Source organism: Helianthus annuus, chromosome 16, assembly GCF_002127325.2.
Source record: "Helianthus annuus cultivar XRQ/B chromosome 16, HanXRQr2.0-SUNRISE, whole genome shotgun sequence".
Classification (NCBI taxonomy): domain Eukaryota; kingdom Viridiplantae; phylum Streptophyta; class Magnoliopsida; order Asterales; family Asteraceae; genus Helianthus; species Helianthus annuus.
The window spans coordinates 184243763-184315851 of record NC_035448.2 but is presented as its reverse complement, the minus strand read 5'-3'; the positions used below and the strand labels follow the sequence as shown (position 1 = coordinate 184315851).

Here is a 72089-nt window from a genome sequence, read left to right as displayed (position 1 = left end):
AATCGGAACCTAATATGTTAGACATTATTGAATTTAATAGGTTGGTGAGAAATAAGGGTCGAACAAACTTGTATGTTTGATAAAATCACAAATGGGTCAAATTTTTGGTAAAAGAGTATTAAGCTGAAGACTTAAAAGTCTTAAATTTTATCAAGCCGGATATCGGATTTCAACACTATATGATGGAGAATCAAATTTTAAACATGCAGGAAGAAACGGTAAGTCAAACGGATAAGCGGTTTGAAAGATACGAAAGATTTCGTGTCAAATTACGGCAAAATGGAAAAGTTGCATACAGGGCCCACCGTAACTTACGGTGCCACCGTAAGTTACGGCGGAGCTGATATAGTTACGCTGGTAACCTACTGTTGTACGGTAGAAGAGTATGAACTCAGGGGCCACCGTAACTTACGGTGCCACCGTAAGTTACGGTGGAGATTATTTTTCAAGTCCTTGTTTTTCTTTTGAACATCAATTGTTTCCCGTACTCGTTTGGACATGATTTAAACCCCGTAAGACTAAAGCATTTCATGTTTATGAAATGTAGGTACACTTTGGGATGCCGGAAGACGATCAAGCTCAACGAAGAACCGAACACACTATAGATACACGCTTCCGCACTTTGCTATGTTGTAAATTTTAAACAACGAATTCAACCACGTGATGTAGAATAACTTATGATTTGTAAAAGTTTTTAGTAAACCCGTATTTCCGATGTATATATAATCATTAATTACATGATTATTTTCGCAAAATATACGTTAAGCCTTGATTTATAAGAACGGGTCTTACAGTGGCGCACCCCACTACTATCAACCTTCAGTCACTTACGCCATGCCACATCTGTATTCAGCAGCGCTAACAGCGGCGTTATCCACGCCGCCCCATCAACCTGTGGTCATGCCCGCGGGAATCATGAACGCCCCAGTTACTCCAGGAAATCAGGCTTATTTTCCCGGGTATTACTTCGCTCCCCCGTACGGGTACTTGCCCCAATACAATACGCCAACGTATACTCCCCAGGGAGGACCACAAGGCTATACTCAACAATCGCCATACGCGGCGTATATGCCGCCTTGGTGGACTCTTCCAGCATCCCAACCAGTCTACAGTCAAACTCCTCCCTCGGCGGAACCCGTATATGATAGGGGAAATACGTCTAGGCCTCGCTTCTCCCCAGGAAGAGGCCCAAGCTCAACAGTGAACGTTACTCCGATTCCACTCACTGTCACCCAGGGTATCAGCCAGGGCGGGATAACCCCCCCTGTGCAACCCATCAATGTGTAAGAAGAGGAACTTACCAGGCCATATAAACCGGTAGATCCTACTTTCAAATCCAAATTTACTAGAAGAATAGCGGAAGCTCCTATCAAGGAAAAACCCAAGATGCCTCAGACGGTAGGCAAGTATGACGGGTTAGGCGATCCAGATGATCATCTCAACCTATTCAAAAGTGCAGGAGAAGTAGCCTGTTGGCCTATGCCCCTTTGGTTCAAGATGTTCGTCCAAACGCTGGTGGGCGCGGCTTGCGTTTGGTGGGATAGTCTTCCCACGGGGGAAATTGATAGTTTTGAAGATCTAGAGGCTAAGTTTATCTTACAATTCAGCCAACAACGCAGGCACACAAAAGATCGAAACGAGCTCCTCCACATTCGCCGGCGAGACAACGAAACGGTGGAAAGTTTCATCGTTAGGTTCAATAAAGAAAGCCTGGCAATCCCGGGCGTTACAAACGACCTAGCGTGTGGAGCTTTCCTACAAGGAGTAAACGAAGATGAGTTATTAAGAACACTTCATGGAAGGGATGGTGTACCTCCCACCATTGATGAAATACTAAGGATCGCTAAAGTATATGTTATACAAGAAAAGGCCGTGGCAGCCAGTCATGCTGCCAACAGGAAGAAGCAGGCTCTGAAAAACCAAGAAGAGAGAGAGAGTAACGAGGTTCTAAAGGTAAGGGTAGGGGAGACCGATACCAAAGGAGTGACAGGACGGAATCGCGGTATGACAGATCCAGAAACACTTATTCAAGGAATGAGTCCTCCAAACCGCGATCCGACTACCCCAACCTAAGCAAGACACCAGCAGAGATCCTAGCTTCCAAGAACCTCAAGTTTAATCCCCCAAAGCCGCTGAAAGACAACCCCAACAAAGACACAAGTAAATATTGTGAATACCACAAAGGGTGCGGTCATGATACAAACGACTGCTTTCAGCTAAAGAAGCAGATTGAATACTTCGTGAAAGTGGGTAAACTGGCACATCTAGTGAGGGATATCAAGCAGGGCCCGTCCCCCGTCAAGGAAGAAAGCGACAAGGCGGCGGGTAAAAGACCGCGAGAGCTAAATATGGTATATGCGGATAAGGGAAAAGGGGCAAAGCGGAGTTTCTCCACGCTCGAACCTGGATGTTAGCAACTATGACCATTGAGCCTCGCGTGGAAGATTTGCACCTTAATACGGATGCTCTGATTATATCTGCTGTAGTGGGAAATTATCACATGAGAAGGATCCTGGTAGACACCGGGAGCTCATAAGACATTATATATGAACACCGTTTCAATAGAATGCAGCCAGAAGACAAAAGGCTGCTCGAATCAGTACACGCCCCCATTAAAGGGTTCACATGGGAGAAGGTTGACCCTATTGGTCAGATTACCTTTCCAGTCACATTCGGACAAGAGCCCCGAGAAAGGACCATACTCCTAACTTTCCTTGTGGTACGCGCTGAGTCATACCACAATGTGATCATTGGAAGATTCACCCTAGGAAAATTAGACGCTATAGTCTCCACGACGCGCGGTTTCATGAAGTTTCCTACCCCGCGGGGTGTTGCGACGGTGTTTCGTGACAAACTAGGGGAAGTATTGGACACTAAAAGATGTCGCCAAGGACCTACCGGGGCCATCGGTCCGGAAAGATGGGTATTAAGCACACATCATCCGGACCAGAGAGTTACGATAGGTGACAACCTCTCTCCCGAGATTAAAAACGATTTGAAACAACTACTGAGAAGGAATGTAGACATCTTCGCTTTTGAACATTCCTACATGACGGGAATACCCCGTCATAAGGCGGAACACAAGCTAGCAACACTTCCCGACATTAAACCGATTGCACAAGGTAAGCGCACTATGGCTCCAGATCGAAAGGCAGCGGTTGTCAGAGAGGTACGAAAGTTAGTGTGACACCTCGTATTTTCGATCTTTCCACTTTTGGCAAGTCTGCTTGTACTTTCTATTTTTGTAAGTTGTACCTTTGTAGTATTTGATTCTATTCCCAAATTGTACTCGAGACTTGAAATCATAATGAAAATGCATGATTTTATCCATATTTGTGTTTGAATGCTATGTATTGTTGAAACAATTGATAACATGTTGAAACTATGTTAAACACGTAAAAACAGTGAAATTTCATCTTAATCTCAGCTCTCAAATTCTTCATTTCCAAGAGATTACCCTAAACCGTACAAAAATTGGGAATTTATACGTTAATTCGGTAAAAATATCGAAATTTGGGTTAAAATAATTTTTATATTATTTTATCAATATTTTAAATAAGTAAATTAATAATTAAAATTAAATAAATAAATATTTTTTTCTAAATTTTTATTGATTTTGATGATTTTGGTTAATTAAACTAACCTGGTTAGCTAATCCTGGTTAAATCAGCTAACCAGGTTAAGTTTATTAAAGAGCAGCACTAACTGAGTTAGAAAACCCAGTTAGTGACTAACCCAGTTAGTCATGTTAACTGATTTAAAAAAAAAAAGGGTTTGAACGCGTTGGAACCGGATCGAACTCGAGACCTCTTCTTCAACAAGCAACAACTTAACCACTCGGCAGGGAATGCCACATCCGGCATATCCCGACCCCGTATTGTATTTAACATCTAATTAATGCATGATTTAAAATATAACCGCCCAGAAACCTGATCATCTTCTTCGACTTATTGAATGGTTACCGGAACCTTGGTGACTTTCCGTTTCCGAAACCGACACCTCCAACCTCTTATATAAACTCGACCCAACACTTCGTTTTCGTTCCTTCACACCTCGATCAAACCGAATCAAGCTGAATCAACCCGAACCCGAGTCGTCTTCGCTTCGAACCGCCGGAAAACCACCACCCACCTTCGCCGGAAACTGCACCACCTCCGACCACCGCCATTGCCGCCGGTGACCGTTGTCCGGTACGAATTCCCGTTTCGATTCGTTTTCCCGTTTTCTTTTTAATTTCAGTTCGTTTATATTACTATTGTTATTATTATTATTATTATTATTATTATTATTATTATTATTATTATTATTATTATGTTTACTAATATTAATATTATTACTAATAATATTTCAGTTAATTATTTAAAAATCAGATTTATTTATTTATATTAATCAAATACATTATCACTATATTATTATTAATAAACAGATTTATTTATATTATTATTAAACAAATTTATTTTTAAATCTTAAAACCAGAATTTTTACAATAAAACAAATCAGATTTATTTATTGATATAAATCAAATATAATATTACAATTAACATAATTCAGATATAATTATTATTATTTTATAAATTCAGAATTAATATTTTATATTAATCAGATTTATTTATAAATTTTCAGAATTATTATTAAATTTATTATTTAAAATCTGAATTATTCTTTATTTAATCAGATTTATTAATATTATTATGTTCATTATTAAAACAGATTTATTAATATAATTATTATTATTATTTTAAACAGATTTATTAATATAATTTTTAAATCTGAAATATTATAAAATCAGAATTAGTATTTTAAATCAGAATTTATACTTTTAAAATCAGAATTATTAATTTATTAAATCAGAAATTATTATTTATAATCTAAAATTTTAGTAATAATATTTATAATAATACTTGGTAAAACCAGTTATATTATTATGATAATATATAAAAACCAGTATTTATTGTTATTTACTTATTTATAAATAAATTGTCATACATTTTATTAAATAAAAAAAATATGAAACATATGATTGTTATTTTAGAAATGTTAATATTATTTTTATAAAAGCCTTGTTATTTAAATAATCTCTAAATTCCCAATATTTAACAAATCCTCAAAATTAATAGGGTAAATCTCTTGTGCACATCCTCTTGGGAAATCCCTGATTCTTAATCTTTTCCAAGAAATACGCAACGCAACCTAAGGTGAGTATACATGACCCATTTTCTATTTTATCACATTTTGGGTGCTGTATGCATTTCCTATATCAAAAGCACTATGTTAAACATTTTTGCACTGTCAATCCACATTTCATGTGAATCTATTTGACTCATGTTAATCATGTTATGCTAATGTTAAACATTTATGATTATGTGTTCATTAACTTTGCAAGCCTCCCCTAACAATGGCAGCGCTGTAGGTTGTAACGCCCCTCCCATAATATTATGGGTATTGTTAGGTTTATTCTATGTTACTCATGTTACCACCCTTCTAGGGTTAGGCTATGTTAATTGCGTTAAACTTTGGTTTGAACACATAGATTCATCGTTACGAGTATAACTGTTAATATGAAATCATGTAGTCACGTGGATTTGATCATGTTAAACTATTTTAATCATATTATACTATATTCAAACTTGTATACTCGCCAACATGTTTTGTTGATTTTATTTTAAATGCATACTGCAGGATGAGGAATCAAGATTTGAAGAAATAAATAGGATGGCTTAGAAACCCACCTTGAAATAATCTATGTTTGATGTTATGTTATTTCCTTTTCTATGACAATGTATGAACTTTGGTATTTTAATAAATGAAATTTTAATTATATTGTCACATTTAGTGTTATGATGTCTTTGAACAGTTTGTACGTCTCATCCCGATGTTTCCGCCATCGGTTGGGGTGTGACAGATTGGTATCAGAGCCATAACTATAGGGAATTAGGTAGAATTCCTATACTTTTCCCTAGTCTATAGTAGGAGTACTCTGATACCAGATTGGTATCAGAGCCATAACTATGGGGAATTAGGAAAAGTAGGAATGCTTTTACCTAGTCTATAGTTTAGGAGCTTTCTCATTTATTTGCTGTTTAAGACAATATTCCCTTCTCTCTTCCTTGCTTCCCTCTATTCTTTTGGACTTCTAATATACAAGCCTTTCCTAAGGCTAACACAATACACACATGGAAGCTTTGAAGACACTCTTACAACACAATCGAAATGATTCATCAAGATAGGGGTGATTCCCACACTTGGTGATGATTTTCACTCAGCTATACTTTGATTTTTGCACGAAATCTACCCTCAAGTTAGGAGTGATATCCAAACCTTGTTGGGAGTTTTCCATTTCATATTCTAGTGGACCCTTATCTTAGGATAAGTACCAACCACATTAGGGTACGATGTTATCAAGTTAGAGGTGAAACTCGCATCTTGTTAACTAGTCCCATTCCTTGATTTTCGATCTCGCCAAAGTTTCGATTTTCCCAATCGATTAAGGACGTGTAGTAACTGGAAGGACAAACGTCGTTAGTCGCTCCTCGATGAGAGTGTTTGTCTATTAGGCCAAAGCACGTCTCCTTAATTCGAAAAGGATTTCGATTCACTTTGGAATAGTCTTAAGTTACGTTCCGTGACAATCCATGTTTTTTTTTATGATAAATCTCTTTTTATGTTATCTCAATTATTATGTTTTACGTTAAATCTCTTTTATGCTATCTCATTTTTTTCATGTGTTTTACATTTGTACGTTATATAATTTCAATTTAATACATGCATACTAATATGTTATACTGGATTCGTGATTACTGGGTTATTCTTATGTGATGAACTTGTCTTTTAACCCACACCTTAACATGTATAGCACTATGCGTAGTGCTATAGGAGTAGCGCTCGCCCGTATTCTAGTGGTCATGTTAAGTCTTTCAATTGCGGTACACAATGGGTTGACATGTTTATTCACATGCCAGTGATACGTTAATCTTGTTAACTAAGTGTGTCATGTGGATTGTTCTAAATTTTATGCTAATATCATCAAGATAGGAGTGATTTCCTTACCTTGACAATTAGCTTCGCTCAATTTTCAACTCCACCAATGAGCTAGGGGTGATTTCCTTACCTCAGAGGTAGTTGCCAACTCTTTTTCGTTTTCAACGAAACTTTATATTTGAGCGTTATCTTCATTTCAAGTTTGGGAACACGAATCAGTCTTCTTCTTAAGATTTCGAGGACGAAATCTCCTAAAGTAAGGGAGACTGTGACACCTCGTATTTTCGATCTTTCCATTTTTGGCAAGTCTGCTTGTACTTTCTATTTTTGTAAGTTGTACCTTTGTAGTATTTGATTCTATTCCCAAATTGTACTCGAGACTTGAAATCATAATGAAAATGGATGATTTTATCCATATTTGTGTTTGAATGCTATGTATTGTTGAAACAATTGATAACATGTTGAAACTATGTTAAACACGTAAAAACAGTGAAATTTCATCTTAATCTCAGCTCTCAAATTCTTCATTTCCAAGAGATTACCCTAAACCGTACAAAAATTGGGAATTTATACGTTAATTCGGTAAAAATATCGAAATTTGGGTTAAAATAATTTTTATATTATTTTATCAATATTTTAAATAAGTAAATTAATAATTAAATAAATAAATATTTTTTTCTAAATTTTTATTGATTTTGATGATTTTGGTTAATTAAACTAACCTGGTTAGCTAATCCTGGTTAAATCAGCTAACCAGGTTAAGTTTATTAAAGAGCAGCACTAACTGAGTTAGAAAACCCAGTTAGTGACTAACCCAGTTAGTCATGTTAACTGATTTAAAAAAAAGGGTTTGAACGCGTTGGAACCGGATCGAACTCGAGACCTCTTCTTCAACAAGCAACAACCTAACCACTCGGCAGGGAATGCCACATCCGGCATATCCCGACCCCGTATTGTATTTAACATCTAATTAATGCATGATTTAAAATATAACCGCCCAGAAACCTGATCATCTTCTTCGACTTATTGAATGGTTACCGGAACCTTGGTGACTTTCCGTTTCCGAAACCGACACCTCCAACCTCTTATATAAACTCGACCCAACACTTCGTTTTCGTTCCTTCACACCTCGATCAAACCGAATCAAGCTGAATCAACCCGAACCCGAGTCGTCTTCGCTTCGAACCGCCGGAAAACCACCACCCACCTTCGCCGGAAACTGCACCACCTCCGACCACCGCCATTGCCGCCGGTGACCGTTGTCCGGTACGAATTCCCGTTTCGATTCGTTTTCCCGTTTTCTTTTTAATTTCAGTTCGTTTATATTACTATTGTTATTATTATTATTATTATTATTATTATGTTTACTAATATTAATATTATTACTAATAATATTTCAGTTAATTATTTAAAAATCAGATTTATTTATTTATATTAATCAAATACATTATCACTATAATATTATTAATAAACAGATTTATTTATATTATTATTAAACAAATTTATTTTTAAATCTTAAAACCAGAATTTTTACAATAAAACAAATCAGATTTATTTATTGATATAAATCAAATATAATATTACAATTAACATAATTCAGATACAATTATTATTATTTTATAAATTCAGAATTAATATTTTATAATAATCAGATTTATTTATAAATTTTTAGAATTATTATTAAATTTATTATTTAAAATCTGAATTATTCTTTATTTAATCAGATTTATTTATATTATTATGTTCATTATTAAAACAGATTTATTAATATAATTATTATTATTATTTTAAACAGATTTATTAATATAATTTTTAAATCTGAAATATTATAAAATCAGAATTAGTATTTTAAATCAGAATTTATACTTTTAAAATCAGAATTATTAATTTATTAAATCAGAAATTATTATTTATAATCTAAAATTTTAGTTATAATATTTATAATAATACTTGGTAAAACCAGTTATATTATTATGATAATATATAAAAACCAGTATTTATTGTTATTTACTTATTTATAAATAAATTGTCATACATTTTATTAAATAAAAAAATATGAAACATATGATTGTTATTTTAGAAATGTTAATATTATTTTTATAAAAGCCTTGTTATTTAAATAATCTCTAAATTCCCAATATTTAACAAATCCTCAAAATTAATAGGGTAAATCTCTTGTGCACATCCTCTTGGGAAATCCCTGATTCTTAATCTTTTCCAAGAAATACGCAACGCAACCTAAGGTGAGTATACATGACCCATTTTATATTTTATCACATTTTGGGTGCTGTATGCATTTCCTATATCAAAAGCACTATGTTAAACATTTTTGCACTGTCAATCCACATTTCATATGAATCTATTTGACTCATGTTAATCATGTTATGCTAATGTTAAACATTTATGATTATGTGTTCATTAACTTTGCAAGCCTCCCCTAACAATGGCAGCGCTGTAGGTTGTAACGCCCCTCCCATAATATTATGGGTATTGTTAGGTTTATTCTATGTTACTCATGTTACCACCCTTCTAGGGTTAGGCTATGTTAATTGCGTTAAACTTTGGTTTGAACACATAGATTCATCGTTACGAGTATAACTGTTAATATGAAATCATGTAGTCACGTGGATTTGATCATGTTAAACTATTTTAATCATATTATACTATATTCAAACTTGTATACTCGCCAACATGTTTTGTTGATTTTATTTTAAATGCATACTGCAGGATGAGGAATCAAGATTTGAAGAAATAAATAGGATGGCTTAGAAACCCACCTTGAAATAATCTATGTTTGATGTTATGTTATTTCCTTTTCTATGACAATGTATGAACTTTGGTATTTTAATAAATGAAATTTTAATTATATTGTCACATTTAGTGTTATGATGTCTTTGAACAGTTTGTACGTCTCATCCCGATGTTTCCGCCATCGGTTGGGGTGTGACAGATTGGTATCAGAGCCATAACTATAGGGAATTAGGTAGAATTCCTATACTTTTCCCTAGTCTATAGTAGGAGTACTCTGATACCAGATTGGTATCAGAGCCATAACTATGGGGAATTAGGAAAAGTAGGAATGCTTTTACCTAGTCTATAGTTTAGGAGCTTTCTCATTTATTTGCTGTTTAAGACAATATTCCCTTCTCTCTTCCTTGCTTCCCTCTATTCTTTTGGACTTCTAATATACAAGCCTTTCCTAAGGCTAACACAATACACACATGGAAGCTTTGAAGACACTCTTACAACACAATCGAAATGATTCATCAAGATAGGGGTGATTCCCACACTTGGTGATGATTTTCACTCAGCTATACTTTGATTTTTGCACGAAATCTACCCTCAAGTTAGGAGTGATATCCAAACCTTGTTGGGAGTTTTCCATTTCATATTCTAGTGGACCCTTATCTTAGGATAAGTACCAACCACATTAGGGTACGATGTTATCAAGTTAGAGGTGAAACTCGCATCTTGTTAACTAGTCCCATTCCTTGATTTTCGATCTCGCCAAAGTTTCGATTTTCCCAATCGATTAAGGACGTGTAGTAACTGGAAGGACAAACGTCGTTAGTCTCTCCTCGATGAGAGTGTTTGTCTATTAGGCCAAAGCACGTCTCCTTAATTCGAAAAGGATTTCGATTCACTTTGGAATAGTCTTAAGTTACGTTCCGTGACAATCCATGTTTTTTTATGATAAATCTCTTTTTATGTTATCTCAATTATTATGTTTTACGTTAAATCTCTTTTATGCTATCTCATTTTTTTCATGTGTTTTACATTTGTACGTTATATAATTTCAATTTAATACATGCATACTAATATGTTATACTGGATTCGTGATTACTGGGTTATTCTTATGTGATGAACTTGTCTTTTAACCCACACCTTAACATGTATAGCACTATGCGTAGTGCTATAGGAGTAGCGCCCGCCCGTATTCTAGTGGTCATGTTAAGTCTTTCAATTGCGGTACACAATGGGTTGACATGTTTATTCACATGCCAGTGATACGTTAATCTTGTTAACTAAGTGTGTCATGTGGATTGTTCTAAATTTTATGCTAATATCATCAAGATAGGAGTGATTTCCTTACCTTGACAATTAGCTTCGCTCAATTTTCAACTCCACCAATGAGCTAGGGGTGATTTCCTTACCTCAGAGGTAGTTGCCAACTCTTTTTCGTTTTCAACGAAACTTTATATTTGAGCGTTATCTTCATTTCAAGTTTGGGAACACGAATCAGTCTTCTTCTTAAGATTTCGAGGACGAAATCTCCTAAAGTAGGGGAGACTGTGACACCTCGTATTTTCGATCTTTCCATTTTTGGCAAGTCTGCTTGTACTTTCTATTTTTGTAAGTTGTACCTTTGTAGTATTTGATTCTATTACCAACTTGTACTCGAGACTTGAAATCATAATGAAAATGCATGATTTTATCCATATTTGTGTTTGAATGCTATGTATTGTTGAAACAATTGATAACATGTTGAAACTATGTTAAACACGTAAAAACAGTGAAATTTCATCTTAATCTCAGCTCTCAAATTCTTCATTTCCAAGAGATTACCCTAAACCGTACAAAAATTGGGAATTTATACGTTAATTCGGTAAAAATATCGAAATTTGGGTTAAAATAATTTTTATATTATTTTATCAATATTTTAAATAAATAAATTAATAATTAAATAAATAAATATTTTTTTCTAAATTATTCCATATATAAGTTTGCAAGTTTTTTATGCATAGCAACTTGTACTTTATGCTTTATGAGTTTTTCAAAAAAAAAAGTTTAATTTTCACTTTTAGCCAAAAGGTTTTTACCTTTTTCAATTTTAACCCTACATAATTTGTTTTTTAACTTTAACCCAAAACTTTTCATTATTTACAATTTAACTTCGCAACTTTTGTCACTTATACTTTTCATCTTTCGCAAATTTTCGTTTTACGTATAGTTCTAAATTTTTTGAGTTAATATGACGTAACGTGCATGTATGGTTCAACGTTTTTACCTCTATTTTTTCCTGTTTGACAGGTTCGTCGCAACACGCATATCTTAGGTCGAGTCAGTGTTGGTGGTCGATGACGGTTGTGTGACATTATTACTATTTGACACACTCTTTTACGCCCCGCCGCAACGCGGAGTGTGCTTTGGGGGTTTTCAAAGAAAAAATGGTTATGCATATGGTTGTCGTAACGTTGGCTTTGGGGGTTTTCCATAAAAATGATTTTTTTTTACTTTTCACCCAAAAGTATTTCATAAGTTACTTTTCACCCAAAAGTATTTCATAAGTTACTTTTAAACCAAAACTTTTTATCTATTGTAATCTATTCTCATAACTTTTTTTTTTTACTTTCAACTTTGATCATTTATAGTTTTCATTTTTTCGCAAATTTTTCGCTTTATGCTTGGTCCTAAATTTTGTGACTTAACACATCACAACGCGCGTCTTTGGTTTAACGTTTTTACGTTTCATTTTAAATTTTGCGTGTTAACACGACGCAACGTGCGTGTGTGGGTGAACATTTTTACATCGTCTATTTTTTCCCCGTTTGACAGGTTTAACATAACGTGCGAGTCCTAAATTAACTTAGTTATAACTAAAAAATCTCCGCCGCATTGCGGCGGGTCGAAATCCTAGTTTTTATTGATTTTGATGATTTTGGTTAATTAAACTAACCTGGTTAGCTAATCCTGGTTAAATCAGCTAACCAGGTTAAGTTTATTAAAGAGCAGCACTAACTGAGTTAGAAAACCCAGTTAGTGACTAACCCAGTTAGTCATGTTAACTGATTAAAAAAAAAGGGTTTGAACGCGTTGGAACCGGATCGAACTCGAGACCTCTTCTTCAACAAGCAACAACCTAACCACTCGGCCGGGAATGCCACATCCGGCATATCCCGACCCCGTATTGTATTTAACATCTAATTAATGCATGATTTAAAATATAACCGCCCAGAAACCTGATCATCTTCTTCGACTTATTGAATGGTTATCGGAACCTTGGTGACTTTCCGTTTCCGAAACCGACACCTCCAACCTCTTATATAAACTCGACCCAACACTTCGTTTTCGTTCCTTCACACCTCGATCAAACCGAATCAAGCTGAATCAACCCGAACCCGAGTCGTCTTCGCTTCGAACCGCCGGAAAACCACCACCCACCTTCGCCGGAAACTGCACCACCTCCGACCACCGCCATTGCCGCCGGTGACCGTTGTCCGGTACGAATTCCCGTTTCGATTCATTTTCCCGTTTTCTTTTTAATTTCAGTTCGTTTATATTACTATTGTTATTATTATTATTATTATTATTATTATTATTATTATTATTATGTTTACTAATATTAATATTATTACTAATAATATTTCAGTTACTTATTTAAAAATCAGATTTATTTATTTATATTAATCAAATACATTATCACTATAATATTATTAATAAACAGATTTATTTATATTATTATTAAACAAATTTATTTTTAAATCTTAAAACCAGAATTTTTACAATAAAACAAATCAGATTTATTTATTGATATAAATCAAATATAATATTACAATTAACATAATTCAGATATAATTATTATTATTTTATAAATTCAGAATTAATATTTTATAATAATCAGATTTATTTATAAATTTTCAGAATTATTATTAAATTTATTATTCAAAATCTGAATTATTCTTTATTTAATCAGATTTATTAATATTATTATGTTCATTATTAAAACAGATTTATTAATATAATTATTATTATTATTTTAAACAGATTTATTAATATAATTTTTAAATCTGAAATATTATAAAATCAGAATTAGTATTTTAAATCAGAATTTATACTTTTAAAATCAGAATTATTAATTTATTAAATCAGAAATTATTATTTATAATCTAAAATTCTAGTAATAATATTTATAATAATACTTGGTAAAACCAGTTATATTATTATGATAATATATAAAAACCAGTATTTATTGTTATTTACTTATTTATAAATAAATTGTCATACATTTTATTAAATAAAAAAAATATGAAACATATGATTGTTATTTTAGAAATGTTAATATTATTTTTATAAAAGCCTTGTTATTTAAATAATCTCTAAATTCCCAATATTTAACAAATCCTCAAAATTAATAGGGTAAATCTCTTGTGCACATCCTCTTGGGAAATCCCTGATTCTTAATCTTTTCCAAGAAATACGCAACGCAACCTAAGGTGAGTATACATGACCCATTTTCTATTTTATCACATTTTGGGTGCTGTATGCATTTCCTATATCAAAAGCACTATGTTAAACATTTTTGCACTGTCAATCCACATTTCATGTGAATCTATTTGACTCATGTTAATCATGTTATGCTAATGTTAAACATTTATGATTATGTGTTCATTAACTTTGCAAGCCTCCCCTAACAATGGCAGCGCTGTAGGTTGTAACGCCCCTCCCATAATATTATGGGTATTGTTAGGTTTATTCTATGTTACTCATGTTACCACCCTTCTAGGGTTAGGCTATGTTAATTGCGTTAAACTTTGGTTTGAACACATAGATTCATCGTTACGAGTATAACTGTTAATATGAAATCATGTAGTCACGTGGATTTGATCATGTTAAACTATTTTAATCATATTATACTATATTCAAACTTGTATACTCGCCAACATGTTTTGTTGATTTTATTTTAAATGCATACTGCAGGATGAGGAATCAAGATTTGAAGAAATAAATAGGATGGCTTAGAAACCCACCTTGAAATAATCTATGTTTGATGTTATGTTATTTCCTTTTCTATGACAATGTATGAACTTTGGTATTTTAATAAATGAAATTTTAATTATATTGTCACATTTAGTGTTATGATGTCTTTGAACAGTTTGTACGTCTCATCCCGATGTTTCCGCCATCGGTTGGGGTGTGACAGTTAGTGGCATCCTCAGGGAAACACAGTATCATACATGGGTATCAAACCCCGTGATTGTGAAGAAACCCGACGATACATGGCGGATGTACATTGATTTCAAAGACCTGAACAAAGCATGCCCCAAAGACGCGTACCCGCTTCCCGAGATGGACTTCAAGGTCGACTCCCTGGTCCCTTATAGGTATAAGTGCTTTTTAGATGCCTATAAAGGGTATCACCAGATCAAGATGTCCAAAGAAGACGAAGAAAAAACAGCGTTTCACACTGACATGGGCATCTTTTGTTACACCAAGATGCCTTTCGGCTTACGAAACGCCGGGGCTACTTACCAGCGACTCATGGATAAGGCCTCCGAAACACAAATCGGCAGAAATTTAGAAGTATATGTTGATGATTTGGTGATCAAGAGTAGGGAAGAAAAACAAATGCTGGAAGACATTGAAGAAACCTTCCAAAGACTCAGAGAATACAATATCAAACTCAACCCCAAGAAATGTTCGTTCGGGGTAGAGGAAGGAAAGTTCTTGGGCGTGATAGTCACCCGGGACGGCTTTAAAGCTAATCCGGAAAAGGTAGCCGCCATAACACGGATGCCCTCTCCCATAACTTTGAAAGAAGCGCAAGCGCTAAAAAGGCGTTTAGGGCTATAAACAGATTCTTAGCAAGGCATGCCGAAAGATCTTTGCCATTCATAAAGACACTAAAAGATTGCCTCAACAAGAAGAACTTCAAATGGACCAGCGAAGCGGAAGAAGCCCTACAAGACATGAAACGTTTCATCGAAAAATTACCCATGTTGACAACGCCATTACCTAACGAAGTGCTTAAAATGTATCTGGCGGCGGCCCATAATACGGTAAGCACGATACTCATGGTGGAAAGAGATAGGAAGCAAACACCCATGTATTACATTAGCTGAGTATAGGCGGGACCAGAAACGCGGTATCCAACCCTAGAAAAGTTGGTGCTAACATTAGTGCATGCTACCCGGCGATTGCGAAGGTATTTTCAAGCGAACCGCGTGCAGGTCCTGACGAATTACCCGCTGCAGCAAATTTTGCACAAACCAGAAATCTCCGGGAGATTGGCCAAATGGGCGATTGAATTAGGAGCTTTGGATATCGAATATCGAAAACGAACAGCAGTCAAAGGGCAGGTAATTGCCGACTTCTTGGCCGAAATTCCCGATGGAGAAGCTATAGTAGACCCCGCTGTACGGGACATCCCAGAGTCCAGTACTGCCCGGCAAACCTGGAAACTTTACACCGACGGATCATCTAGTGGAAAATGATCTGGGGCAGGTCTAATGTTGATAATCCCAAATGAGATAAGGCTGATGTATGTCTTATGTTTCGATTTCGAATGCTCCAACAATGAAGCAGAATATGAAGCGCTACTCGCAGGGTTGAGAATGGCCCAATCTATGGGAGCTACACGAATGGATGCATACGTTGACTCTTTATTGGTTAACAATCAAGTGAATGAGACATATGAAGCCAAAGACGAATCAATGGCAAGATACCTGGCAAAAACAAAGGAGCTCATGGCTTCCTTCGATAACGTCACACTCAACCACGTTCACAGAGGAAAAACCAGATAGCAGATGCTTTGAGCAAGCTCGCCACTTCGGGTATGGAAAAAGAAGTAAAGGTTAAAACATTGCAGATACCCTCAATTGAACCCCGGAATGTCTCCGCCGTTACAGTAGAGGAACCCTGCTGGTACACCCCAATACTAAAATTCCTTACTAAGGGGGAGTTACCCCCTGCTAGGGGCGAAGCTCAAAAGGTACAAACAAAGGCACTGCAATATGAAATGAACAACGACGTATTATACCGGAAGTCATACTTGGGACCATTCCTTCGGTGTGTCTCCCCAATAGAAGCAAAATACTTGATTCAAGAAATTCATGCAGGCATATGCGGTATCCATGCGGGGCCCTGGGCAGTTGTGGCTAAAATCCACAATGCCAGGTACTATTGGCCCGGGATGCACGAAGACACGATACAAGAACTCAGAAAGTGCCTCAGCTGTCAAAAATTCGCCCCTCAAATACTCAGGCCTAAAAACAACTTAATCCCGGTTACAGCAGCCTGGCCTTTTCAAAAATGGGCAGTGGATATTGTTGAACCATTCCCGCTAGCTCCCAGAAGGCTAAAATACTTAATCGTGGCGATTGATTACTTTACTAAGTGGGTGGAGGCCAAGCCTTTGGCTAAAATCACGGCAGAGAATGCCAAAAAGTTCCTTTGGGAACACAGTTTGGACTACCGCTATACCTGGTAAGTGACAATGGAACACAGTTCACCGACAAGGTTTTTCAAGAATGGTGCGCCAACCTCCAGATCCAACAAATCTTCACATCAGTGGCGCATCCTCAGGGAAATGGCCAGGTAGAGCGGGCGAATAGGAGTTTGCTGGATGGTATAAAAAGAAGGTTAGGCTATGAGGGAAGCTCCTGGGTGGATGAACTGCCAAATGTCCTCTGTGCACACCGAACAATGCCTAAGACAAGCAATAATGAAACCCTATTCAGCCTAACCTACGGCGTGGAAGCAATGATACCCGCAGAAGCGGGATTGCCGTCACTACGCCGCCTCTCCATAGGCGATGATAATGATAGGCTCCTAAGGGAAGGCCTAGACCTACTAGAAGAAAGGCGTGAAGCTGCCGCCATCAACGAAGCAAAATAAAAGAAGGACATTGGAAAAGTATTACAACAAACGCGTGGCACAACATACTTTCAAAGAAGGCGACTACGTCATGCACGACAATGAAGCCAGTAGGGCAGAACCCTCAGGCAAACTGGGACCCAACTGGGAGGGCCCCTATGTCATTCAAGAAGATCTGGGAAAAGGGGCCTACCGCTTGTCCAGGTTAGATGGTACCGCTGTACCGCGTAGCTGGAATATAGCTCAATTGAAAAACTGTTATCTGTAATGCCTTGCTCCTAACAACAACACTAGACTTTTCTTTTCCTAACAAACAAGTGTAATCCATCCACAGCAATGTCGCTTCTTTTCATCTAAGTTTTGAGCTTAATAAAAGTTATTTCCTTTTGTTTTCTCTCATTACATAAACATACAATAAAATTTACCATTGCTTTTTAACTGCACATAACGGTAAACAACAAAAGTACCCTTAAACAAGAAATATTTTCATCCATATAAGTCATAGGGTCAACACATACAGCGCTGAAAGCGGGTATCTTGGTAATAGATATGATAACCGCTGCAAAAAGATAGGTATTTTGGTAATAAATACATACGAACTATCTTACACAAACCAAGTACTTGTCCCTGTTGTTAAAAACCAACATATGGGAAACAGAAAAGAACATGTTCTAATACCTACTTCTGGGAACGGGTTGCCATCACCTCTGCAGGGGTATGCAACACCTTACCATTACAGCCCAACACACAGGGATCAACAGCTAAGTCATCGGTTGGTCCCCCAATCACCGGTGGAGCTACCATCCCCGGGTCACCAATGGGATTCCTAATAGAACAACCACCACGGCGACGTTCATACACCAAATGGCAACGACGAACATGATCAACCGAGATGACCTCCATCAAGGTGTCAGCTGATAGTGATGTCACATTCGTGTCAGCTGGCAAAGGGTCCTAAAAAATGATGCTCTTACACGCTCGGTTCGCCCGAGACGGGATAGTAAGGGAAGGCGACCCTCTCTTCCGGAGCATCGACCTCGTTACCGGAATTTGCAGTTGAACCAAACCGTCGGCGGCATCTAAGCGCCGGAAGATGTCAGAAAGCCTCTGTCTATAACTTTTCCGACTCATTTTTTTTTCAGGTTACCAAATTAGGAAAAAGAAACCCAATTTATATTGGGGCAAACAGTTTTGACAGAGATGACGATAGCAACATTAATGGAAAATAATCATTACACGTCGCATCGCCACATTCAGAAGAACGGCGGTGTTGCTCATCATGACATTAGCATTAAATGTCTGACAAACCACTCAGATGCTTTCACAAAAACCAAGTCAAACAGTGTCATTACAAGTGTTGTAGCATACATGTTAAACAAAACAAATTACTTATTCCTCCTCTGACTCCTCCGCGGGGTCCAACATTAAACGCAGGGACTCGATGCCCTCTTCATTCACCTTGTCCATCATGTCGGCATACCCAGGCAATGGCTCGTTGTACGCCGCCTCCAATGCATCAGCCATGTCACCTTGAAATTTACCCCTTGTCATATGGAAATCAGAAGCAATCTTTTCCGACTGCTGACAGTCAAAGTATCCTTTGTAAACACCATCATGGTGACCAGACTGATACGCGGCAGCAGAGAGGCGATCTATTAGCGCTGTAAAAGGCGCCGATTGGCGAAGATATTCGAACGCCCCTACTAATCCATTTGTTATCAACCAGTTCCTATCACCCCGCAAAGCAGCCAATTGACTGGTTAAGCTATCCACTTCAGCGTTTGCTTGCTCCAAGGCACTTTCCACCTCCTTCAGGCGCGCGGCGGAGGATTGGGTAAGTGCATTTCTTTCAGAAAGAAGGGAATCACAACGTTGCTGAAGTTCCCTAACATGCCCCTCCCGTTCCTCCAATTCCGTTTGTTTCGCCCGGGCTTTAGCATTTGAAGCTTCCACCTCAACGGTCAAAGCCTGATAGCGCTCCTGCACCTGAGACACAAAGTCAGTGTCAATTCGGAATTTTTCCACTTACGCAGACATTTTAGATCTCACCTTCTGGGCCGCAGTAATAGCCTTACGCTCCAACTCCTCCTGCACGCTTTTAGCGTGAGCAAGGACCCGGTCCTTCTCCACTATATCGTGAGCCCATATGAGTCGCTCCTCAGCAAGGTGGGCAGTCACCCTCTTCAAGTCGTCTTCAGCTTTGTTTTTCTCTGACAAAAACCGGCTCTCCCTTAACCCAGCGGCTTGGAGCTGACTCTCCAGGCGGTACTTCTCATCTTTAAGTTCTTCAATAATGGCCCGCGCTTGGTGGAGCTCATTGTTATCATGCATCCACCTGCGCTGGATCTCTGTAAGCCTCCGGGGCTGACTAACAGAATCCACAATCACGGAGTTCATCAAATTCTCGTTGTTCAGACCTTCAACATACGCTGCTTCGGCCGGGGGGTAAGCCCGCTCAACCCAATGCTGAACCACTTGGGGAAAGATCAACCTAGAAGACTCTGCAATTTTCCACTTGGGCTGGTAGCGTTTATCCCGAGTGTTGGGATCCTAGTTAATCGTAGGCAAGTACAGATCATCACCCAGGCGGGCCCCATCATCAGCAATGCCACTGCTGGACCCCCCCTGTATCGCCAGCAGCATGATCTCCAGCACTAGTCGCCTCATGAGCAAGGGATACGGCAGGCATTTCTTTCTCGGTAACGGAAAATATACTCAACGGAGAATCAAACAAAGAGGAAGGAGCGACACTGGAGGTCAGTGGCGTGGAAACTGGACTAGCTTTTACAGTCACAGCAGCGGTGAGTGTAGGCGGCGGCATGGCACAACTAACGGCAGCGGTAACACTGACCTGAGGTATAAGCTCTGGAAGGCTGCTGCTGCCAGCAAGGGGAAGCACTACCCCCGCAGATGACAAGGGGTAGGTATCACATTTTCAGCTTGAGCCCCGCCAGTAGTACCTGTATCGAAGACAAGCTTCAGTAACACGAAGCTCATAATTAATTATAACATTTGAAGATAAAGAGTGCATACCAAGCGGCAGGGCATAGGCGGCTTGCACAGCCTCGAACGCGGTTAGAGTAGGAGCAACAAACGTTTTTCGTTTCTTCGACACATGGGTAGGGCTTGTCATCTCAGTAGTAGTAGAGGTATCACCCTTGGTGAACGACGCCCCACCAGCGGAAGACGTGGCCGAGCCAGCTACCATGTATTTCCTCCCAGTAACCTTAATCCGGGTTGGTCTCTTCTCTAGGGCGGCAACGCTACCACCCCCGCTGGGGGGGAAAGGGGGATACGTAGGCGGCGGGATCTACCGGCAAAGCGGGTAACAAAAACTACTCAAGGTGAACTCTCAACACATCTGGCTCTTGTTCGTCGAGCACGCGGTCCGCGGCCTTCAACACAAGATGCCGCGGAGGGTCAAAAAAGTCAAACAATCTCCATTCCCCTGAAACGTGCATACATATTATTTTCAAAATGGTAGCATACAAGACTAGCAAGAAATATGCATACCTTCATCATCTCTTCGGAAGGAAGGATACTGCTTGATGTCGCGCCACAGCAGACTCATCCCGCCATCACCAGCACCCCTTCTGGGATTACTGTGCACTCGAAAGGGCGGCCACACAACCTCGTATACAGGGCGTTTGACATATAAGCATCTTCAGAAGGACCATCGTCCTTAACCTTGTCTTTTGGTCCCATATCTCTCCAGTGCATCTCGCCAGGAATCACACAGGCATCGATATGGAAAATTTTTTTCTTCCAATCTTTGTCCTTGGAACTGGCAGGAATATCCCTCAGACAAGACACATCGGTATCTCTCCGGTCAAAGGTGAAAAGGGGGATTTCCACACAAGAACAAAGAAAGCCCTAAACACAATAAGCTTCGGAATGTGCCCTAGGGCTGCACAAACAAATTCGAACTGACGAAGCTTCACTAATCCTAGTGGATGCAGTTGGGAAATGTGGATATGGTAATGATCAAGAACCAATTTGCAAAACTTGGTAATAGGCAGTCGGAAATTGCAAAATTTGAAGAAATCACTAAACAATGTGATTTTACCCTCTTTCAACGGAAATGTTGTATCCGTCCTTGATGGTAACACAAGATTCCACTCAGCCCTAATCCCGTAATCTTGCACAAGATTGTTGTAAGACACAACTCCCCATTTACAGAACAGGACATCAGAACTGGCTGAGGTAGAGGAAGAAGATTCACCGGTCTTAGAGGCCATTTGTTTGAAATAGGGAGGTGAAAGAAAGAGTTGTGAGGAAATGGAAATGGAATTCGAATCTTACTAACTAGGGTACTATTTATACAAATAGGTAACTTTTCAAATTCGAAAAGGCGAACAGACGGAAATACGCGTTAGAGCAGGGTAAATACAGTTGTCATCCCAATGATGACTTAACTGTCACATCCTATCCCATCGCCGCCCTTTTCTCACAACACATAATGGCACTTCAATCGATAAACTTTTCCCTAAACAGGGTATTATGACTTTTCCTTCTTTTAGTCCGATCCCATGAATTTTATTTCATAACTTCGGACTGGGGGGACATGACGAGGTATGACCCAAATCAGCTAACCCGACCCGGTCATTACCTATTATTTTATTATAAATAAATAATCATAGACATTCGTTCTAGAATATTCCATCTTGCATGGATAGGTCACGCAACCAAATCTCCAACTTTTTGGGAAGATTATGCAAATCCCTAACTTATCGGAGCCCATCCTAAGTTAAGGGAAACCCTAATGGTAAACTATAAATAGAGGTAAACATCTAAGGTATGGATCTTCTTACTCTCGCACAACTTTCTTCCATACACATATTTCTTTACTCCCACAACCGAGACTTATTCTCGCGCCGGAGGGTGGTTACAGGAATAACCCCATTCCTGTAACGAGTCCTAACGGTGTTCTGTTTTGCAGTTAAGCTATTCGGATCGCCAAGTGTTGAGGTCCTCGTTGGATACTACCGTGAAGGTCAGTGTTTCTTCAGGTAAGGTGACACATCAAGAGATGTAAGTGCCACATGTATGACAGTCATAGCTAAAAGAAAATCCATGATGATTAAAATCATATACAAGGAATGGATTTTGGAGATACTTAAATTAAAGATAAAAATACGATGAAGTTTTTATGAGAAATAATATCGAATAAAAAAGTTATTAACGTTTAAAAAATGGGGGTGGAATATGCATAGCCTACATATGTGTAGGCTATATGAAAACTGAAAATTTTTCATATTTTGTTTTTGATTTCAAGTATAAAAAACAATAAATCTTACATTTTTAACATTTTTATTTGCTTTTGAGGTTTTTAGGATTGAAAAAATGGGTGATTAATTTTTAACTCAAGTGAATTTTCTTCCTATACTTCACCTGTATGTATGTATATATATATATATATATATATATATATATATAGGGTGAGGTCTAGAGTGAACACTAGCATATTTGTGAACTGAGTGAACAAATCCTGACCATTGATTTACATCATCAAATCGTAAATTACACTAGTGTATTTTCATAATCAAATCCTGGCCATTGATTTACACTTGTGTATTGATAATCAAGGGCTAGGATTAGTTCACTAGTATTCAAAAACAAGGGGTATGTTCACTAATGAACCTAACCATATATATCCTTACAATTTTAGAATAAGCAAAAGTATAAGCGAGGGCTCACGGGTATGAACCCGAGCCAACACACCGTCGCCGCCCCCATGGGTAGGCTGGGCGGGTAACGATGGCCAGCTCCGGAACCCACTAACATTATGGTGATTTCAATGGGTTGACCGTTTGTAACACCTCGAAAATTCATGTCCAATAATGTATTGACACGTGTCTTAAGCTTCGAACATGTAAAAGATTACGTATGAAGGACTAAAGTTGACAAACAGAGAAAGTATGTGAATATAAGGTTTGATGCTTACTGATATTTTTAGTAAATATTTACATTCTAACAGTAAGAAAAGGTCTTAAGCTCAGATTTCCGATTTTGACCTTTTAGGCTTATGTGAAATTACCAAAATGCCCTTAAGATGCATAGTTTGGTTATAAAGGATAGATTTCACATATAAGTTATACCTTACTGATATAACTTAGTAAAATGAGTATTTTTACTGATTACATCAGACCCGAAACTCAAAAACATATTTAAACCCTTTTATAACCTTTTAAATGACCAAAATGCCCCTGCGAGGCATAAATTGGTTTTAAATTCGTGTTGGGCATAATATAAGACATCCTACTGATGTCACAACATATTTAAGGCATATTAACTTGTGGAACATGTTCATGACTCTTATGGTTACCCGTTACGCATGTTTCGCGTTCGGATCGGCCTATGTGACTAGTTTGCATATATTAGCCGAAACATGTCAAACCATATCGTTTTTGTCTCAAAATCCAGAATGTGACTAAGTTACCCATATTAAACAAGCATACAAGCTTGTCGGGTCAAAACCACATTCTAAACCGGTCTTCGCTTTATCATGGGTTGAACCGTGTCTTTCTTTTGAAAACTAACCGGTCTAAGTATAAACTTAATTAAAGACCCGTTAGGATTCTAGTAGGTTATTAAAACCTTCGTTCCAGATTAGGAGCCCAGTAAAAGCTACGTGCACTTGCTGTATTTGAATTATACTATTGCTCAGGTAAATACCCTTAACTTATTTTCCCTATACGGGCTTGGGATACGGTACTATAAAAGTACCGCTTGGTCGGGTGTATGTAGTCATTTAAATCGTATTGTGGTTGATGTATTTACATAACCTGTTTGATATGTATTATTTGGTGTATGGCCCTTGGGGGTTAAATGACCATGTCCCGGATATCCTTGGCATCATTCATAGAAATGGCCACGACCTAAGCACAGGGTGTAGGCGTACACCTGACAGCTGCATTATGTAAAAACTGGTATCCCACTGTAAGGAATCAACCTTGTGGGCACTATACCTGTGGCGTGTCAGTTAACTTAAGTCCGGCCCTACAAACCGGCCCTAATGGACGACAAATGAGTAAAACTGTATACAAGATTATTTTGAATAATTGTCCCAAGTTATAAAATATTTTTGCAGAAGTGCATTTAAATAAATTTTCAAACTCCTTTCAAAATGAGTCAGTTAAGTTGTATTTACCAGTGCAAACTGACGTATTTTCCAAAAAGGCTAAAGTGCAGGTGCTAGACGAAATAGGCTGGCTACTCCAGGCATCATTACTCAAGTCTCGCAAGCTTTAGATGTCAAAGTCTGTTGAACAGTGTTCCTTTTTATTTGATCCGCCTGTGGATCTTTTTCGACTGTGTTGTAATACTTAAACATTACATTTTGTTCAGTTAAAATAAATCTATATCTTTTGCTTCCGCTGTGCATTTATAAGTTGTGTTGTTTGACTATGATGATATCAATAACGTCACGATACTCCCCACCGGGCCCACCGGTGACACGTGGAAAATAGGGGTGTGACACCGTTGAGCAACGGTCATATTTAAAAAAAAATCACTTATATATATATATATATATATATATATATATATATATATATATATATACATATATAGGGGATGTTCATTTGAGAAGAAAATTTAATTGAGAACAAAAAGAAGAAAGGGTATAACTGTAAATTAGTAAGTAGTTTTTCTTTCATCTCATTAATTACTATCTTTAACTAATTAATTAATTATAAAGACTATCATCCTCCACAATAATTTTTTTGCCTGCACACATAAAAAGTCATCATACACATTTCGAAATTTATCCTACACATATTTAAATTATCCTACACAACTCGTAATTTATCATACACACCTAGTATTTTGTCTTACACTCTAAATGAATTTTATTTTTATTTTTTGAAAAAATATATATTTTGAAAATAAGTTACAAATTTAATGTAGTTAGCTATTAAAGAGAAAGACTAAAAATTAATGATGTATGTAAGTTTACAAATATACTCTTACATTAAAATTAAATGCAAATATTAAATAAAGTAAAATGAAGCATTCTTATTGGTTGAAACTTGTTCTTTTTTCTTCTTACAAAAAAATTATTCTCATTTGAACCCTCTATATATATATATATATATATATATATAACGTTTAGTCCTCACCTTTTGGAAATAGCAGGTATGCTCCCCATGGTTTGTTATTTTGTTACTCGGATAGTCATCTGAGTAAATGTTAGTTAATTTGGTCAGTTAAGTTGTTATGAAATTACTATTATCCTTACTAAACATAAAAATCTGATTTATATATATATATATATATATAGGAAGCCGCTAAAATAGGAACCACCCCAGTTGTAAGAACCGCGAGAACCACTCTCAACCAATCAGATTATGCCAACATAAAGGGTATTTTGGTCATTTACCCCAAACGTCAAATCCTCCTTTTCTCTCCATTTAATGTCAGCATAGATTTTAAAATCTCACCTTTCTCTCTCTTCAAAATATAAACCTTCTGAATCTTCATCATCTTCAAAATATAAACCTCTATCCTTATTCTGGATCTTCTCATCCTCTCTCTCCTTGAACTCTCTGGCAAACGACACCTCCACCCCCTTCTTCTTGTATTCTTCTCATACATCACCCGAGACACCAAAGGCGGAGACGGCGGCGGCGGTGCTCTGATTTCCTCACCCGAGACACCAAAGGCGGAGACGGCGGCAGCGGTGCTCTGATTTCCTCACCCGTGACGGCGGCGACGACATCCCACCAAACACGGCCGCACTCGAGACACCATCCTCACCTGCACCGGCTCAGGCAGGTGAGCAGCAGCCTTCTCAAAGAGGTGGGGAATGGCGCGAACCCCGACGTCAATAACAATGTCGAGAATTCAAATTCAACGTCAGCTATGGAAACGGAGAAGCCTGAGGCTGCTGAATAAGGCCAGTGCTATTTTATTTTTGTTTCTTTTTATATCTTGTGTGTCGTTATGCAGGAGAGGGTACTTTATTCTATTTGTATACTCGTCACGAATATAGATTTTGGTGGGCGAAAAGGGGAAGTCTTGTTAGATTTTGTTAAAAATGAATATACACTTTCCCTTTTTTTGAGATTTAAAAGACTGTTATTGTTCTTGAAGGTGTTCTCTTATTGGATTTTGTAGAGATGCAATGATTGGCCTGGTGGTGGGTCTTTTGGTTTTGCATCTAAATTAAGCCTGGCAAATTGAGTTAGGTGACGGTTGTGATAACGGAGATGGAGATGGTGGTAGGTGGTGATGGTAGCAGTGACTGCGTTGTGTGTTAGTGTGTTCGTTTGTTTGGACCAGTTATAAGTTAGCAAATTGACCTGAAGATCAAAATGTCTCGTGTAGTTTTTTCTTACCCAAATCATCAATTATTTACTTAGTGAGTCATAATCCGACGGGATTCACCGTTCTGCGCAGAGAGAGAGAGAGAGAGAGAGAGAGAGAGAGAGACGGAAAAAGGAGATGTCGGTGTCGAGCCCCGGTGAGCTGCGGCGGCGGCAGACGGGAGCGCCGCTGTCTGCAGCGACGATGGTGGTAGTTTTTGTTGTATTTCACTTTTGCTCAGCTGGTTCAAAGATTCGGGATGTGTTTGGCTCGGATTCGAGTTATGTTCGGGAACCGGGTTTCATTTTGGTTCGGCTCAAAAGAGTAGTGCAGATTACGGGTTCGGGTTTTGGGACAATAGCAGCCCGTTTGTTCCTCTCGATCCTCCTCATACCTCGGTTAGTAGTATGTTATCTTTGAATATTTGTTTTTCACTATAAATCTTCATTATATGATTCACTGTTTTAGAACATGTGTTTAAAGAATATGTTGTGATTGTGTATTGAGTTTGGTTGATGACAGTAAATTATAGGAATGAAATATGTATGAGTTGTTTTGTTGTTACTGTGTTCTCTTTCATTTTATAGGGTTTTGTATGATTGCAAAATGTTGGAGTTTTGTACTGCATAATATTCATGGGTTGTTCAAATGATAAAATGGTGTTTATAGTCTAAAATGTAAAACGTAAAGTTTTTAACGTAAAACTTATAGTTTTTAATGTAAAACGTAAATTTTTTAACGTAAAACCTAAACTTTTTAACGTAAAATGTAAAATGTAAACTTTTTAACGTAAAACGTAAACTTTTTAACGTAAAACGTAAACTTTTCTGTAAAAACTTTTTAATGTAAAACGTAAAAATGTAAAACGTAAAACGTAAAAAGTTTAACGTAAAACGTAAAAACGTAAAAGGTAAAAAGTTTAACGTAAAACGTAAACTTTCATGTAACAACTATTTAACGTAAAACGTAAAACTTTTTCTACGGAAATTGTAAAACGTAAAAAACCGTATGATAAAACGGCACCCAAACAAGGGGCGTGAATACGGGGCATAAAAACGCCGCGAAAAAAACGGGACGTAAAAAACGCCGCGTTAAAATGGAACGTAAAAAATGGTGCATCAAAAAAACAATGCTTGAAAAATCCGAGCGTAAAAAACGGCGTGCAAAAACGACGCCTTGAAAAACGATGCGTGAAAAAGCCAGGCATAAAAACGGCGTGCAAAAACCGGCACGCAAAAAAACTGTTTTGTTAAAAAAATTGAATTTAAAAATGCTTTTAATAAAAAAATTCTGTTTAAAAAAATAAAAAGTAATATAATAAAACAAAAAAGTAATAAAAAATAATAAAGATAAAAAGACAAAAAAGAGTAATTTTACTAAACTAACCTTTTGGATTAAAATATTAAAGATATAATAAGACAAAATGTATTTAATATTAATTTTAGTTACTTTTAATCTCATTCATCCATCTTGTTGATCTAGTGGCTAGAAAGTGGTTCTCTCGGTTCTTACAACTGGAGGTGCTTTTCATTTTAGCGCTCCCCTATATATATATATAGGGTAGGGTTCATGCGAGAACCACCTTTATTGCGAGAACTACGAGAACCAATGTGAACACAACAAAATAAACCCACTACACCACCAAAAACCTGAAAAAACCTAACCCCACCCCCCTTTCACCAAAAAAAAAAAAAACCTAAACCAACCCCCCTCCCCCCCCCCTTACACACACACAAGTTAAATGCTAAAAACTAACCATAAAGCTAAACCCCCAAAAAAATCTTAAAAAATCTAAAAAACATACAAATTTTTTTAATTTTTTGGCAAATTGGAAATAAATAATCTCAACTCACTGTTATTGGCCAATAATAATCCCAACTCATTTAATCACCAATAATAATGCGAACTATTCACTTTTGTTTGTAAATACTCCCACGTTAAAAAAACACTAAGTAGGTTAAAATATTGCTAATGTGGCTTAACATGTGTTGACTGACGTGGCTGGTTAACATCTTATATGTGTATAAAATGATTATCAGCCTCATTTGCACACACAATCGCACTCTCCTTCAAAACCCTTATTCTACAAATTAGGCAAATTCAGTCGATTGTGTGTGCAAATGAGGCTGATAATCATTTTATACACAGGTAAGATGTTAACCAGCCACGTCAGTCCACACATGTTAAGCCACACCAGCAATATTTTAACCTAGTTGGTGTTTTTTTAACGTGGGAGTATTTTACAAACAAAAGTGAATAGTTCGGATTATTATTAGTGATTAAATGAGTTGGGATTATTATTGGCCAATAACAGTGAGTTGGGATTATTTATTTCCAATTTGCCTAATTTTTTTAATAAAAATCGCTAGTTTTAGTCTTCAAAAAAATTGTTTTTAAATTTTTTAATAAACGAAAAGTAGCGATTTCTGTTAAAAAAATACTAACAATTTTTTTGTGCATTTTTTTTTATTTTTTAGGTATTTTTGGTTGTGTTCATATTGGTTCTTGTGGTTCTCGCAATAAATGGTGGTTCATAACGGATCCTTCTCCTATATATATATATATGGTGGGGTTCTAGAGTGAATAGTACTTTATTTGTGAACTAAGTGAACAAATCCTGACCATTCATTTAGAAGATCTAGAGTTTTTTCTATCAATGACAAGATTGTAATTATAATGTTACAACTTCCCTAACCCATATAAAGGGTAGGGTTCTGGAGTGAACACCCTTCCAAGAGTGAAGTGTGTGAACTTAGGGTGAGAGGGGCACTCCCCTAAGAGGGGAGTCCACTCTCTTACGCATAACCAATCCTCGTGTGCCACGTCAACTCCCCTCTTAAACTCCCCTCACACCCTCAATTTGATGGCGCCATTCCCCTCTTAACTCCCCTTGTTTTTTTATTAAAAAAAAAAAGGAAAAGGTTTTATTGGTTGAAAGTGAGCTGGCCCACCATCTTCCCCCTCTCCTCCATCGGTGACTTCTCCCCACTGCCACTCACCGAATCAGGTCACCGCAGGGATGGCGGCGGTGTTCCCGATTGGTGGATAGGGTCACCGAAATGCCTCCCCGCTGGGGCCCGGATACCCTTATATGGACCCTTGATTTCCATCAACTTGAGAGTTTAAAAGAATGACATGATAATTATATGATTAATTTTCCTATTTAATTAATTGAATTGGAGTATTTGTGTAAATATACCATTAAAAATTTAAACCGGGAAACTGATACATTCTCGATTGTTTCAATCCCTAATGTATCGCAACTTCCAGTTAAATCATCCTTATTGTTCAACTTTTATTCAACATATTTGTTTCTCTTTCTCCATCATTGTCGTCATCAAGAAACATAGAGGATCTCCCTTTGAATTTCACTAGTCGTCGGAACCCTCTTACGACAATCAACAAGCAAGGTACACAATGCTGAACTATAAATACTTATGTGATTCAGTACATCTTTTCCGCTTGTGTATGTTTTCTTCTGTTCTTCTATAGATGAAATTAGAAGCTAGGGTTTGTTTAATCTGCTATAATAGTTATTGAATCACAAGTGCTTGCTGCGATGTTGTGTGTTAATCAACAATTGTTCGATTGAATGAGTAAATGTCACTAAGGATAGGGTTAATTAAACAATATTGTTGATCTTTCTCTGTTTTTTAGGCATTATGTTTGTCGCGATGTTATGCTGTGGTTTTTGGTAATGTGATTTATCCTTGGTAATGTACACTTGTGTATAGCGTTCATATTAGTGTTTAATACATTGTCTGTTGTTTCTGTAAATTGGGTGTACACCTGTGTATACAATGTTTGTACATTTGGTGTACACATATGTATGCAAATTTGGTTGTAGGTATAAACTGTGTATACACCTGTGTAAATTGGGTGTACACCTGTGTATACAGTGTTGGTTTTTTATTTATCCAAGACGTTCATTGACATGTGTATGCAAAATTGGGTGTACGCCTGTGTTCATTGACTCATGTATCATAAAATAAAGCAGGTGTTGAGATGGCAAGTGGGAAAAGATGGGAAAGTATCGTTTATTGATGGTGCGACGCTTTATGTTGAACTTGGCGTTGACCAGAAAAGTAGCAAAGACATTAAACTTAGCAAAGGTATGGCTTTGTTTAGTAATTTTTTTTTATTATCTAATGTGTAGAACAACTGTGTAGCCCTTGTTTTCCATGTGTAATAAGTTGTTGGGGCAACAAACGAAAGAGATCGACCTAAGAGTAGAAAACGAAAAGCTGTTAGGTTGGCGAGTCGAGAATTAGTAAATGTGGTGCATGTTCCTTTTTTCGAAAACCTGGAACACATGAGTGAATTTAGTATGCAAAGTATACGTTGCTGAGTTTTTTTGTGCTATTATAGGAGATGTCGGCAACGAGAAAAGTGGAGATGGAAGGTCGACGCAATCTAATTCTATAAAGGATGGTGTGCGTTCGAAACATGCAAAAATTGGTAGTTTACTAATATCCCATTTACGTCGTTATTATCTCTATTTACGGAAAGCGTAATGAATCTATCCAAGTGTTTTATGTGTTCACAAGATACAATTAACGTTTAAATGCTTATAGTGTATCTAAGATACTCAGATTCGGTTTTTTTATGTATTATTCAGATAATGTTCAGGAGGGCAGCACAGAGATAGTAAAAAAGGTATCAAAATGTACCAAACGGAAGCAAAAAGACACGCCAACATCAGAAAAAGAGAAATAGGGGAAATAGCCAAAATAGCCAAGACGTGGTCAAAGTTTCAAGAATAGCCAATTCAAACGGCTCCATAAGACGTTTCCTCAAGCCTGAAACGTCTCAAAGAGTAGCCACCCACCGAAAGCCACGTGTCCACAAGTGATGCTGAGAAGTTTCAGAACTAGAACTTTGCTGAGACGTTTCCCAACCTGTAATTCCTTCATCTTCTCCGACGAGTCCTCCGGCCACCATCACCTTCGTCGTCCAACCCCTCCACCACCTCCGTTAACCTGCAACTCCTCTCTGACGACACCTCTTCTTCTACGGCGACTAACGTCACCACATGTGGGAATTCACCTGAGACGTTTCACCCCAAAACAAAAATAAAAAAGGGGTTTAATTTGTTGAAAACCCAAGTAAAATAATGGAGAAAAAAAGGGAAATTAGATGGGTTATTGTTGTTTCATATGAACATAAGCATCTGCATAATAATAATCAATTGGAAGAAGAGAAAGAAAAGGAATCTAATAAATGGTACGAAAAGAAGGTGAAAATGGCGAATGAGAGAGAGAAAGAAAGAAAGAGAAGTTGTGTTTGTGTGTGTAAATGTTTCAGCTTTCTTTTTGTTTTGCTTTAAATATTGTAGAGAGAGAAAGGGAAGGGGTGGGTGGATTTGTAGAGAGAGAAAGTGGAGGAAACGTCTTTGACTTTGACTGACAACAAAAAGCAAAAGCTGATTATGATGGGATTGGACACTGTTCAAAAAAAATGATAGGATTGGACACGTGTCTTTTGGTGGATGGCTGATGAGGAAACGTCTTTGAGACGTGTGGGAATTCGTGAAACGTCTCTATGAGACGTTTCAGTTGGCTAGTTTGGAAAAATTGACCCATTCTTGGCCATTTTGGCTATTTCCCCAGAGAAATATAGTAAAAGTAAGTGACGACAAAACATTTGTACGCAACTGTTACAAGTTTTTTTTATGTGTGTATACCAAAATTAACTTTTTTTTTTAATTTAGTTCTGATGTAGGTTTTAAAAGTAGTGGTGAGAAGATAATTAATTAGTTGATGCGGAACCCGGGGGCAAATTCATAATTTCGAGAAGAGGGTAAAAGCAAAATTTTATTGTGAGTTGGGGTCGAAAACGTAATTTTAAACTGGTGGCAAAAACGTAATTTTAAAGTTAGACAGTTGCCTGGCACTGTTCCCTTGCCGCCCATGTCACCCAATAAAGGGCAACAACTATTGCCGCCTACACTTTTGTTTGTAGATATTGAAAATGAAAATGGCACATCAGGTGGCTCTCTCTCATCTCGTCTCTCATCGAAATCGTAAAAAAGTATGGTACATGTGGATGGGTAGAGGATCCTGTAAAAAGTGCTCAAAGTGTGAGAAGTGTATTATAACACTATATATAATACTATATAATACCATATAAACACCGTATAACAATATGTAACACCATATAATATCATATAACACTATGTAACACTATAGTTTGTCTGATAGCATGTCTATGATAGATGTATAGTGTTATATTTGTTATATAATGTTATATAGTGTTACATAGTGTTATATGGTGTTACATATTGTTATACGGTGTTTATATGGTGTTATATAGTATTATATATAGTGTTATAATACACTTCTCACACTTTAGGTCCTTTTTACACTATCCTTACCCCATGTGAATGTATCACTATTCATTTCATTTGAATATTAATATTAATATTAATATTAATATATAGGTTAATAATTATATACAAACCATAGGTTGTAATTTTTAATATATTATACTTTAGAGGTTTATTTTCAAAGACAAAATGCACTCTAATAATCTCTCCAATTGGGGTGTTGTCGCGATGACACTTAGATAGTGGTGGTGGTAGTGGTGCTCCCTCCCCACCCCTCCCTTTGCCTGCCTCTCTTTTTCTACATATACACACACATAAAAATAGGGCTGTAAACGAGCCAAGTCGATAGTGTTACATAGTGTTATATGGTGTTACATATTGTTATACGGTGTTTATATGGTGTTATATAGTATTATATATAGTGTTATAATACACTTCTCACACTTTAGGTCCTTTTTACACTATCCTTACCCCATGTGAATGTATCACTATTCATTTCATTTGAATATTAATATTAATATTAATATTAATATTAATATTAATATTAATATTAATATATAGGTTAATAATTATATACAAACCATAGGTTGTAATTTTTAATATATTATACTTTAGAGGTTTATTTTCAAAGACAAAATGCACTCTAATAATCTCTCCAATTGGGGTGTTGTCGCGATGACACTTAGATAGTGGTGGTGGTAGTGGTGCTCCCTCCCCACCCCTCCCTTTGCCTGCCTCTCTTTTTCTACATATACACACACATAAAAATAGGGCTGTAAACGAGCCAAGTCGAACCGAGCTCGACCCAGCTCGAGCTCGGCTCGAACTCAATTCGAGCTGGCTCGGCTCGAGCTCGAATTTCAAATCCAGCTGAGATTTGAGGCTTGAGCTCGGCTCGATCTAGCTTGAACAAACAAAGAGTCACAAAATTTAATACTTAAAAAGCCCTAAAAATGAATCTCTTCATAGACTAAGGACCATAATTGCAATTTAATTTAACTAAATGGCTAGATATGCAAGTATAAATAGTTAGCTCACTTTGTACAATGTCTTTACCTTCTTTTACAGGGGAGATACTCCCTTATTTTTTGTCTTATGAGCGATGTGTGACAAAAAATGAAGGATATAAACCTTATCGAGCCTTCTCACGAGCTTACGAGCCAAGCAAAGCGAAACTCGAGCTCGGCTCGTTTACAAACCAAGCCGAGCCGAGCTCGGCTCGTTTATAAACCGAGCCGAGCCGAGCTGGCTCGTTTACAACCGAGCCAATTTCGAGCCGAGCTTTTTTCCAACTTTTTTCGAGCGAGCTGCGAGCCACGAGTTTTTTGAACACCCCTACATAAAAACACTTGCATATCATGTTTGAATCTAAATTTTCCATCGCTTTATAGTCTAGTGGTATATGGGGAGTGAGATAAGTCTTTGGGACCAATAAGTTCTGGGTTTTGATTCCTACAAGGGGGTTTCTCCATATTTATTGGGTTTCCTCCTAAATTGGTGTATATGCATTATGCTAAGTGGAGATGGATATGATCAGGTAGTTCCGATGGTGGCACGATGATACTCCAGTGGTATGTTAGTGATTCAAATTTGCCGTTCAAAAAAAATATTTGAATCCAAATAGTTTTGACTTTTATACATATAAATTACAACCTATTAAATACTGTAATTAATAGTGTAAGTGTGGAACTTACCATATTTGATTATGGGTTGGCAATGCCTACAAATCTTGATCAATGTATGTTTTTCGCAACAGTTTCATTAATATAGTTTGAAGAATAACGAAAAGGGACACAATTAAAAGTTTTTAGGTGTTAAAGAGTATCACACAAACATAACTAACACAGATTAGCAATTGTGTAAACAAGATTTTTTTTTAATGAGAATGCTTATATACTCCTAAATTATATCAAATAAATTTTAATCTACTTTTACTTGGAATTGAACCCAAGACTCCTACTAAGAGCCAAAGCCTCTACCAAGGATGACACGCAAACAATATTTAGTCAAATCTTTTGGGTTAAATCATTTGGCTTTGGCTGATGAAAAATAGAGATGTATGTGTGGTTTATAATTATCAAATAACTCTAAATGTAAATAATGATACATGATGGAATTAAGCTTTATCGGGTTTTTTATTTAGTAATTCTTAGCTTGTTTTATAAACTAATTTATAAACTTCATAATGCATGCTTATAAAAGAATATATATTCTTAATTAATTTCTCGTTGAATTAAAAAATACATTGAGATTCAAGCATATATAAAGACTAATGCCCCTAAATAAAAACACTTGCACTCATTTTGCCATAGTAAAGATTTGAAAGTCACAAACGTATGAGACAAGGTGATCCTTTATCTCCTTTTTTTTATTTCTAATTATTATGGAAGGTTCGTCTTGTATGTTTGAAAACTGTAATGAAGCGGGAGCGATTCAAGGCATCCAAACTCCAAACGGTGGCCCAAAGATTTTTCATCTTTTGTATACAGATGATGCTATCATTCTTGGGGATTGGTCAACTCTAAATATTGTCAATGTTGTTAGGATTCTTCAGGTTTTTCACATGTTTTCAGGGCTGAAAATTAACCTATCCAAGTCTAATCTTTATGGTATAGTAGTGGAGCTAGCGGAAGTTAAAGACAAAGCTAGGGTGGTCAAGTGTAAGACGGGTAGCCCCCCGTTTAAGGACCTTGGACTGATGGTGGGGGCCAACATGAACCAAATCAACAATTGGAAACCGGTATATGATACTTTTGAATCTAGACTCTCTTTATGGAAAACTAATCTTCTTTCCATTGGTGGGCGAATCACTTTGATTAAGTTTATGCTAGAGAGCCTTCCAAACTATTACTTTTCTTTATATAAGACGCTGATTAAGGTGATTAAAGATTAGAGTCTCTTATGAGAAGGTTCCTACGGGGAGGGTCGGGGGATTCTAGGAAGATGCACTAGGTCTCTTGGGATCGGGTGACTATTCCGAATGAAGACGAGGGGCTTGGGTTGAGTTAATTGAAGCATATCAACACCGCGTTACTTACAAAATGGGGATGGCGGTTCAAAATGGAAAGGAATTAATTGTGGAAAAAAGGTGGTTGAATCACTTCACACGAGTAGAGGTAATTGGGATTTTATTCCGGCAAAAAAGTTTAAACGGGGTTTGTAATAATATAGTTAAAATGTTTGAAAGAGCAACTATTGACGGAACCCCGCTAAGAAGATTTTTCAAAGGCATTATAGGAAACGGACAACATATTTTTTTGGTTGGATCCATAGATTTTCAATGAACCATTAAAAGACATTTATCCTAATATCTTCAAATTGGAAGCTAATAACAAATGCTCAGTGGAAAGTAGAATTTCCAGCAACATCAAAGATGGCACTTGTGTTATGTTTGGAACTGGAAAAAAAAGGCCCAACAAGTTTCTTGGAAATATCTGAGCTCAACTGGCTAGAAAGATTGGATGCAATTTCATTGAACAATCAAAGTGATAAATGGACCTGGATCGGACAGGCTTCAGGGGAATATTTGGTCGAGGCTGTGAGGCGGATTCTGAATAAAGGAATAGATTTGCTTTATTTATTTTATTTTCTTAGTAATAAATAGTAACAGATAATCAAACAAAGTACGTAGTAGGGGCTTCATAGCAACTTTTATTCTAAAGGAAAGCGAAGAACCTACTTTTAGTCAATAAGAGCCCTACTTCCCTTGAAAAACATCGTCACTGAAATTCAAGCGCAAACCCATTTCTAGTCATCGAGCTGAGTGCACCTTTGGTACTTCAGTAGGGCGAGCTCTTTGATAGTGACTTCTTTCGGGGCGACGAAAGGCTACTTCAATATAGAAAACAACTAGAAACTTGAGAGGGTCGCCTTTGGGAGCGTTCGCCGGTAACCATCACGACAACATAAAAAGGAAGGAGTGAGGCTGACTGAATCCAATCCATAAACCCGGCTAAGTTCGTTCCCTTTCGTCAAGTAGGTAAAGTAGCCATACGGACCACTTTAGCTTTGCCTTAGACTCTATTGGAACAAAGCAAAGAAGGAGGCAGAATGGAGAAAGGAAAGGGACACGGGCGGTCTTGCTTGGCGCAAAGGCTGCTGGTTCGGTGGTAGAGTACAATACTAAAGGTCCTCGGACTTCCAGGCGGTTTTTCTTTTGGGCAGCTGTTCACCGTTGGATCTCGCCAATACAGCCCCCTATAGTTTTCGTTACCGAGATATCTTCTTTTTGTTGTTCCCATGTATTTTTTTTGGGTAATCTGCTCCCATGCTGCAAACAGTCAAATCTGAACTTAACCTTGTCGCTCTTCTTTCTTTCCTTGCGAGCAGGAAGCACACCAGTAGCGTGCATTCCGTGATTCTACTCTGTTTTTTTGCACTTGACTGGGTGGACAGTTGACCAGAAGAGAACTTAGATTCGCCTAACTAGCAGGCGGGCGGCGCGCTTATCTTGTATATATTAAATTGAACAATGATAAAATGTAATAGTAAAAAGTTGTGTTGTTAAGTTGTAATATTTGGGAGTATAAAGGTGCTCGTTAATTGATTACGAGAGATTTTTTTTGGGGGTTCATTCTATTCTTTCTCTACGATGGAGTTGGTATTACGAAAAAGGACGTTTTTAATAAACTAGTGGGATCCCCCATTCGACGTAGCAGGAATTCAGTTTTTATTGTTAGTGGTTTGGTTCATTACAGTACGGTACGGTATAGTGTTAAGACCTAGTATAGCGAACGAAAAAAATCACAGAAATAAATTCGTAATATACACAAAAGGATATGGCAATGTGATGAAAGGTAAAATAATAAAAAATAAATAAAATAATAATTGTTTAATTTAATCTCGTTTGACTAACTAATTAAAGAGGGGGTGTATACCTTCATAATTATTCATGCTATTTTTGAAAAATCCCAATCCTACCCTCAAAACTTTCCCAAAAAAAAATCGCCCTTTGTGACCATCTTTGACGAGCTCGGAGTCGTCTTACAATTGGTTTTCTTCAACTGTATTGAGTTCTTTGAAAATAATAGAAGTTGACTAATTCAAGCACACCTATTATTAAAAAACATGATTTATTTTGACAACACTGACAGAGAAAACATGCAAACAAGCTTATAAGTCATAACTGACTAGTAATTCGATCACTCAACATTTATTTGTGTAGAAACCATATCTATCCATTTAGTTAATAAGGGCTAAGATTAAATGATGGAAATTAAAGGGAAGAAAAAGAGGCGCGTGAGTTGTTTAGGGGTATTCTAGTCAATTCAAGCCAATGGTTTCTCTCTCCTCCAATTCCCCCCCATTTTTTAAACGTTAATAACTCTTTCATACGACATTATTTTTTTATAAAAATGGCACCAAAAAAACGAGCGTTTTTTTATCTTTAAAACGAGTATACTATTGCTATATTTAAAAAAAAAATTAAACCCAGTTGCGTAAAACTCAATAGAAAAACCCCCAGTTACGTAAAACGCAACGAAAAAAAATCTAAAAAATGACATTTTTCTAAAACGCAATGCACAAAAAACACAAAGAAATGTCTTTTTTGTAAAACGCAATGGCCAGAAAACACAAAGAAATGTCTTATTTCTAAAACGCAATGGACTGAAAACACATAAAAAGTGTTTTACCTAAAACGCAATGCACAAAAAACACAAAGAAATGTCTTATTTGTAAAACGCAATGCCCAGAAAACACAAAGAAATGTTTTATTTGTAAAACGCAATGGACTGAAAACACCTAAAAATGTGTTTTACCTAAAACGCAATGACTAAAAACACTTCAAAAATGTGTTTTACCTAAAACGCAATGCACAAAAAACACAAAGCAATGTCTTATTTGTAAAACGCAATGGCCAGAAAACACAAAGAAATGTTTTATTTGTAAAACGCAATGGCCAGAAAACACTTAAAAATGTCTCATTTCTAAAACGCAATGACCTAAAAAAACAAAAGAAAGTGTTCTCTGTAAAACGCAATGGACTGAAAACACCTAAAAATGTGTTTTACCTAAAACACAATGACTAAAAACACTTCAAAAATGTGTTTTACCTAAAACGCATTGACTAAAGACACTTAAAAATGTGTTTTTTCTAAAACGCAATGACTAAATAAAAACCCAGATCGTGAAAATGAAATTAAAGAATTTCTTACATGGATCGAAGCCGATTTCTTCATCAATTGACGAAATTTGAATGATATAAACACTTATCAGCGATTAAATCGAACGGATCGAGTGATTATCTTCAAAATCACGGGAAAAAACGAGATTTTGAATGAAATTAAACTGGGTTTTCTTAAAAAAAAGCTGAAGAACACGTTGATTGGGTGTTTGAATCATTGATTGATGACGAAAATCGCACTATAATGTAGTGATTATTGAGATAGTAAGTGAAGAAAAGGTTGGAGATGGCGGGTTTTGAAGTAACTGGGGAGAAGAAGGAAGAAGAAAGGATGAGATTGACTAAAATACCCTTTCTCTTTATTTTAAAATTTGCCACATATCATAATCCTATGGCTTCCTATCCTTTCTAGCCAAAATTAACTTCCTATTTGATCTTTTGCCTATCTATCTATACTATATAATAAAAGAAATCAATAAAACGACACATGTCATTCATTGAAGTGATCTATTTTTGTAGGTAATTAATATCAATTAAAAAATAATTATAAAAATTAAATTTAATATAAATTTAAACAATTTGTATAGGAGATAATATAATATTTTATAATATTTATAATTTTGTTATAGTTTCCTTCTTACACCAAAACTTTATCAAATTTTATTTTTATCCTTTCTTAGCCCTTAGGTTCAGGAAATGCAATTTTTAACCATTTAACTTTTTATAAACTTTGTAAATGCCACTTTGACCCCCTTAAGAGTTTTTGCCTCGACGATATAAATTCGAGTTAGTCGGGTCACGTATAATACGTTATGATTGTACGCTATAAATTCGATTTACGTTACATTTTGATCTAATCGCAATGCAAGTACATGATATATTGAGTTCAATCGGATACGTCAAAACATGCGTTTTCATATGGTTAACACATCACATAACGATAACGATTGGACTAATCCCTTCGATATAAATTAATATCATGTAAATGATTAATTTATTTTATTAAACTAAAGTAGTTAAGGATATAATCTATTTCAAAAATGTTTATAAGGGGTAAACAAAAATATTAATCAATATTTACTGGTTCTATACTTTTATTTCCGTGTTCAATTCTCAACTCAAATAAGGTAATCACTATTTTTACGTTATTAATCAATGTTTATTGGTTCTATACTTTTATTTCCATGTTCAATTCTCAACTCAAATACGGTAATCACTATTTTTACGCGACATTTACAAAAACCATCACCGCAATCACCCCATCCATCGTATATCGAGTACATCCGTTAGTTTTTTTAAAGATATTACTACACAAAATTACATTTATGCAACTCGTGTAATACACGGGGTTTTTAAAAAATATAACTTTTTTTGTTATGTAGTATATAAAATTAGATTTATTCAATATACGGGGTTTTTAAAAAACATAACTTTTTATTATGTAGTATATAAAATTAGATTTATTCGATCCATATAATACATAGGGTTTATAAAGAAATAACTTTTTATTGATTGGTATATAAAATTACATGTGCTCAACCCATATAACACATGAGATTCTTAAAAATGTAACTTTTTTCATTATTTGATATATAAAATTAAATTTACTCAACCCGTACAATACACGGGTTTCTCAAAGATATAACTTTTTTTTATTATTTAATATATAAAATTACATTTATTTAACCGGGTTCTAACCTAGTATGATATATATTAACTAGGGGTAGACTTCGATAACAGACCTTATTCCCAAAACTGGATACTACCTCCGTCCCACTAAAAGTGTCATATTTTGAATTTTTAAAGTCTTTATTTATAACTTCGACTTTAATTATATATTTTTGTGTTATATAAAACTTGATGAAAATTAACCCGATAAAAACACTTGTAAAACACACTCAAATCATATAACCTTCATCAAGTATTATCTAACACAAACAAAATTATTTAAGGTCAAAGTTTATAAACAAAGACTTTGAAAATTCAAAATATGACACTTTTAATAGGACAGAGGGAGTATATTTTATAACCGCTAAAGCAAGCATCATGGAAGAGCTTTGCCCAATCTTTTTCACTCCTCTGTCTTCCCTTTGCCGTCGTGAACTCAAACATATCATAGAAAAGCTAAGTCTCGAGGGTTTTGTTCCCCAATTCTTCATCCTTCAACACAATTTCTATGATGATCACTTTCCCACCATTTTCCTTGGTCGGAATAGCCTCTTTGCATCGCTTTAATATCTCTGCACATTCTTCATCGCTCCAATTATGTAATACCCACTGTTTTTTTATGTAATTAATAAAGGCTGAAACTATTTGGACACCCTCCCTGCCTATTTTCACACTTTTTGTGCCCTAGACGCCTCGTATATGGCTATACGAGGCGTCTAAGCACTGAATTCAAGGGGGTCTCAGAGGGTGTCAGGCACAAAGTTTAAGAAACCGTATATGAAGAATACACCCCTATACGAGGCGTCTTAAGCTTGGGTGTTTTTTTGGCTGAAATAAGGGGTGTTTTGGTGGGGTTTGGTATGGTTTTTTGGATAGTTTTTGAAGATGTGTTTTTTGGTTGAAAATTTTTTTGGTTGAAAATTTTTTTGGTTTTAAAAAAAGTTTTGTTTTTTTTTTTGTTTTTTACACTATAAAAAAGTTATTGTTTTTTAAAAATCAAGTATTTTAAAAAAAGTTATTGTTTTTTACACTATATTATATCGATTAAATATTATTCTTCCGATTAAAATTTTATCTCGTTCAAATATTGTTTCCGTATTATATTCAGGGGATATATTGTTTCCGTATTATATTCAAAACATATTTTGTTTCCGTATTATCTCAATTTAAGACAACAATCATTAAGTAACCGAATAACTGAAAACAAACATAAAATATGACATATATAAGATAACTTTGTACATCCATAACAAAAATATATAAGATAAGTTTGTACATCCATAACCAAAATAAAAATAACAACAGGTCTATGCATCCAAATCCAAATCCGAATCCGAATCCTGATGCTGCTGCTGCGGCTGCTGCTGCGGCTGCTGCTGCTGCTGATGTGGTGCTCGAGCCGGTGGAAGCGGTATCGGGGGTAATCCCTCTCTCTCTCGTCTATCCTGCTCGGCCCGTACCAGCCAACCTACCAAATCAGTGAGCCTATCAAGCTCGGCTCGTACATCCGGATGTAGCGCAACTCCTGGGGCATGACCTGGAATAACGTGACGTGGAAACTGAGGCGCACCGAGAGGTGGCGGTGGCTGTGGCACCGCTGCACCGTCTACATCCTCCGGAGGGTCCTCCACGGGCACTGCATCAGCAGGATCTGGAGGAGGATAAACGGCCTCGAAATGCTCTGGTAGGGACTCCTCTGTCCATACGCCCCCATCGCGGTTTTTAAACCGTGGGCCAACGGGGAACCTCTTGATTACCTTCATCCCCCACAGCGACTGAAAACCCATCCGCGTCGGCATGATTGCCGGGGTCCATAGATGTGGGTCCTGGTGTAGTACGAGGCCCAATGAACGGGCAATGACGGTCACGTACGCCCCGCCATACAAAAATCCGCGCTCCTGCCGGTGATGGGCGGAGGCGTAGTACTGGGCTAAACCGTGTGCTAGCGCGCACGGCCTCCTATACAACAAACAATAAAGGAAAAAAAGATCTGTGGTCGTACACCACTCACGGCAGTAGCCGCACGCTGAAATAGAAGTAGCGAACAAATGGTGCAGATACCTGCAGATAGTGTTAGCGAAATACAGAAACAGAGATTAATAAACAATGCATATAATCACAATAATTGCCATAATAAACGTACATACCTGTACAGTGGGTCCCTAACAAACGACACCCTCCCCTTCGACTTGTCGTGCTCCCAATGATTCTCCCCCGTAATCACCTGCCAAAACCCTACAAGAGTGGGTTTGTCAACCAACACTAGCCCCGCTGTGTAAACCTCAGTCTCGATCTCCCCCTGCATGTATAAACCACAATGCACCGCAAACTCTGCTAGAGTCATCGAACGCATAACGCCAGCAAGCCTGAAAGAAAACTTCAGGCGGAGGGGGAGCACCTGGGTGCGGAAGCGGCACTGGGACCCCAGGAGGGTGAAATGTGAATGACGAAAGGAACTCGACCAGCAGCTCCCTGTGATTGGCGTGTGCGCCAAATCAAAAAGACGATGCCACGGCAAATCAACAGGTATAAACCGACGCAGTCTCGGCGTCTCAACAATCCCATCTATCGCATCCCAGTCGATCGCTGCATGCGATCCAATGTGCATCCTCCTAAGCTTCTGGCAATGACGGGCGGCATCGGTGCCGTCGGGAAACTCTAGATACGGATGCCCCTGCAGCGAATCCACAGGCGGCCGCCGTCTCCGTCGTGGACCCTACTGAACCGGCTCTACGTGAATGTCATCGACCTGAATCAGATCGTCCTCCATAATCAATCTGCAAATAAATACAATATACGTATAAAAACAATAATAAATAAATAAATAAACAAATAATAATAACAATAATAATAATAACATTAATAATAATAATATTAATAATAATAATAATTAATAAATAATAATAATTATAATAATAATAATTAATATATAATAATAATGTTAACAATAATAATAATAATAATAATACTAATAATAATAATAATAATATTAATAATAATAATAACATTAACAATAAAAATAATAACAATAATAATAAAAATAATAATAATATTAATAATGATAATATTAATAACAATAATAAATAATAATGTTAATAATAATAATAATATTAACAATAATAATAATAACAATAATAATAATAAATAAATAAATAATAATAATAACAATAATAATAATAACATAAACAATAATAATATTAATAATAATAATAATTAATAAATAATAATAATATTTATAATAATAATAATAATAATTAATAAATAATAATAATAATAATATTAACAATAATAATAATAACAATAATAATAACAATAATAATAATATTAATAATGATAATATTAATAACAATAATAAATAATAATAATAATAATAATTAATAATAATGATGAATAAACAACAACAACAACAACAACAACAACAACAACAACAATAATAATAATAATAATAATAATAATAATAATGATAATAATAATAATAATAATAATAATAATAATAATAAAAAGAATAATAATAACAATAATAATAACATTACAAAAAAAAAATAAATTCAGAGCCTCGTATAGGGCTATACTCGGCGTCCTGTTCTACTGCTTCATCTTCAACATTTTATTCAAACCCCAAAACCCAACAAAAAACAAATTTCAGGGCAAACCTACGGTCTAAAGGCAAAAACGGGCAAAAATACTAAACTACGGGATGAAATACGTACCAGTGATGCTTCAAATCTTCAAAAATACGGTCGAAATACATACGAGGCGTATAGGTGAGTCTGCTCCGTATATGTGTGTTTTTTTTGTTTAGGGGTGATAACCAGTGTCGTCTAGGCCCCCCAGTCTTATACGAGGCATAGACGACTCGTACAGACCTATACGAGTCGTCTAGCCTTTTTATTAAATGCCTATTTTGCCCCTGTATAGCCCACAATATAGGCATTTTTCAGGGGCAAAATGGTAATTAACCAAACCAAAAAGATATTTCTGGAGTGGTTAATTACCATCTTGCCCCTGAATAATGCCTATACTGGGGGCTTTACAGGGGCAAAATGGTCATTTAATAAACATTTTTTAATAACTAAAAAAGGAAAAAGTGTAAAAGTTGCCGCCTCAGTTGTATGGGTCGTACAGACCTATACGAGTCGTCTAGGTTGTTAAATTACCTTTAAGCCCCTGTTAAAGGGCTATACTGGGGACTTTCAGGGGTATATTAGTAATTAACTAAAATATTTTCAAAATTCAAATTTAAAAAAAAGAATTGTTGTCGCCCTAATAGACTACACGTACAGGTCTATACGAATCGTCCTTTTTCAAAAAATTCAAATTTTGATATTCAAATATTCAAAATTCAAATTTTCAAAAACCCGCTCAAATAGACGACCCATATAGCTCTATACGAGGCGTCTGGTGAAAGTAGAATGACTTTTTAGCCCCTAAAATAAGCCTAGATTGGGGGCATATCAAGGGCTAAATGGTCTTTTGGTCAATCATATACGACCCGTCTAGCTCTATACGAGTCGTATATTTGTATTTTTTTTATAAAAATTTTATTAACCTTTTTTAATGAATTCTAATTATAGAATAATGATAGAAATTATAATAAAAATTATAGAATTTGTAGAAAATTATAGGAATTAATACAAAAAAATACTATTAATTACAAAAAATACTATTAATTACAAAAAAATACTATTAATTACAAAAATACTATTAATTACAAAAAAATACTATTAATTACAAAAAAATACTATTAATTACAAAAAATACTATTAATTACAAAAATCATTCTTCCGTATAACTATCTATGTAATTAAGACTAGGGTTTGATCTTGGCGGAGGATTCATTATCGATGTATACCATTCTAGACGTGGCAAGTACATATCTTCCCATTGTTCCGTATGGGGTCTTCGGTGGGTCAACCATAGCTCGTGTGCTGGTGGCATAGGATAATCCCCTTCCAGCTTAACATGTATGAAGTGGTTCTCGTTAACATGTGTAAGCGTTATGAATAATGGTTGTTGATTAGCCGGAGGACTTAGTATCGGGAAGTAAGTGGAACTCGCACCCATGGTTGTCGTTAACAGGTGCACCCCGATACCGTACATTTGTGCAATAAGAAGTCCTGCTAAGGGGAAGTCCATCCAGTGATCTTCCCCACAACCGGCCACTGAATCCCAAATTAGGCCCTGACGATGCGTGTAAAAATAACCTTCATCTTATGCTTCAAATATTGGGAACCAGATCGATTCGTTCTGATCCATTTCTTGGACAAGGTCCCTTCGAATGAGCCCCCATGAACTCTGATCCATACCTAAGCCCACAGCCACAGACCGAAACCCACAATGACCGTCCAGCATCACATCTCGTATGCACAAGACGTACGGATGGAACACTGGCGGAATGGCAGACTTAAACCGTTCGATGATTCCCACGTACTCGTCCCCAATGATTAAAGGAAAACCGTGATCATCTCGTGTCTCTTTCTTCTTAGAACTCTTTGAACGGCTTAGGCTCGCTTTGGGTTTTTGGGACCTTATAACCGACTGTTGAGAGGCCTGTGACGGAACGTACGAGCTGTGGCGAGGTTTATCGTACTTACTTTGTCGTGAACCTTGCACGTGTTTGCATCACCGAAGGAGCTTCTCCTCAATTCTTCATCTATACGAGAGGCCTCGTCCAACCTTTGTTGTACCTGCTTTGTTGTTGGTCGGCCACGAGTATTTTGTTGGACAACCGGTGGTTTCTTGGTAGATTTCGTTGGAGTCAACACCGCTTTAATCTTTGACATCAGGCTTTTTTGCTGAGCTGGGGGGTGCGACTGTAATTGTTGTCTAACAACATTTAGCTCTTCGACCACGTCAACGTCATCGTCTATCAATTTACAACTTTGGAAGTTAAGTTTCCGCCAGAAGACGTCTATGTCTTCGAGTTGAATCGGACGCTCTGCACGGTTAAAAACAACATTGTTTAAGTAAAATGAAAAAAGGAAATATATCACACAAGTGTTGTACTTTTAACAATTATTACCTTCACGCATGTACTTTTCTATCCTACAAGCACAGGGCAACCCACAGCTGTGCCACATTTGGCAACCAGATGATGAATGAAAGCGCTCCAAGACATCTAGCTTCCTAATTGCCTCTCCATGCAACAAGTCAAGGGTTGTATGGGATACTTTTCCAAGTAGGTGTTGAAACATCGGGTGTTTGTGGTGTTTCATTGTTTTTTCGATACTTTCTCGAAAAGTCTTCCTTATTTCACCGAACTGTGTCTCAACTATATCCCGGACACAACCAACTACACAGTCCAGCGAGCTCCTATCTAGGACGTATCTCTTTAAGTTGGCGTGTTGGCTCTCAACTCTGTTTGTGGTAAGATTACCAAAGTTGCGCCTCTTATCAGTTCACGCAAAGACGAACATCTCCTTATAGTCTTTTAGCCAGTTATGGTACACGTATTTGAAGACTCCTAAAAAGTAAAAATAATTTAATAAAATTTGCATAGGTGAGTCGTATGTTATTAGAAAAACTTACTAGAACGTTTGCACTCCACAAGTCGCTTTCGCATGTTGCGCAAGTGGTACTCGTAGATGGGTATGGATGGAGACTCAATCAATGTCCCCCAGAATGACAAAAATTTCTTCCAGTCTTCGTCTATGAAGGCACCCTTGCAGTGCTTCATAACACTCTGTTGTATGTGCCACCTGCAAAGAAGCCTGGAGGCGTCTGGAAATACTTTAGCACACGCGCCCATAAGGGCTAGGTCTCTATCCGTTAAAATCACACGTGGCTCCATACATTCATCCAACATTGACTTAACCCTCTCAAGCACCCACACAAAGTTATCACCCCGTTCTTTACTAACAACGGCATGCGCGATAATAAAGGATTTGTTGGTAGGCGTCATACCAACAATCTGGATAAAGGGCATATTGTATATGTTTGTCTTGTACGTCGCATCGATTAGCATGACATGGGGGAATGCACGCCACATGACTCTCAAGTCCCGATGAAGAAAGAAGATCTCTGTTACGGGTTCCTCCCGTGTCTCGTAAATAAAGTCGTTGTTTATCAGCACGTTTTCTAGTGACTGCATGGGAGTCAATCCTTGTCTTTGTTCGGCTCTAATCTTCGCTACAACGTTTTGAACGTCTTTCTGAACATGAAACCTGTCGGGGTCCTGCTTCCTTATCGTTTGAAATATTTTGCGCGACTCCATGTTTTGAGCTGTCAGCTGCTCAATCAGTTTCATTTCGCTTGGAGTAAACCTTCGCACAAACGCATGGGCCGACAGGTCCTCACAAAGTTCGTGGTTATGTTCAATTGTTCCGTCTTTTATCTCCCAGGTTTCATACGGGTGGTTTCGGACAGCCAGCAGGTAAAACGGGCAACCGGTTTTTTTGCTTCCAGCTTTTCTAAGTGTTGCTGTAGTCTGGTGCTCACCACCACGATCACATTCAAGCCATACCCTCCCGGTTCTTCCCCCGATTTTCTTTGATCGACGGGTGACAATAACGAAACCATCCGCGTTTGCTAGGTCTTGTATTCGTTTCTTTAGTTCATCTAAAGAGTTGAAAACCTGTAACATCGACAATAATAATAATAATAATAATAATAATAATAATAATAATAATAATAATAAAATAATAATAATAAATAATAATAATAAAATATTAATAATAATAAATAATAATAATAATAATAATAATAATAAAATAATAATAATAATATAATAATAATAATAATAATAATAATAATAAAATATTAATAATAAAATAGTAATTTATACCTGCTTTTTTAAGTACGGACTGTCCAGGATGGGAGGTGCCTCACCACCATATCTACCATATCCACCATAACCACCATATCCACCATATCCTCCAACGTCCGGATTGTTTTGATGAACGTAAGGAGTGCCCGGGGAAATGAATTGCTGATGATCACCGTCTCTTCCGTATCCACCGTATCCACCGTATCCACCATATCCACCATATCCACTGTCTCCTCCGTATCCACCGTCTCCTCCGTATCCACCATCTCCTCCGTATCCACGGTCTCCTCCGTATCCACGGTCTCCTCCGTATCCACGGTCTCCTCCGTATCCACGGTCTCCTCCGTATCCACGGTCTCCTCCGTATCCACCGTTTCCTCCGTATCCACTAGCATGGTATGAGTCATCTACAGGGGCTCTTTCATCAACAGGAGGATGCTTGTTCAAATCTAGAAACAGGCTGTTTTGTTTTCCTTGTATACTAGACACAACCTCCTCTTGCTCATTAGAATCGGGAACGCCAGACTCCTCCAAAATAGACAACCGTATCACCATTAGTAAATAATAAACTAAAACAACAAGTAATTAAAACATTTAAGCTAATAACTGTTACCAGAACGCTTTCGTGCCTCTAGTTGTCGCTAGAATACTGCCCGAAGATATAGTTGCCGTCCCAATATGATGACATTTCAACACTCCAGGATGATAAGAACGCAAATACAAACAACAAGAGTGTCTTTCGAATAAATACAAGAAGAAACAGAATGTGTGAATGTGAGTGTTTCTTGAATGCTCGGGTGTGGACCAAGAATGCACTGTATGTTGCATTTTATGTGAGATATAGACGCCTCGTATAGCTCTTTACTCCCCGTATGCCTTTAAGTCATGTCAGACACATAGTCTCATCATAGTCAAATCGGTCAGGAAGACGCCTCGTATTGACCTATACGAGGCATCTAAGTACCCTCGTATTGGTCCCTCGTACAGGGCTAGACTCCCCGTCTGATGTGACATTGTACGAGGCGCAGAAGCTGGTCGGGAAAAGAAACCCTATACGCCTCGTATAGGTCTATACGAGGCGTCTTGAAGGGTGTGGAAATAGGCATTAAGGTGTGTGAATATGTAGACCCAAAAAAAATCAACATTAATTATTGTTGTCATGGAATGAAAAAGAATCTCCAAAATTAAAGAACATGTATGCATTCTAGATGATTAATGATTTTAAAGTAAGAAGACAAGTGTAGTAAGGAATGAATACCTTGAACAAAACTGCCTGAGCTTTTGGAATGGTCTCAAACATGTCTCCCCCAACAAAGCTCAAGTTCTTACTTCCTTCCAAACCCTTAACAACTTGTGGAAGATCAAAGTTTATGTAACTAAGATTGGGAAAAGCTTCCGCAATGCACATTGCAAAAGTCCCAGTCCCACCTCCAACATCAACAACTGAATCCAACTCTTCAAAGATACCCTTACAGTGTTTAAGAATGACACTTGCAACAAGCCTTCCATCACTAGCCATTCCTTCGTTGATGGATTGGTAAAGCTTCGGATCTTCAACCGCCAATTCGTATGCCATCTTCCCATGGGTAGTTTGAAAAGGGTTGATATCATTTTCATTTCGGAGCCATTTACTCATGTTTTGCCATGGATCCAACATTATCGGATCCAAAAAGACTAGGAAAAGTGGTGTAATGTTTAATGACTCTTCCTTTAGAAGTAAGCGAGAAGCAGGAGTAAGCGAATAGCCTTCTCTTTCCTCACGATCAACACTTGGTAAACTTTGTATAGAAAAGAAACCATCGTGCACAAGTATGCGCATCAATCAATACACATATTGAGATCTCTCCTTGTTGATGGGGAGGGCATCAACCAACTCTGAGAGGGACATTTGTACACCATGGCGATGTATGATATCAGGTATTTCTAGCTCAATTGCACATTTGAGTGACATGGACCTTACAAAGCTATAGGCGTAGTTCAATATGTGAGCTTGAGAATCAAGCAAGACACTAGATTGCTCGTCATTTTGTAATGCCATGACCTCTCTTCTCTTGTAATGTATGTGAATAGTGATGGACAAATTGATCGATGGGTGTAACCTTAATTAGATCCTGCCTATATAAAGAGTAACATGTGAGGAGATTGAGTTGGATTTGATAACATATATCAGCTCAATAGTGACTTCATTTCTATGGGCCGTAGAAAGCCAAGAAATGTGTGATAGTTTGGTTGAAAAGGGAAAATAGATTTTGCTTACTATTGAGTTCTCAATATATGGCTTCTATTTTTTGTACAAATTTTACATTTTCCAAGAAGCTCTTGATTTGTTTTATATTAATTTTGAATGTACACCAGAATAACCCATCAATCAACATGGTTTCTGGATTCCCACAAGTTGCGGCATAACAAGGTATGGTGTTTGCCCCGGGTCTTCACAAAAGTCGTGTGAACTAAAATTCTTATAAGTAAAAGGTTAGGTGACATTTATGTGTAAAAAAATTAAAATCAGCTTAGAACTTTTTATGGGCTATAAAGGTTTTTTTTTAACAAAACTTTGGTTTGATACCTTTATATAAAAATTTCTGAAGGACATTATTTTTTAATGTTATAAACAAAGTATATTAAAATTTATGATAATGTTACAAATCCGATCCAACCTTTTCTTTCTATTTGAATTGTGATAGCACTAAGACTTTTTTGTGTTAATTCATCAAATGATATGATGTTATTTCCGACTTTAATATTTATTTTATTTACTTTGTTATTTGGATTTTCTTAGGAATTTCATTCTATCGGTACGTTGATATATTATTATTCAGATTTTTTATTTTTCGGCGGCCTATTTTTATTAAAAACAAGCTACTAGCAAGGAGCCAACAATAAAAATATGGCAGATGATTATAGAAATAGGCAAAAGATCATATACAAATAATCTTAACATACTAAACATACAAATTGAAGGAAAACTCAAAAAGACAAGGTACCTATTGTAGGGTGGAGATACAATAGGAAGTTTATTTGGCTAAGAAGGCTAGGAAGAGATCTTGACCATCCATTTAGTTAATCAAGGGCTAAGATTAAATCAGGGAAATTTAAGGGAAGAAAAGAGACGCATGAGTTTGTTTAGGGGTATTCTAGTCAATCCAAGGCAATAGTTTCTCTCTCCTCCAATTCCCCGTCGTTTTTAAAACGTTAATAACTTTTTCATACGACAATATTTTTTTTATAAAAATTGCACCATAAAAACGAGCGTTTTTTTATCTTTAAAACGAGCACACTATTGCTATACTTTTGAAAAAAAATTCAAAAACCCAGATGCGTAAAACGCAGTGGATAGAACAAGACACTATAACCCAGGTTCTAAAACGCAATCGGGTTTCATATGGCCGTGATTATGTTTTAACATGGCCATGCCTCTATTCTAACATGATTATGTTTATGTTTTAACATGACCATGTTCTCTGCACTCAAATTCTGAAGAAAACGTACCTAAAACGCAATGGGTTTCACATAGTCATGTTTCTCTAACATGGCCATGCCTTTGTTTTAACATGGCCATGTTTTTGTTTTAACAAGGTCATGCCTTTGTTTAACAAGGTCATGCCTTTGTTTTAACATGGTCATGCCTCTGTTCCAACATCCAGGTTCTAAAACGCAATGGGTTTTAACAATGTAATGTTTATGTTTTAACATGGTCATGCTTATGTTTTAACATGGTCATGTCTTTGCTCCAACATGATCATGCTTCCCTTTTAACATGATCATGTTCTATGTTCTTTGATGTTCTTTTACACTGTAGTTCTAAAACGCAATGAAACCCAAAATCAAGATTTTGCACTACAGATTCTAAAAAACAATGAAGTTTTAACATGGTCATGTTCATGTTTTAACATGGTCATGCTTTTGTTCCAACATGACCATGCTCCTATTTTGGCATGATCATGTTCTTTGCACCTCAGGTTGTAAAACGCAATGAAAGCAAAAATCAATATTTTGCACTGTAGGCTCTAAAAAGAAATGGAGCTTTAACATGGCCATGTTTATGTTTTAACATGGCCATGCTTTTGTTCCAACATGACCATGCTTCTATTTTAGCATGATCATGTTCTTTGGTTGTAAAACGCAATGAAACCAAAAATCAATATTTTGCACTGTATGTTCTAAAAAGCAATGAAGTTTTAACATGGCCATGTTTATGTTTTAACATGGTCATTATTTTGTTCCAACATGACCATGCTTCTGTTTTGGCATGATCATATTCTTTGCACCTCAGGTTGTAAAACGCAATGAAAACCAAAACCAATATTTTGTACTGTAAGTTCTAAAAAGCAATGGAGTTTTAACATGGCCATGTTTATGTTTTAACATGGTCATGCTTTTGTTCCAACATGATCATGCTTCTATTTTAGCATGATCATGTTCTTTGCTTGTAAAACGCAATAAAACTAAAAATCAATATTTTACACTGCAGGTTCTAAAAAGCAATGAAGTTTTAACATGGCCATGTTTATGTTTTAACATGGTCATGCTTTTGTTCCAACATGACCATGCTTCTATTTCAGCATGATCATGTTTTTTACACTCCAGGTTGTAAGACGCAATAAAACTAAAATCAATATTTTGCACTGCAGGTTCTAAAAAGTAGTGTAGTTTTAACATGGGTATGCCTTAGTTCCAACATGATCATGCATCTGTCTAAGCATGATCATGTTCTTTGCACTGCAGGTTCTAAAACGCAATAAGTTTTAACGTGGTCATGCCTTTTGTTCCAACATGATCATGCTCCTATTTTAGCATGGTCATGTCTCTGCTTTAACATCCAGAAGAACAAAAATGAAAAAAAACTCTAACTAAAACATAATGAAGTGAAAAACGCAATTGAGGTTTCATAACTAAAACGCAATGAAAATAAAAAATAACACAACTTACGAAAGAACTCTGATTAACGATGGTGGGCGGAAAAAAAACTCTGATACACCATGGGGAAACTGGTGGCGATGGAGCGGTGGCGGTGGATGGTGGAATGATGGTGCCAGATCTGAAAAACCCAACAGGTGGTTGAAGGTGGTGGTGGTTTCAGATCTAGTTTCCGGCAAGATGGTGGCGATCGTAGGCGGTAGTGGTGGTGGTGGTGGTGGTGGTGGAGGAGGAGGATGAGGTGGTGGTGTTGGTTGTGATGTGGTAATTTATAGTTTTGAAAATGGTGGATTTGAGTATACGGGGAAGAGAAATGAATTGCAGATGCTGTGTTTTTTTTTGAAGATGGTGAGTTTTGACCAAAAAGCCCCTCCTTATGTTTTTTATTGTTGGGATTGAACCCTACCAGAGGAACAGATGATGTAAAGCCAAAACTGGTCCAGAACAGTGGATTCATCATAAGCAGCGGTTTACACTAAACTTTCCCCTTGACAGTGGCTCCAACATCTGATGCAACTCAAAGTACTGATATTCTACAACAAATGTTGACCTACAACAACTGCTGATTCCTAAAGACTGTTGGAGACTAAGCACTGATGTCCAATCTACTAATGTCTCAAAATACTGCTGAGGACCAAAGCCCTGTTGAAGACAAGCACTGTTGAACCAAAGGCCTGATCAACCAAAGGTGAACCACTGCTCAACCACAACAATGGCTTAGTATCAACAACAGCAGTTTAACTTATATCTTGTAATCAGTTGTTTAGTAAGCAGGGCTTGTACTAGTCAGTAGTTACAGGTTTTTAGGTTGTTAGATGTCACTTTCATGGTGACGTCAGCTTTGATTCTCAGTGGTTTGATCTGCACTATAAATAGAGCAGTACCTGTACTGTTCTATTTGAGCTTGGAGCTTTTTGCTCATCTCCTTTCATCTTGTACGATCAACCAGGGAGTATCAGGCTGAGGGGGAGCTTAGTATTGTAAGCATGCTTGTAATCTCTTGATTTGCTTTGTAACCATTCAACTTGATGTAAAGCAATTGTTTATCATACTTTTCTCTTCTTTGTTTGTGTTTACAAAGTTTACTACTCATTTCCGCTGCATTTATTCATTTTATGCAAACAAACACAATCACAGACAGCCTCAGATCCTAACAATTGGTATCAGAGCCTGGACAGTCAAATTCGATCTAACAATCAATTTGACATAACAGTTCAGCTCAAAATTCATTGATACTAAGGTTGATTGTATTCAGTTGAAAAACAGAGCAACGAGAAATCATATTCAAAATGATGGATCTGATACTCTGTAAAACAACCAAGATGTCATATGACACACAAACTTCATATAACAAGTGATATCATGCATAGAACACCTATAGTGCTCAGATCTGAAAATATGTCTGATAACTATGGTATAGTCTATTTAGTTTACAAATTGATTTCAATTGTTTCTATGAAGGTTGTGATGTTTTTATCATGACTGCTCCTAAAGTGTTTGCCTCATGTTAACAAAAATCTATGTTCGAATGATAACATTAGTGTTTTGTTAGCATAAAAAGAGGGAAATTAAAACTTTAGCTATTTAGATCTTATGTATTGAAAAACAGGTTGAGGTTTCTCTAAAAGGACCAAAATCAACTATGTTAAGAATACATTAAGAAAATCAGCAGTTAAAATATCCAGATCAAGAGTAATGTGGAATTTGGCATAAGCAAGTGCAAAAATGTCCAAATCTCTCAAAACGTTGCTGAAAATGATTTCGGATTGAGTATTCTTTCCTTGAAAACCTTCCAGTAAAAAGTTTCAATACTTTTCTATGGAAAGGGCAAAAAGGGAAAGAAGAAAAATTACAAAAACTCAAAAGTGTGTTTATCTCAAAACTTTTGAATTCAAAAGAAAAGAGTATAAACCCAAAACACTTAAGAGTCCACCGGTTAATCCTACAAAAGGAAAACCAAAAATAGATCTGCATTTTTGGTCAAACATAATGTCATCAATCATCCATGCACAATCATTGTTTCAGGGAAGTTCAGGTAACAAAAGTATCTCCAGATATCTTTCAATAAAGAGGAATAGGCCAAATTTTTCAGAAATTATTCACATGGTAATAAGGTTCACAAAGAACTTTCAAAACCCCTGTGAACTGGCTCCTCATGGTAACAATCAACTGACAAGGAAATGGTACCAAACAGTGGTTACAGGACTTTGGTTCAAACCACTAACCATTGTCCTAAGCTTGAGAATGAAGTGATTTTGACCTTATTCAAAGTTATTTTAACTCTTGAGACACACCAGATCTAATTGATTTTATTTTCAGAAAACTTTTACTCTTTTTCTTTGTAAAGTTTTCTCCAAATAAAACAGGATATATTATTCTTTATTTTTCTTTAAGAATGATATATTTTGTACTCTTACTTGTTTTTGATAGCAAAAGTTCAAACACCTGTCAGGATGTAGACCCTTATTTTTTTTGGTGATACTATCCTTGAAAATAGATCAAAAGGAAGTGGTGCAAGTGTCAAGGTCATGTCAAACTCAAGTTTGTTTTAACACTGATCAAAGATTGTTTGCTAACAGACCTTAAAATACTTGGATGCTCATGTTCTAATGACACAAAATGAGTAGCCATAGTAAAAAGATTTCCATCATATGGGGTACTAAACCACTGTCAGGAATTTATAAAAGTGTTCAAAACTTGAAATAGATAAACATGTGGTAAAACCTTGAATGCTGAAAACAAGCGATTTTGCAGCATTAAAAATCCATGTAAACCCTGCTGTTTTGATTAATTCTGATAAACTTGCATTTAAAATGTGTTTGTCAAGTATTTGGTTCTGCAGGTGACCCACATTCATCATCAATAGATCTTGGACATGATACCAAAATCGGTTCCATCATCAGAGCAGCAGATGTACAAAACAGCTGTTAAAGCTAATCCACTGATGTACAAATAGTGTTTGATCAAAGTTGCTTTCTAATTCTCTACCACCACTTCACCAAACCACTGTTGATAAATATTCATAAAAAATGGATAAAAAATCATCAGTGTGCCAAAACCCTCCTTCAAATCCTTTCACATCCATTTCAAGCCACTGCTGGATCATCAAAGTCACCAGCAGTGGTTAGCTCAGATGATTCACATCTGCAGCTCCACCTGTTAAAACATCAATCCTCTTTAAAACTCAACCATTTCACCATTTTCTTGGCAACATCAATAAAAAGGATTCTTTTAAAAAGGCTATCCTAAAACATGTGTCTTCTTGCTGACACTGTACCACTCCATCAACAAGTCAAAGTGCCATAAAGCATTGAAAGACAGAAAGTTGGGTAGTTGTCTCCTAAGAAGAGCTTCAGCAGTTCAGTGACAACAAGCTTGAAAAACTCATGCCACAGCCAAAGGATGAGAATCCTTAGGTAAAAAGTGGGTCCTCAAAGAACATTGCATATGCTAGGAGCATGTTTGTCAAGATTTATCGTACTCAAACAAGTACAGACACCAAGAGTGTGAAAAGACTACATCAGGGGGATATCAATTCCTAGGCAATAAGCTTAGTATTTTGACTGTACACATGCAGCAGATGTTTCCACAACACTAATTGAAGAATATTATGATGCTGTTGTTGCTGAAAAGTCCAACTGATTGTAACGTCAAAATATGTTATTGGATTTTGATATAAATTGCTCAAAAGACTTCTTTTATGCAGGGATGTCAAGTAGCTGAAATATATCATCAAAAATCCAGTATCTCATTCATTCATCATCACTGGACATCAGACACCACTTTGTGGAGGATTGCTATGAAGAAGGTTTGATTTCTCTGCATCATGTCCATCCTAAAGATCAGTTGGCAAATGTACAAACCTAAGAATTTGATACATCTACCTTTGAAAACTTCATCTCTAGGATTGGAATGCTAAACATGGATCAAAGCAAGCATTCTTGTGTTTCATTTGTAAATAGCATCAAAATGTTTTCAGAAAATCAAAATAAAACCTTAAAAATAGTTTAAAATTGAATTTTTCAATAAATCCTCAAAGTCTGTTTCCAAAACACAAGCAGAGGTTCCTGAGCAGACTTTAGCAGCTACCACTGCTCCTCAGGCACCTGCTGCTGAGCCCACTGCTCAAGGTGATCACAGCAGCAAAACAACTGTTGTGAAACCCACACCTAAACCCACCAAAACAAAAAGAAAATTCAAAAGCCCCCCAAACCTACAATAAAGGCCACTCTGGAAGATGAGATCCCAGAGCAACTGCCAGTGACAACACAAAAGTCACTAGAAACCACTGCTGCTACTTCCTCACAGCAGATGGTCGAAAGATCTTAACCCATGCCTCAAACTCCTCCTGCTTCTTCTCAAAAAGAACAGGTTGTAAGAACAGGGATACCAAATTATGATGCTCTGAAATCACTTGATTTCATCATCCACAGTCCACTGCCCGGGGCAAATTCACTTTCAACTCCCATCATCATTTCACAAATACCACCATCAATAATAACCTTGTTGCATGCTTTGGATATAACTCAGACATAAATCAGTTCCTCTCAAACACCTATCACTGAGAGTACACTCCAACAAGTGACTAAGTCTGATGCTTATACCTCTGCTATCCCAGCAACAACTGAGGAGGTTATACCCCTTGAGTTATAAGTAACTCTTGGTGATAATTCAAGTGAAGCAGTGTAACACCTCGAAAAATTTCGTCCAATAATGTCTTGACACGTGTCATAAGGTTCCGGTATGTGAAAACATACCTTAGAGGGACTAAAAGTGACAAACAGTGAAAACTATGGAACGTAAGGGTCCAAAGTGTCAACAATGGATAAATAGGCTCTATGATAACCCTACATAATGTTTATAACCTTAAACGGATGGTTCATGGATCATACGACACGGAAATTGCACAAAAGTGAAGTATTGCAAACTATAGGGGCCAAAAGGGTCAACATGTTTAATTTATACCTCTGAGTGAACTTTTGGCAGACCCGAAGCTTCGTAAAGCTAAAATATACTCACTAGAATGTGTGGTTAAAATTTCATGAAGTTTCGTCAACGTATGAGAAAGTTATGGCCAAAACCGTAACTATAGGGGCTAAAAGTGTCAACATGTTGAATTTATACCTCTGAGTGATCTTTTGGCAGACCCGAAGCTTTGTAAAGCTAAAATATACTCACTAGAATATGTGGTAAAAATTTCATGAAGTTTCGTTATCATATGAGAAAGTTAAACGAGGACATTACCATGTTGGTAAATGTCCAAGGGTTCTTAAAAACCAGATTCGGGGGTTTACGAGTCAAGATTCATGGCCAAATCATCGCAACCAAAGTACAGGGACCAAAACTGCAACAAATGGGCAAACTTTGGAGCTGCCAATAAACCCAGGTGCAGAATCCGCGAACAGCAGCGATTTGGGTCCGAAATTAAGTGGGTAACAGCTGTTTTCACCTCCCAAAAGCTCCAATAACATTGCATGCATGCCTAGGCCACAGTAACCCCTTGCAAACATCAACAATTCAGCTTTAAATCTGATCCAAAGCTCATTTTACTAAACACTTGTGTTGTGAACAAGAACTTCCAAACTTGCAAAAGCTCTCAAGCATCTCTGAAGCATTTCTGGACATCAAGGCCGATTTCTAGTGTTAGCTTAACATCAATAGGACCTTGGTAAGCTTCTAATTCGATCTCCAATCCGTTCTTGCTTTGATTATTGCTAAAAGTCAAACTGTTTGTTCATAAGCTTTGACTTTCTGATTAAACAAGTTTCAATCAGTCATTTCTCGAATTGAAACCTGATATATGTTGGTATTTATGTGGGAAACAAACCCTCTAAAGGGTATTATCTGAATCCCACTACATGCATGCTAATTGTCGAGTCAAACGTGATTCTAAAAAGTCAACAGAAGTGATTTTTGAGAAAAATAGCTTAAATGGTAAAATAAATGACATGCAATCTGTTTGATCTTCATAGATAGCTTTATTATGAATATAAGAATGTATTTTACCACGATCAACTCGACAATCTATAGTATAAATACGAATAGGAGCCGAAAGTCCTATAAAACGACTAATTCGTAGACTATCGATTCGGATTCGTACATGCATGTTTGAGATCTGTATTGGAGAGTATTTTTGACCATTTTTATTTTGGTAAAACTTTCTGGAATTTTTGTTGATTAAGTCTATGCTTAGCCGATTCGAATGCATGTTTCCGATTTATGCATAAAGTTGACTATTTTGCCCTTTTTGATATAAAACGTGATTTTTGGAAAAGTGAAAGAGTAGAAATCTTTATTTCTAATATATAAACTTGCACCGAAAATTTCGGATCAGTTGGTGGTCCAGATTTTGAGTTATGGCCATTAGCGTAAAACTATGTTCTTAATTTACATAAACGGCCCTTTTCGCATATGACCTATTTCTGGCCACGTTTTGGTATAAAACTTTTTACCAACTGATGTATTATAATATTCTGGGAATTTTGATGATTTTTAATTAATTTTTGGCTGAACGGATCCTAGATCGCCTAGTTATTTCGGGTTATGTCGGTTTTGACCGTTTAAGCCATAAAATGAGTTTTACACATCCTTTTGACCCGAAACCTTTTTCTACTGATTTCAAATGTTAAATAAATTATTTTGAGCCTTCTGGAAATATAAAAATCTCAGCTTTCATATATAAACCCGGAAACGGCTCTAAATCGCATATTTAGCGTTTTAAGCGCATAGTAAGCGTTATACTTGTTTTAAACATGTAAGACTTATACCTACTGATGTAATTAGCATATTTTCATATAATAACAGTAAGTATAAGTATATGATCTCAGATTTCCAGTTTTGGCATTTTTAGCCCTTGTGAATTTACTAAAATACCCCTACGGTGCATAGTTTGATTTTAAATGATAAATTTGATATATGGGTCATACCCTACTGTTATAATATGTTAAATGAGGTATATTTACTGTATGAACCAGACCCGAAACTCAGATTTCTAATTTGACTCTTTTATAATCTTTTAAAAAGACCAAAATGCCCTTCTAAGGCATAAATTGAGTTTAAAATTATTCCGGGCAATATAGAACATAACTTACTGATATTATATCATAATTAAAGCATATTATATCAGGGAACTTGCATTTGAATCATTTGTCTACCCGTATCGCCCTTTTCGCGTTCGGTTCGGTTTACGTAACTAGTTTGCGTAAATTGACCGAAACGGGTCAAACGATATCATTTTTATTTCAAAATCCAGAATGTATTTAGTATACCCATATTATACAAGTATTCAAACTTGTCGGGTCTAAATCACATTCTATCCGGTCTTTCGCTTAATCGTGCGTAAACCGTATCATTCTTAAAACTAACCGGTCAAAGCTTAGGCTTAAATAAAAGACCCGTTAGGAATCTAATAGGTTAATTATAAACCTTTGTTCCAGATTAGGAGGCCCAGTAAAAGCTACCACACTTACTGTTTGTGTTACATACTTGCTCAGGTAAATACATTTTGACTTATTTTCCCTATACGGGCTTGGGGTACGGTATTTAAAATACCGCTTGATCGGGCGCACAAGTCCTGCTCCTTATGGGTGTACAGTCTTGAATAGCTTGTGCGACTTCGTTTAAACAGTCTTGTCTTACTTTAGGCTTTGGGGGGTTATTGACCGTGTCCCGGATATCCTTGGCATTATCTTATGAGATGGCCACGACCAGAGCACGGGGTGTAGGCGTACACTCGGCGTGTATAACTCTTTAATGTGGTGTGTCATTTAATTCTTAGCCCGGACAGCAGATCCCGGGCCACCAAAGATACGAGTGCATGTAAATCGTTCACAAGTTTATATTATATAATTATCCCAAGTTAATAAAAATATTTATGCCTTGTGCATCTAAATCAATTTTCAATCATTTTCAAAATGAGTCAGTCGATTTGTATTTACCAGTGTAAACTGACGTATTTTTCCCAAAAGGTTAAGTGCAGGTACTATACGAAAATAGGCTGGCTGTTTCCTAAGAGCGTCCACTATAGTCTCGCAAGCTCGGACGACAAATATCTGTTGAACAATATTTTATCTTATTTGTATTTGATCCGCCTGTGGATCCGTTTCAACTACTGTGATATTTATTATTGCAATTTATTTAAAAGTTGAAATGTATCTATTCTGCTTCCGCTGTGCATTATTATATTGTGTTGATTGTCTATGACGATGCCAACTACGTCACTGTACCCCACACCGGGCCCACCGGTGACACGTGGAAATCGGGGTGTGACAGGTTGGTATCAGAGCCAACGCTGAGTGAATTAAACACTATCCTAATGTGTTTAATCTCAGTTACACAATTGCACATTCCTCGATTTTCGAGTCTAGACAAAGAACTTAGGAAATGTTCAACATTTCGTTTATTTTATTTTAATCTCATTATTTGCTTTGTCTTATATATTTGTTGTGCAACTTGTTTAATTTTTGACAGGATCATTATGCCGCCACGAATGAGAGGTCGAGGAGGATTCGCTACATCGCACGACCATGAGGCAGGACCCTCACACAGACGAGCTCCGTCAGCTACGCACCACACTGCAGCCAATGATCTTTGGGGATCATTCGCCGAGCCGGCTAGACACTCGGTGTCTATGAGCACTTCGCCATCACTACCCCAATCATTTGGGCCCCACTCGGAGAATGGGCCCCATGGTTCTCATGGATCTTACATACCGCTCCATCAGTCACCTCACCAGTACCCAGCACCAGTTTACCAGGGTCTGTATAACCCTGATGCTTTTGTGGATGAGCCAGTGGGTCATAACCCACTAGGACCGGAGGAGTGGGTCATAACCCACTAGGACCGGAGGACCACTTTCCTGGTGATCACGAGATGGAAGTTGATGAAGACACGGACCCTTCACTGCCACCGTCAGGTACGCCCAACCATCCCATCGAGATATCGGATGGGTCGCCATTTAGGGGATCACCCTACAATGGTGTGGACAGCTTTCAGGAGAGATTTAAGCAGTACGATTGGTATTACACCCCCAGCCGCCACAACTCTCCGATGCTCCAGTCTCGCCATGGTTCGCCGGTGCACTCGCAGCACCACTCTCAGCAGCAGCAGCTTCAGCAGCAGCCGCCTCTACAGCAGGACCTATCTGAGGCCCTATGGCGTGACGTGATCACTCCGTCACCACCGCCGCCACCAGTTTTACCTCCTCCGCCTCAGAGGCCAAGGAGGAATGCGCGCATGTCTACGCGCGGAGGGATTCGCATAGGCACCCCTCCACATGTTGGTAGCAGCCGCTACACGCCTCTTCCCGAGGAGTCCGAGACGGGGGAGTCTCAGCATCCCGTATCGGAGGTCACTTCAGTACCGATCCCGCCTCTGCCGCCGCAGAACTATGGAGAGCCGATTCCGGCTTATGCCAGCGCAGCTCAGTTTAACCCGTTCGAGCAGGTTTTCCCTCAGGGTTATGATTACACAGGAGACCCTTATTGGCAAGCTGTGAACTACAGCTCACTCCCACCTAGTGGTCCATTTGGAGACACTTGGACTGCTGGGCAGTCTACTTTTGGTTACCCTCCGGGTTACCAGCAGCCACCGCCGCCGCAGCCGCAGATGTCGCCGCCGCAGGTTCAAGAAATCCTGCATGGGATTAACAGCATGCGACGTGAGTTGCAACACGAGATGCGAGCTGATCGCCGACGCAACAGTGGTATGTTCAAGAAGGTGTTTGACTTACTCAAGGGTAAGAGTAAGAAGGATCACTGAATCCTTTGATTGTTATCTCATTACTCATGTCCCTGCGTGGACATCTATTCCTGTACTCTACCCCTGCGTGGGTATATTTCCCTTATTCTACCCCTGCGAGGATATGTTGTTCTGCTAACCCCTGCGTGGGTTTGTTTTATTTTATTTGTTGTTGTTGTTGGTTGTTTAGCCCCTGCGCGGGCATGTTATTCATGTTATTTGAATTAAAGTCCCGATTAGGGCAAAGATGTACTAGTACTTTATTTGAAATTTGAAATGGTTAATTTGAATTTCTCATTTTATTTATATGCATGAATATAATATTTAAATAATGGAAAATATCAATTTTTATTTGATTTGCCATTCATAAGAATCTTAGTAAGGTATAACCTAGCTTGAATGTCTTATTAACAGGCCTGGCCCTGATGGTAAAACCTGGTTGAAAAGATTCCACTCCCTGTTGACATCTGAAAACATGTTAACATTCCTGGCTAAGCGTGATCGGTAGAATCACACAAGCCACCCTTTTTAATAAATTATCTACAGATTTTATCTGTATACAAGTCTATTAATGACTTGATACCTACGGGTTATGACTATGTCATATAGTGACAGTTGTGGTTTATGACTCTCTGTCTAGTAAAGGATTATTTGTTTCATTATACAATTTATAATCCTGTAAAAATCTAAATTTATAATTTAGTAATTGTCCATGTGACTAGGCCTATGGTGCCAATATATATATTTTCATTCCTTGATTGCTAATAAGAGCCTGAATGAAATTTATTAAATTAACTGCTAAGGTTCTTGATACCATGGTTAATAAATCGTTTAGAACGATGATACTGTTAGGTTCTAAATAGACCTTGTCCTTTATTGTAGCTTAAAGCTACAATGGCCAAATCGGAGGAGACCAACAGTCATTCTGGGGAACACTCAGATAATGCAAAGATTCACGTCACCGGTGCAGAGTTGCAAGCACTGATAGATAACGCTGTTGCCAAAGCTATGGATAGGCAATTCAGGGAATCTAGTGGTACTCGGAGTAGGACCCGAACAGAACCGCACGCAAAGCCCAAGACTCATTCTGAGGCTCATAGTAAGCCACCTTCTAAAAAGAGTGAGCCGAAGAAAGCTGAGGATGATAATCACTCCTCCAACCACAGCAGCATCCCAAAGCAAGAAGTTAAGATGAACCATGATACGCACAGCAGGTCCTGTACGTACAAATACTTCGTATCTTGCAAGCCCAGAGATTTCACTGGGGAAAAGGGAGCCGTCGATTGTATGACGTGGATTGATGAGATGGATACTGTGGTTGATATCAGCGGGTGTGCTGATAGGGATGTTGTGAAGTACGCATCCCAGTCGTTCAAGGGAGACGCGTTAGCATGGTGGAAGTCGCTTCTACAAGCTACTGGAAAGACCGCTCTGTATAGCATGACATGGGATCAGTTTGTAGCACTGATCAAGGAGAATTTCTGTCCGCAGCATGAGGTTGAAAGAATTGAATCGGATTTTGTGTCTCTAGTTATGAAGAATCTCGATTGTCAAGCGTATCTTACTACGTTCAACACCTTATCCCGGTTAGTGCCTTATCTGGTGACCCCGGAGCCGCGTAGGATTGCTCGATTTATTGGGGGTCTGGCACCGGAGATAAAGGCAAGCGTCAAGGCTTCAAGGCCTACTACATTTAGATCAGTAGCTGACCTATCCCTCTCCCTCACTCAAGATGTCGTCAGACTTAAAGCTATGAAGAGCTCGGAAGAGAACAAAAGGAAACGTGAGGATGACACCTCACGAAGATCTGAGAAACGACACAAGGGAAACAACGACCATAGGAAAGGGTCGGGGTTCAAGAAAGGGGATCAGTCGGGTGAGAAACCCAAATGCAAGGTTTGTAAGAGGCATCATTTTGGGAGATGCAGGCAGGAGTCTATGTCCCAGTCTTTCGAGAAACGTTGTGGGATCTGCAAGTCCACAGATCATAAAGCTGTGGATTGCAAGAAAATGAAGGATGCAACTTGTTTCGGTTGCAACGAGAAAGGGCATATTCGGCCCAACTGCCCAAAGAATGCGAAGAAAACTGATGATGGGAAGAAGACTAATGCGAGAGTCTTCAGAATGGACGCAAAGGAAGCAGTCCTTGACGATAACGTCATTACCGGTACGTTTCTTGTAAATGATGTTTTTGCTAGAGTCTTGTTTGATTCAGGAGCTGATAAGTCGTTTGTAGATGATAAGTTTTGTAAACTGTTGAACCTTCCTGTTAAAACCTTAAGTGTGAAATATGAGGTGGAATTAGCCGATGGAACCATAGAAACCGCCTCGACTGTTCTAGATGGATGTGTTATATCCATTAGGAATCATTCTTTCCCGTTATCCTTGCTTCCCTTTAAGTTAGCTGGATTCGACATAGTGATAGGCATGGATTGGTTGTCGAGTAACCAAGCCCAGATTCTGTGCAATAGAAAGCAGGTGATAGTGAAGACTCCGTCTGGTGAGTCACTTACTATTCAAGGAGATACCCAGCATGGATTGCCTGAGCAAGTGTCCATGCTCAAGGCATCCAAGTGCATGCAGAAATGATGTGTCATTTATATGGCACAAGTTACCATTGATGAGCCGAAGCCGAAGATTGAAGATATTCCTGTTATTTCGGAATATCCTGAGGTTTTCCCTGAAGAGCTACCTGGTTTGCCACCCGATAGGCAAGTAGAGTTTCGGATAGATATCATACCAGGCGCTGCACCTGTAGCAAGAGCACCATACAGATTGGCACCAACGGAGATGAAGGAGTTGAGGACGCAGTTGGATGATCTATTAGCTAAAGGTTTTATTAGACCTAGCTCGTCTCCTTGGGGAGCGCCAATCTTGTTCGTTAAGAAGAAGGATGGATCGATGCGTCTGTGCATCGATTATCGTGAGCTTAACAAGGTCACTATCAAGAATAGATATCCGTTACCCAGGATCGACGATCTGTTCGATCAGTTGCAAGGAGCAAGCTATTTCTCCAAGATTGACCTAAGGTCAGGATATCATCAGTTGAAAGTCAAAGAAGAAGATGTACACAAGACAGCGTTTAGGACTCGTTATGGACATTACGAGTTCCTAGTGATGCCGTTTGGGCTCACTAACGCACCAGCCGCATTCATGGATCTCATGAATCGTGTCTGCAAGCCTTATCTAGATAAATTCGTCATTGTCTTTATTGACGACATCCTTATCTACTCGAAGAGCCAAGCTGAACATGAGAAACACCTTCGTTGTATTCTCAAACTTTTGCATCAAGAGAAGCTTTATGCCAAATTCTCGAAGTGTGAATTTTGGCTTCGAGAAGTCCAGTTCCTTGGACATGTAGTAAGCGAGCGTGGTATCCAAGTAGATCCCGCTAAAGTAGAAGCAGTCATGAATTGGCAGGAGCCGAAGACTCCTACTGAGATTCGCAGTTTCCTCGGATTGGCAGGATATTATAGGAGATTCATCGAGAACTTCTCAAGGATTGCTGCGCCCCTAACCTCATTGACCCGTAAGAAGATCAAGTTTGATTGGGGCCCTAAGCAGCAGGAATCCTTTGACAGCTTCTGAAGCAGAAGCTGAGCAATGCGCCAGTATTGACGTTGCCCGATGGTATAGATGAATTTGTGGTGTATTGTGATGCATCACATACTGGCATGGGCTGTGTACTCATGCAGAAAGGCAAAGTCATTGCCTACGCTTCTCGACAGCTCAAAGTGCATGAGAAGAACTACACCACCCACGATTTGGAATTGGGTGCAGTTGTATTTGCTTTGAAGTTATGGAGACATTACTTGTATGGAACCAAGTGCATAATATATTCAGACCACAAGAGTCTTCAGCATCTGTTCAATCAGAAGGAATTGAACATGCGACAAAGGCGATGGATGGAAACCTTAAACGATTATGACTGCGAGATACGATACCATCCAGGCAAGGAAAATGTGGTTGCCGACGCCTTAAGTAGAAAGGAAAGGGTGAAGCCAATCAGAATCAATGCCAAGCGCATTGAGATAAGAAATAATTTGAATGAAAGGGTGTTAGCTGCACAGAAGGAAGCTGTGCTGGAAGCTAACTATCCTGCACAAAGATGGAATGCTACGACTAAACGGACGAATATGGGTTCCAGTTTATGGAGGACTTCGGGATGTTATCCTCCAGGAAGCCCACAGCTCTAAATATTCCGTTCATCCTGGAGCTGATAAGATGTACCAGGATTTGAAAACAAACTACTGGTGGATTGGTTTGAAAAAGTCAGTAGCTGAACATGTAGCAAAGTGTTTGACTTGTGCGCAAGTCAAAGCTGAGCATCAGAAGCCGTCAGGTTTGCTTCAACAACCTGAAATTCCCAAATGGAAATGGGAAATGGTGACAATGGATTTTATCACCAAGTTGCCAAAGACGAAAAAGGGAAATGATACCATATGGGTCATAGTAGACAGACTGACTAAGTCAGCTCATTTTCTACCCATCAAAGAGACGTATAGCTCAGATATGTTAGCTCAATTATACGTCGATAAGATAGTAGCGCTACATGGTATACCTATATCTATTATCTCCGATAGAGATACTAGATATACGTCGCATTTTTGGAAAAGTTTCCAACAGTCGTTGGGCACTCGTTTGAATTTTAGTACGGCTTATCATCCTCAGACTGATGGTCAGAGTGAGCGTACTATTCAAACTTTGGAAGACATGCTTCGAGCATGTGCGATCGACTTAGGTGGTAGTTGGGATAAGAACCTACCACTGATTGAATTCTCCTACAACAATAGCTACCATTCCAGCATAAAGGCTGCGCCTTTTGAGGCCCTATACGGTAGGAAGTGTAGATCGCCCATTTGTTGGGCAGAAGTTGGGGATGTCCAGTTGTCTGGACCAGACATTGTCTTTGAGACGACAGACAAGATCGTGCAGATACGCGATCGTTTGAAAGCTGCCAGGGATAGGCAGAAAAGTTATGCGGATCCTAAGCGCAAAGACTTTCACTTCGATGTAGGTGATAAAGTATTGCTTAAAGTATCGCCCTGGAAGGGTGTGATGAGATTTGGAAAGAAAGGCAAGCTAAGCCCGAGATATATAGGACCTTTCGAGATTATCGAACGTGTCGGGTCAGTCGCTTACAAGTTAAACTTGCCTGAAGAGCTTAGTGCTATTCATAATGTGTTCCATATCTGTAATTTGAAGAAGTGTTTCGATGACGATTCACTGGTTATACCGCATACAGATATACACATAGACGAATGTCTAAAATTTGTGGAAAAACCTTTGTCGATTGAGGATCGACAGGTAAAGAAGCTTCGAAGGAAGCACGTGCCTATTGTAAAGGTCAAATGGGATGCCCGTAGAGGACCCGAGTATACGTGGGAAGTGGAATCCACGATGAAGGAAAAATATCCCCACTTGTTTCAGTAAATCTCGGGGACGAGATTTCTTTTAAGGGGGTGAGGATGTAACACCTCGAAAAATTTCGTCCAATAATGTCTTGACACGTGTCATAAGGTTCCGGTATGTGAAAACATACCTTAGAGGGACTAAAAGTGACAAACAGTGAAAACTATGGAACGTAAGGGTCCAAAGTGTCAACAATGGATAAATAGGCTCTATGATAACCCTACATAATGTTTATAACCTTAAACGGATGGTTCATGGATCATACGACACGGAAATTGCACAAAAGTGAAGTATTGCAAACTATAGGGGCCAAAAGTGTCAACATGTTTAATTTATACTTCTGAGTGAACTTTTGGCAGACCCGAAGCTTCGTAAAGCTAAAATATACTCACTAGAATGTGTGGTTAAAATTTCATGAAGTTTCGTCAACGTATGAGAAAGTTATGGCCAAAACCGTAACTATAGGGGCTAAAAGTGTCAACATGTTGAATTTATACCTCTGAGTGATCTTTTGGCAGACCCGAAGCTTTGTAAAGCTAAAATATACTCACTAGAATATGTGGTAAAAATTTCATGAAGTTTCGTTATCATATGAGAAAGTTATGGCCAAAACCGTACTTGAGGGGTTAAAAGCGTCAACGTCGAATTTTATGGCTTTTCGGGCGAGCGCAAAGTTAAACGAGGACATTACCATGTTGGTAAATGTCCAAGGGTTCTTAAAAACCAGATTCGGGGGTTTATGAGTCAAGATTCATGGCCAGATCATCGCAACCAAAGTACAGGGACCAAAACTGCAACAAATGGGCAAACTTTGGAGCTGCCAATAAACCCAGGTGCAGAATCCGCGAGCAGCAGCGATTTGGGTCCGAAATTAAGTGGGTAACAGCTGTTTTCACCTCCCAAAAGCTCCAATAACATTGCATGCATGCCTAGGCCACAGTAACCCCTTGCAAACATCAACAATTCAGCTTTAAATCTGATCCAAAGCTCATTTTACTAAACACTTGTGTTGTGAACAAGAACTTCCAAACTTGCAAAAGCTCTCAAGCATCTCTGAAGCATTTCTGGACATCAAGGCCGATTTCTAGTGTTAGCTTAACATCAATAGGACCTTGGTAAGCTTCTAATTCGATCTCCAATCCGTTCTTGCTTTGATTATTGCTAAAAGTCAAACTGTTTGTTCATAAGCTTTGACTTTCTGATTAAACAAGTTTCAATCAGTCATTTCTCGAATTGAAACCTGATATATGTTGGTATTTATGTGGGAAACAAACCCTCTAAAGGGTATTATCTGAATCCCACTACATGCATGCTAATTGTCGAGTCAAACGTGATTCTAAAAAGTCAACAGAAGTGATTTTTGAGAAAATAGCTTAAATGGTAAAATAAATGACATGCAATCTGTTTGATCTTTATAGATAGCTTTATTATGAATATAAGAATGTATTTTACCACGATCAACTCGACAATCTATAGTATAAATACGAATCGGAGCCGAAAGTCCTATAAAACGACTAATTCGTAGACTATCGATTCGGATTCGTACATGCATGTTTGAGATCTATATTGGAGAGTATTTTTGACCATTTTTATTTTGGTAAAACTTTCTGGAATTTTTGTTGATTAAGTCTATGCTTAGCCGATTCGAATGCATGTTTCCGATTTATGCATAAAGTTGACTATTTTGCCCTTTTTGATATAAAACGTGATTTTTGGAAAAGTGAAAGAGTAGAAATCTTTATTTCTAATATATAAACTTGCACCGAAAATTTCGGATCAGTTGGTGGTCCAGATTTTGAGTTATGGCCATTAGCGTAAAACTATGTTCTTAATTTACATAAACGGCCCTTTTCGCATATGACCTATTTCTGGCCACGTTTTGGTATAAAACTTTTTACCAACTGATGTATTATAATATTCTGGGAATTTTGATGATTTTTAATTAATTTTTGGCTGAACGGATCCTAGATCGCCTAGTTATTTCGGGTTATGTCGGTTTTGACCGTTTAAGCCATAAAATGAGTTTTACACATCCTTTTGACCCGAAACCTTTTTCTACTGATTTCAAATGTTAAATAAATTATTTTGAGCCTTCTGGAAATATAAAAATCTCAGCTTTCATATATAAACCCGGAAACGACTCTAAATCGCATATTTAGCGTTTTAAGCGCATAGTAAGCGTTATACTTGTTTTAAACATGTAAGACTTATACCTACTGATGTAATTAGCATATTTTCATATAATAACAGTAAGTATAAGTATATGATCTCAGATTTCCAGTTTTGGCATTTTTAGCCCTTGTGAATTTACTAAAATACCCCTACGGTGCATAGTTTGATTTTAAATGATAAATTTGATATATGGGTCATACCCTACTGTTATAATATGTTAAATGAGGTATATTTACTGTATGAACCAGACCCGAAACTCAGATTTCTAATTTGACTCTTTTATAATCTTTTAAAAAGACCAAAATGCCCTTCTAAGGCATAAATTGAGTTTAAAATTATTCCGGGCAATATAGAACATAACTTACTGATATTATATCATAATTAAAGCATATTATATCAGGGAACTTGCATTTGAATCATTTGTCTACCCGTATCGCCCTTTTCGCGTTCGGTTCGGTTTACGTAACTAGTTTGCGTAAATTGACCGAAACGGGTCAAACGATATCATTTTTATTTCAAAATCCAGAATGTATTTAGTATACCCATATTATACAAGTATTCAAACTTGTCGGGTCTAAATCACATTCTATCCGGTCTTTCGCTTAATCGTGCGTAAACCGTATCATTCTTAAAACTAACCGGTCAAAGCTTAGGCTTAAATAAAAGACCCGTTAGGAATCTAATAGGTTAATTATAAACCTTTGTTCCAGATTAGGAGGCCCAGTAAAAGCTACCACACTTACCGTTTGTGTTACATACTTGCTCAGGTAAATACATTTTGACTTATTTTCCCTATACGGGCTTGGGGTACGGTATTTAAAATACCGCTTGATCGGGCGCACAAGTCCTGCTCCTTATGGGTGTACAGTCTTGAATAGCTTGTGCGACTTCGTTTAAACAGTCTTTTCTTACTTTAGGCTTTGGGGGGTTATTGACCGTGTCCCGGATATCCTTGGCATTATCTTACGAGATGGCCACGACCAGAGCACGGGGTGTAGGCGTACACTCGGCGTGTATAACTCTTTAATGTGGTGTGTCATTTAATTCTTAGCCCGGACAGCAGATCCCGGGCCACCAAAGATACGAGTGCA

General features: G+C 37.5%; 2 protein-coding genes across 2 annotated transcripts; one reads left to right on the top strand and one right to left on the bottom strand.

Annotated features, from left to right (window-relative positions):
* Positions 1-1386: 1386 nt before the first annotated feature.
* Positions 1387-2073, top strand: LOC110920164. The gene has a single exon (XM_022164395.1). It carries the CDS (start codon positions 1387-1389, stop codon positions 2071-2073), a length of 687 nt encoding a protein of 228 aa, XP_022020087.1.
* A 39377-nt stretch (positions 2074-41450) lies between these two features.
* LOC110920162 (trans-resveratrol di-O-methyltransferase) lies at positions 41451-50797 on the bottom strand. Its single transcript, XM_022164393.2, is given in 2 exon segments — positions 41451-41603; positions 50018-50797. Coding segments are annotated over 2 exon segments (933 nt in total).
* Positions 50798-72089: the final 21292 nt, after the last annotated feature.

What these genes read in the sequence shown, in the direction of transcription:
- LOC110920164 (XM_022164395.1), top strand. Translation starts at nt 1,387, where the DNA reads ATGCCTCAGACGGTAGGCAAGTATGACGGGTTAGGCGATCCAGATGAT.